The sequence below is a fragment of the Pan troglodytes genome, chromosome 15, assembly GCF_028858775.2.
Source record: "Pan troglodytes isolate AG18354 chromosome 15, NHGRI_mPanTro3-v2.0_pri, whole genome shotgun sequence".
Taxonomy (NCBI): Eukaryota; Metazoa; Chordata; class Mammalia; order Primates; family Hominidae; genus Pan; species Pan troglodytes.
This window is the reverse complement of record NC_072413.2, coordinates 9548382-9620470: the sequence shown is the minus strand read 5'-3', so window position 1 is coordinate 9620470 and position 72089 is coordinate 9548382. Positions and strand designations below refer to the sequence as shown.

Sequence of the window (72089 nt, the reverse complement as noted above, 5' to 3'; positions counted from 1 at the left end):
TTTGCAGGGTGTAGCCGCCGTGGCTGCCCTCATAGGCTGGGCTGGTGTTGAGTGCCTGTAGCTTTTCCATACTGAGAGTGCAAGCTGTTGGTGGGTCTATGAATCTGGGGTCTGAGGATGGTAACTTCCTGCGTGGGGCCTCCAAGCCCATCTATTTTTTCTGCTCTGCCCTAGTAGAGGTTTTCCTAGTGGCTCTGCCTCTGCCTCAGGCTTCTGCCTGGAAACAGTGAGGGGTGTGGGTGGTAGGGGGCAGATTTTCACCAATGGTTAAGCAACATCTTGATACTGACCTTGTGATAGTGAGTTCTCAGGAAATCTGGTTGTATAACAGGGTTATACAACGTGTGGCACCTTTTTCCTCTCTCTGTTTTTTTTCTACTTCTGCCATATAAAACATCCCATTGCTGCTTGGTCTTCTGGTATGATTGGGAGGCTTCCTGAATCCTCCCAGAAGCAGAAGCCTCTATGATTTATTTAAAGCTTGCAGAACCATGAGCCAGTTCAACCTCTTTTCTTTCTGATTATACAAAAAAATAATGCTATAAAGTGGAACTATGAAATGCCTTCAAGGCCTTTTTCCTAGTCTCTTGGCAATCAGCACTCAGCTTCTTTTCAGGCAAATATGTGAAGCCTGCGTTAATTTTTCTCCTGAAATGGACTTTTCTTCTTTTACCACATTGCCAGGCTGTGACAAACGTAGCTGAAAATGTAGAAGCAGGTTGAGAAGTGTGTAATGGCCAGAGGTTGGAGAGTTTGGAGGTCTTGGAAGAAGACAGGAAGATGAGGAAAACTTTGGTCCAATGTAGAGACTTGTTAAATAGTTATAATTAAAAAGGTGACAGAAGGATGGACAGTGATCACCAGGCTTAGAAGGTCTCACATGAAAATGAGGAGCTTGCTGGGAACAGGAACCAAGGTCACTTTTGTTTTTTCCTTAGCAAAGAACGTTGCTGCATGATGCCCCTAATGTGGAGACCTGTGAAAATTTGAACATCAGGGTGATAATTTAGAGTGTATTTGGTGGAATGAAATTTTAGGCAGCAAAGCTTAAGACGTGTCCAGTCTGTGTCAAACAGCCTGTGGTCCTATATGTGACCAAAGAAATGACCTCAAGCTGAAACATATTTAAATGAGAAGGAGAGCTTAAAAGTTTGGAAAATTTGCAGCCTGGCCAAGTGGTCAAAAAGAAAAGCTGATTATCAGTGGGAAAGTTCAAAAAGGCTTCAGAAACGTGCATAAAATGGAGTTCAGTGCTAATAGCCAATACAATGTTAAAAAGGTCTTGAAGGCATTTCAGAGACTTTTGCAGCAGCCCTTGCTATCACAGGCCCTGAAGCCTGGGATAAAAGAATGGTTTCCTTCTCCAGCCCAATGGCCCCGCTGCTATGTCCATCCTCAGGACACTGCTGACTGCATTCCTGAAGCTCCAGCTCCAGCCATGGCTGAAAGATGCACAGGTACAGCTTGGGTCACTGCTTCAGAGGGTGCAAGCTGCAAGCCTTGGTGGCTTCCACATAGTGTTAAGCCAGCAGGTGCACAGAGCACAAAACTAGAGGCTGGGGATCCTTTGTCTGGACTCCAGAGCATGTATGGAAAAACCTGGGTGTCCAGGTCAAAACTTTTCCAAGAGGCAGAGCCTCCTTTACTAGGTCAGTAGAGAAGGAACATATAGGGTTGGAACCCCATACAGGGAGGCACCATTCTGCCAACGCCAGATTCATAGACTCACTAGCAGCTTGCACCCTGATTGTGGAAAAGCTATAGATACTCAACACCAGCCCAGCCCATGAGGGCAACTGTGGAGGTTAGACCCCGCAAAAGTCACAGGTGCAGACCTGCCCAAGGCCTTGGGAGCCCAGGCCTCATACCCTTGTGCTCTGGATGTGGGATCTGGATTCAAAAAAGATGATTTGGAGCTGTAGGATTCAATGACTGGCCTGTTGGGTTTTTTACTTTTATGGGGTCTGTAAGTCCCAAATGTATTTTGTGCTTCTTTCTGGCAAATTTCTTCCTTTTGGCTGGGAATACTTATCCAATGCATGTACAATCATTGTACTTTGGAAGTACTTGCTTGGTATTTCAGAGGCTGAGGGGTAGAACATATGGCAGTCTTGTCTCAGAAGAGACTTTGGGCTTTGGACATTTCAGTAAATGCTGGAATGAGTTAAGAGATTGGGAAACTGTAGAGAAGTCATCATTGTACTTTGCAGTGTGAGAACAACATGAGATATGGAGACCAGGGTCAGAATAATATGATTTGGCTCTGCATCCCTAGCAAACTCATGTGGAATTGTAATAGGGAATGTTGAAGGTGGGGCCTGGTGGGAGGTGATTTAATCATTGAGAAGCATGGGGGTTGGAGGTAAGGGTGTGGAGAGAATGGGGGAGATTATTTTGTGGGTGGGAGTGAAAGATGAGGGTGGGGGGGCAGATCCTTCACAAATGGTTAAGCACACTCTCCTTAATGCTGTTCACATGACAGTGAGTTCTCTTGATGATTTTGGAGCTGTGAGATTGAGTGAATACGGTCCTGCTGGGTTTTGGACTTGCATTGGGCCTGTGGGCCCATTTGTGTTATTTTTCTGGGAAATTTCTTCCCTTTGGACTGAGAAAGCTTACCCAATGCCTCCACCATCATTGTACCTTGAAAGAAAAGAACTCCATTTTAAATTCAGGGACTCATAGGTAGAAGGGACTGTGGCCTTATCTCAGATGAGACTTTGAATTTTTAAAATTTGGAATGAGTTAAGACTTTTGCAAACTTTTGAAAAGTCATGATTGTATTTTGCTCTGTGATAAGGACATAGATTCTGGAATATCAGGGTCAGAATTATATGGTTTGCCTGTGTGTCCCTATGAAACTCATGTGGAATTGTAATCCCTAATGTTGAAGCAGGTGACTTAATTATGGACAGGAGGTTGGTGGTGGTGGAAGGTAAAAGGGATCGGTAGGATGGGGAGGAGCGGGTTGGCAGTAGGGTGGTGGGAGGGTGGGGGGAAGTAGGAAGGGGGAGTAGACTGCTGCAGAGGCAAAGCCTCATGGAAAACCTCCACTAGGGAAGTGCACCTGTGGCTTTGCAGGTTTTAGCCCCTCAGCTGTTCTCGTGGGCTGGGCTGGTATTGAGGGCCTGTAGCTTTTCCACACCAAGTGCGTGAGTTGTTGGTGGGTCTATGAATCTGGGATCTGGAGGTTGATGGCCACCTGTGTGGGGGCTCCAAGCCCATATTTTCTTTCTGCACTCCCATAATAGAGGTTTTCCAAGAGGTTCTGCATCTGAAGGAGGCTTCTGCCTGGAAACAGTGGGAGTTGGGGGTGTGGGTCAGATACTTCACCAATGTTTAAGCACCATCTTCTTGATGCTGACCTTGTGATAGTGAGTTCTCATGAGATCTGCTTGTATAATAGGGCATGACAACATTTTCCTTTCTCTGTCTTGCTCCTACTCTTGCCATATGAGACATCTCCTTGCCCTTTGACATTCTGGTATGATTGGGAGGCTTCCTGAGTCCTGTCAGATGCAGAAGCCACTATGCTTCCTTACAGCCTGCAGAATCATTAACCAATTAAACCTCTTTTCTTTATGATCATGGAGAAAATTATGACTGCAAAGTGGATCTATTAAATGTCTTCAAGGCCTTCTCCCTAACGTCTTGGCAATCAGCACTCAGCTTCTTTTCACTCAAGTATCTGAAGCCTCCTTGACTTCTTCCCCAGGAAATGGGCTTGTCTTCCTTTACCACATGGCCAGCCTGCGACAAAGATAGCTGATAATGTAGAAGCAGGTTCAGAAGGGGGTAGCAGATGGAGTTTGGGAGAGTTTGGAGGACTTCGAAGACAGGGAGATGAGGGAAAGTTTGGATCTTTGTAAAGAATTGTTAAATACTTGTGATCAGAAGGCTCATAGGAAAATAGTAAGGATCAGATTGAGAAGCTCTCAGATGAAAAGGAGGGACTTACTGCAAACAGGAGCCAAGGTTACTTTTGTTTTGCTGCAGCAAAGAACGTGGCTGCACAGTGACCCTGCCCTGGAGATCTCTGAAACTTTGAATTTGAGGGTGATGACTTACTGAGTATCTGACGGAATGAACTTCTGGACAACAAAGCTGAAGGGATGTCCTGTCTGTATCAAATAGCCTGTGCCCTTATGTGTGACTGAGGAAATGACATCTGGATGGGTCTTACATTAAATCAGTCCCAGCTCTTATATTATATGAGAAACAGAACTCAAAAATTTGCAGCCTGGCCAAATGGTCAGAAAGAAAAGTTGATTTTCAGGGGAAAACTGAGGAAGGCTTCAGAAATTTGCATGAAAAAGAGCCCAGTGCTAATAGCCAAGACAATAGGGAAAAGGCCTTGAAGCCATTTCAGAAACCTTTGCAGCAGCCCTTGCTATCATAGGCCCTGGGGCCTCTGAAGGAAAAATGGTTTCCTGGGCCAGTTCCATGACCCCCCTCTATGTGCAGCCTCAGGACACTGCTGCCTGCATCCCTGCAGCTCTAGTTCCAGGCATGGCTGAAAGATGCACAGGTACAGCTTGCATCACAGCTTCTGGGGTGCAAGCTTCAAGCCTTGGTGGCTTCCACATAGTGTTAAGCCAGCAGCTGCACAGAGCACAAAATTAGAGGCTTGGGAGCCTTTGTCTAGACTCCAGAGTATGTAAGGAAAAACCTGGGTGTTCAGGCAGGATCTTTTCCAAGATGCAGAGCCTCATGGGAAACCTTTACTAGGGCAGTACAGAAGGAGAATTTAGGGCTGGAGTCCCTAAATATGGAGGCACCATTCTCCAGACCCCAGATTCATAGACCCACCAACAGCTGGCACCCTTAATGTGGAAAAGCTGCAGGCACTCAACACCAGCCCAGCCCATGAGGGCAGCTGTGGGGGATAGACCCTGCACAGCCATCTGTTCTCTAGATGTGAGATGTAGATTCAGAAAGGATGATTTGGAGCTGTAGGATTCAATGACTGGCCTGCTGGGTTTTTGACTTGCATGGGGTCTGTAAGTCCTTGTACATTTCAGTAAATGCTGGAATGAGTTAAGTCATTGGGGGGCAGTAGAGAAGTCATCAATGTATTTTGCAGTGTGACAAGGATACAAGATTTGGGGAGCAAGAGCCAGAATAATATGATTTGATTCTGTGTCCCTACCAATACTCATGTGGAATTGTAGTGGGGAATGTTAAAGGTGGGACCTGGTGGGAGGTTATTTAATCATGGAGAAGAGTGGGTGTTGGAAGTAGGGTTGTGGGGAGAATGGGAGAGATTATTTTGTGGGTGGGAGTGAAAGATGAGGATAGGGGGGCAGATTCTTCACAAATGGGTAAACACTATCTCCTTAATGCTGTCCGCATGACAGTGAGTTCTCTTGATGACTTTGGAGCTGTGAGATTGAGTGAATACTGTCCTGCTGGGTTTTGGACTTGCATTTGTGTTATTTTTCTGGGGAATTTCTTCCATTTGGATTGAGAAATCTTACCCAATGCCTGTTGTACCTTGAAGGAAAAGAAATCCCTTTTAAATTCAGGGACTCATTGGCAGAAGGGACTGTAACCTTGTCTCAGATGAGACTTGGAAATTTTTACATTTGGAATGAGTTAAGACTTTTGGAAACTTTTGAAAAAGCATGATTGTGTTTTGCTCTGTGAGAAGGACATGAGGTTCTGGGGTATCAGGGTCAGAATAATATGGGTTGGCTATGTGTCCCTATATAACTCACGTGTCATCCTTAATGTTGGAGGTGGGCCAGGTGGGAGGTGATTTAATCTTGGATGGGAGGGGGTTGGGTGGAAGGAAAAGGGGTGGTAGTGTGGGGAGGAGTAGGTTGGCAGTAGGGTGGTGGGAGGGTGGGAGTAACCTGCTGCAGAGGCAGAGGCTCATGGGAAACCTCTACTAGGACAGTGCACCTGTGGCTTTGCAGGGTGTAGCCCCCATGGCTGCTCTCATGGGCTGGGTTTGTGTTGAGTGCCTGTAGCTTTTCCATACTGAGAGTATGAGCTGTTGGTGGGCTTACAAATCTGGAGTCTGGAGGATGGTGGCCTCCTGTGTGGGGGCTCAAAGCCTATATTTTCCTTCTGCACTGCCATAGTGGAAGTTTCCTAAGAGGTTCTGCCTCTGCAGGAGGCTTCTGCCTGGAAGCAGTGGGCGGTGGCATGGGTGGAGAATCCTTCACCATTGGTTACTCTTCTTAATGCTGATCTCCTGATAGTGAGTTCTCATGTGATTTGATTGTCTAACAGGATGTCACACCTCTTTCCTTTCTCTGTCTTGCTCCTACTCCTGCCATGTGAAACATCTCTTTGCCGCTTGGCCTTCTGATATGGTTAGGAGGGGCCTGATCAGTGTGGGCCTTCTCAGTGGACCTAGTCAGTCGGGACTTGGTCAGTGAGGCCTATTTAGTGGGAGTTGGTCACCAGAGGTCTGCTTAGAGAGGGTCTCATTAGAGGGATCTAGTAGTGCAGGTCTTGGTGAGTGGGTTCCTAGTGGCAGACAAATGTTTGGTGTCTGGTCAATGCCAACCTGGGCTGTGGGACTTGGTCAGTGGAGACCTTGTCAGCTAGTACTTAGTGATGACCTTGTCAGATTGGGCTGGGTTACTGGTGACCAGGTCAAGGGGTGCTATTCAGTGGAGGCCTGGTCACATGGGACCTAGTCAGCAGAGGCTCTTGTCAGTGGGGCCCTGGTCAGGGCAGGCTGGTCCGTGGAAACCTAATCAGTGGGGGCCTGGTCAGAGAGGACTTGATCAGTGGTGGCTTTTGTAGCACTGGTCTACGGGGTGACCTGGTCAGCGGGGAGCAGTGCATGCCTGTTCAGTGGGGCATACTCATTAGGGTCCTGGTCAGGGGCATCTGGTCACCTCAGGCCTGGTTAGCAGGGGCCTTGTCACTGGCAGCATATTCCCTGCAGGCCTGGTCAGTAGGGCTTCATCTGTGGGACCAGGTAATGGGGTCATGATCGGTGGAACCTTATCAGTTAGACCTTGTAAGTAAGGACCTGGTCAGTGAGGCCTTGCCAGTGAGGTCTTGTCAGTAAGGTCCTCGTCAGTGGAGTCCTGGTAATTGTGGGCCTGGCAGTGGGAATCTAGTTAGTGAGGTCTGGTGAAGGGGGTCTAATCAGTGAGGGTGTGGTCAGGGAGGATCTGATATGCCGAATCGGCTCAGCAGGGACCTGGTCAGTGGGGGCTGCTGAGCACTACTGGGAAATGTCAGGGGAAATGCATTTTATCGAGGAGGCTGTGGACAGTTGGCGTGGCCCAGTGGTGTTCAATGGCCCAGTCAAAAGTGGACAAAGCAGGTGTCTGGATGGACCTTGGAGATCTTGCGCCAAGGAACAGTCAGGGTGGGCAGCTGGGTTTCAGGGAGAGGCAGGTGCATGCTGGGAGGTCAGACCCTGTGAGGGCTGTGGGGGCATCAGGTGGGGTGGGCTCCAGGTGCACCCTCAGTGCACTGAGTAGGTCTTGGCCCAGGCTCTCTGGACCCCGGCTGGGTGATGTGGTCACTTACTGGGGGACTGTTGTCAGGCGCTGGCCGCCCACCCTGGTTAGCACTGTCCCATCTCAGGACTGGACTTCCTCAGATCCTGCAGAGGGCACAGCCTCCAGCCCAGGAGAGGCAGCCCCTTGGTGGAGCCTGAGCTCTCCATGGGCCTGGAGCATCACCTGCCAGCCCTGCACTCTCTCTTCTCCCAGGTCCTGCTTTTCCAGGGTCAGCCAGTGGGGAGGCCCCATCCTCCCTTCCCTATGTGTCTCCTGGGCTGAAACTTGCAGTGCACTGGGATAGGGACGAGGCTTCCCTAAGGCCCATTTAGGGAGAGGACTGACTCCCAGCTGGGCACAGGTCCTCAGCCCTGCCTTGGTTGCCTTAGAATGAGATGGATCTCATTCTAAGATTGGCTGGTCTAGGGATGGAGGACTTAACAGGTCCTCCCAGTCTGTCAGGCCTGGGCAGCACTGTCCTGTCTCAGGACTCAGAAAGTCCAGTCCTGGGATGGGACGGTGCTGCCCAGGGGGGGGGGCCAGGGTCTGACAGCAGTCCCCCAGGGAGTGACCACATCACCCAGCCGGGGTCCAGGGAGCCTGGCCTGAGACCTGCCCAGTGCACTGAGTGTGAACCTGGAGCCCACTCCACCTTATGAGCCCACAGCCCTCACAGGTCCTGACCTCCCAGCATGCACCTGCCTCGCCCTGCACCCCAGCTGTCCACCCTGCCTGTTGCCTCACTTCCTCCATCCTATCCAGCAGGATGGGATGGGCAGGGGGACAGCCTGTGTGAACATTTCATGGCAAGCAGGAGTGACACAGCATCCCTGGGAGGCGCCTTGGTTCCTCCCAAACCCAGCCCCAGAACTCTGTCCCTGGGGTGGTTTTACCAAACCCCAAACCCAGAACTGTGGTTGTGGTTCAGGGGTCAGCACCCACTAGTTTTACAATGTCGCCAAGGACTTTGACTGTACTTTATTCTTCTTTTCAATAGTCATTCCAAATATTGTGAGATGCATTGTTTCAGGAAGCCCCTTGCCCTCCTAAAAGCCACCCTACTTCTCTCTAAGGAGAATGGCCCAGTCCTCTCCCGAGCTCACACAGGGGAGGTGATAGCATTGCTTTTGTGTAAATTACATAATGCAAAATTTTTTAAATTTTGCATTAATACTTTTAAATTTTGTTTTATTTCGAATGATTAGCCTTCATGGCCCCACTTTTTTGTACCCCAACTTGGAGTGTATGAAGGGTTTTGGTCTCCCTGAGAGTGGCTGGAGGCAGCCAGGGCTTACCTGTACTCTGCCTTGAGAAAAGTTGGATAAAAGTGCACATCTTAAAAAAAACTGAATGACGAGGAATTAACAAAAACAGAATTTCAGTACAGTGGACAGCTTAGCATTTTGACAATTGGGAATAAAATGCACAGTTCTGAACTGTACAATGTAAGACACAAAAATGAAACACTGGAAATGGAAATTCAATTATGTCACTGTAGACTGGCTACTGCTCTACATGATTGTGACCAAAGTCAGAGAGTTGAAAGAGATTTCTTTCCAGAGAACAAGACATGAACAGGTTTATTTACAGAAAACAATGAATTCTCATATATCTAACCTAAAAGATAACAGATTCTTTCAGAACAAGTCTAATGTAGACAGTAAAATTAACAGGCTAAAAATTAAGCTCCATCAAACAAGATGAACTCTGAGAGAAAAGATGGGGCAGGCCGCCATCTTTCCTGTTCAGGCAACTTAGTCATTCCAGCCTGAGGGCTTTGGAGAGTACAAACCGACCAGGGGCAGAAGAGATCCCACAGCACAGCATGGCTGCTTTACCAAATCATGGCCAGACTGCTTCTGTAAGCAGGCCCCTGACCCTGTTGCATGTCACTGGAAAGGACCTCCCAACTGGGGTCTCCAGCTACGGCCACCAGCATTCCTTGGCCAATGGAAATTTGAAGGGTTCCCGGGACAGAGCTCCCAGAGGGAGGGGCAGGCCACCACATTTGCTGTTTGGGTGACTAGCCATTCTGGACTGCGGGCTTTGGAAAGCCCAAGGTGACAAGGGGTGGAAGAGGAACCTCAGCACAGCACAGCCACACTACAAAAACGTGGCCAGACTCTTGTTTAAGTCAGTCACCGAACACATTTCTAATCAGTGGGTGAAGTCTTTCAACCAGGGTCTCCAGCTACCTTCACTGCTGTTCTCTGGCCGACAGAGGTTTCAGGCCTCCCTGAGTCAGAGCTCCCAGGGGGAGGACCAGACTGTCATCTTTGCTGTTGGGGCAGCTCAGCCATTTCAGCCTTAGGGCTTCAGAGTGTCTGAGGCGACAAGGAGTGGAAGTGAACCCCCGGCATAGCACAGCTGCTCTAGAAAAATGTGGCCAGACTTTTTTTTAAGCAAGTCCCTGTTCTTGTTCCTCCTGACTAGATAAGACTTCTCAACTTGTCTCCAGTCACATCTTATAGGTGTGTTCATATCGGCAACAAGTTCGTACCTCAGTGGCCCAAAGCTCCCAGAGGAAGGGACAGACTATCATCTTCCCTGGAAAATACAAGGCAAATAGGGACTGGAGGGACCCCCAGCATACCACAGCAGCCTGACAGAAAAGTGGCCGGACAGTCTACTTGATGGACAAGTCCTCCTGGCCTGGGTCTCCAGCCAGTCCACCATTGGAGCTATCAAGCCAGTAGCAACTCAGCAATTCCCTGGACAGAGCTTCCAGGAGCAAATGAAATTCCCTCTGCCACTGTCTCTGCAGTGGAACTGCCCTTGCTACCCTCAGAATATCAAGGGAGCAAAGACCCTAAGTGCCATATCGACACCTCCAATAAGCTGCAGTTGACCCAACGAACAAGCCAGTCCATCTCCCACGGGTACCACACACCCCACACTGCTCATCACCAGAGAAGGAACCCTGGCTTGGGCTTACAACACAGACCCTCCATCCTGGGCTGATTACGCTAAGTGATTGCTAACTCACATCTCTCTGGGATGGAGCACCCAGGAGACAAGCAGAGTGGTGGAGCAGCAAGTCAGGTGATGTGGAGCCCAGAGGGCAGGGACAGCTATCTCTCTAGGCTCCACTTGCCCTTGTGAGACACTTTATCCCAGCACTTTAGGAATGCTAAGTTCAGATCAGCCCCATCTCATGTTCAAGATTGCCCAGCAGAGATCAGGTCCGAGAGTTCCCCTCTTCAAAAAGGGGACTTGCTTAAAAAAGAAGACTGGCCATGTTTGTGTAAAGCAGCTATGCTGTGCTGGGGGTTCACTTTTGAGAGAGTTCCCCTCTTATAAAAGGGGACTTGCTTAAAAAAGAAGCCTGACCGTGTTTGTGTAAAGCAGCTATGCTGTGCTGGGGGTTCACTTTTGAGAGAGTTCTCCTCTGAGACCTGATCTCTGCTGGGCAGTCTTGCACATGAGATGGGGCTGGTCTGATCTCAGCACTCCTTAGTCTGCTTGCCTCTCCCAGGACCCCAGCCTGGCCACACCTGCTTACAGAGCACTCTCGGATGCCCACAGCATAGCTTCCGTGCTAGTGGACCGTAGCTGATCAGTGGAGAGCTGCAGCAAGGTGGCCTCAACAGCCACGCACCAGTCTGCACATTACCTCTCCTTACTGCAGCCCTTTATATGGAAACTTCCTACATCACTTTGCTGTGTGTGTTTACACAGGTGGGTTTTGCTGTACTTGCCCTGATAGCACGCGGGAGTGCAGCACACACACCAACCCACACCAACTGCCATTGAAGACAGAGCCTTGGTGGGCACAGAACCAAGAATCCCACCCCTGCCAGCACCTCACCCTTGAGCTAATGCTGTGCAGAGAAAAAGGGACCTTCTTATACCTTGAGCGACCACTGTTTCTTTGAGGGGCACAGAGAAGGCACCATGGTCTGCACTGGCCAGCAGCTCACCCTGAACCAACACTACCTCCAGTGCAACACACACACAGCAGGGGAGCCCTGGCCCACACCCCAGCTGTCTTGCCTCCACCACTGGGTGAACGCCCGCAGGGAGGCAGGGAATTTTGCATCCACTAGCGTTCCGCCACAGTTGCCACACTTCGGTCCCCTCAGTGCAGTGGACTCCAAACCTCGAGGAACCAGAGAACAAAGTTGGGGCCTAAGACAAGTTCCCTAGAGTTAAAGCACACAGTCCAGGAATTGGGAGCTGCACATTGGCCCCCCCAAAATCCTCCAAAAACAAAGCCAGTTGGTTGATTCCACCTTATACCACAATGAAACCCTCAAGATCATCAAATACAATAAAACAAAAATACCCTGTCCGAAGGTCAGCAACCTCAAAGATGGAAGGTGGATAAGCCCATAAAGATGAGAAAGAATCTGTGTGAGAACACTGAAAACTCAAAAAGTCAGCATGCCTTCTTTCCTCCAAATGACTGCATCAACTCTCCAGCAAGTGTTCAGAACTGGGCTGAGGCTGAGATGTCTGGAATGATACAAGCAGGGTTCAGGATATGCGTAGGAACAAAGTTCACTGAGTGAAAGAAGTATGTTGTCATGCAATACAAGTGAGCTAAAAATCATTGTAAAACATTGCAGGAGCTAACAGACAAAATAGCAAGTATAAAGAAGACATAACCGACCTAATAGGGCTGAAAAGCACACTACAAGAATTTTCATAATGGAGTCACATGGTGATTATGTGTGATTGCATTATGAAAATTATTGTAGTGTGTGTGGGCACCCGAGATTGCCCTGTAAGCAGGTGTGGCCAGGCTGGGGTCCTGGGAGAGGCAAGCAGACTAAGGAGGGCTGAGGTCACACCAGCTCCATCTCGTGTGCAAGACCACCCAGCAGAATAGACCAAACAGAGGAAAGAATCCCAGAGCTTGAAAACTGGCTTTCTGAAATAAAACAGGCAGACAAAAATGGAGGAAAAGGAATGAACAAAACATCCGAGAAATATGGGATTATATAAATAACCAAATCTATGACTGATTAATGTACCTGAAAGAGATGAGGAGAATGGAACCAGCTTGGAAAACATACTTCAGAATATCCTTCATGAGAATGTCCGAAACCTAGCCAGACAGGCCAACATTCAAATTCAGGAAATCCAGAGGACTTCAGTAAGATATGCCACGAGAAGATCATCCCCAAGACATATAATCGTCAGATTCTCCAAGGTCAAAATGAAAGAAACAATGTTAAAGGCCGCTAGAGAGTTAAAATGAGAGCTAGAGAGTTAAATGGTTAAAAAAAAAGAAAAGAAATTTCAACCCAGAATTTCATGTCCAGCAAAATTAAGCATCATAAATGAAGGAGAAACAAGATCCTTTTCAGACAAGCAAATGCTGGGAGAATTCATTATCACCAGATCTACCTTACAAGAGCTCCTGAATGAAGCACTAAATATGGAAAGAAAAGACCATCACCAGCCACTACAAAAATGCATCAAAGTACACAGACCAGTGATGCTAAAAACCTACCACATACACAAGTCTGCAAAATAACCAGCTGACAGCATGACGACAGGATCCAATCCACACATACCATTACTAACCTTAAATGGAAATGGGCTAAATGCTCTGATTGAAAGACGCAGGGGGGCAAGATGGATAAAGAACCAAGACCCATTTGAGTATGCCGTCTCCAAGAAACCCATCTCACATGCGGTGCCATACATAGGCTCAAAATAAAGGAATGGAGAAAAATCTTTCAAGCAAACGGAAAACAGAAAAAAGCAGGTGTTACACTCCTAGTTTTGACAAAACGTATATACCAATAAAGATAAAAAAAGACACAGAAAGACATACAAAGGTGGTCCTGACCTTTGATAAATCTCATTATTGCTTGATACCAACCTGGGCTATCTTTATTGCCCAAATCAATAGGATAATTTGCTGAGGTTGTGGAGATTCTCCCCTGCAGAGGTTCCCTGATCTCCCAAAATCTGGTTGAGATCTAAGGTTGATTTTGCTGTACAACTCCTTTTCTGAAGTTTTACTCATTTCCAACAAAGAAGGCAAGTTTTCCTGCTTCCATGATGATGGAGAGCAGGCACCTCCTTTCCTGAGTTTCAGCTTGCTTCTGACAGGGAAGGTGAGGGTAAGTTTTTTTCCAGCTTCTAAGATGGCAGAGAACGATCACCAGCCTGAGCCTTATTTCCAGGTAAGTAGCTGAATTAGAGTTTTGTCTTAAAATTTTTCCTTAATGACTAAAATTTAAGATTACTCACCAGCTGCTTTTAATTTCTGCTTTTAATTTCTCCTTACCATTAGAACACTCAGTAATCATATGAATTGTGCATTTGTTGTTTTGCTTAACTCTTTTTGTTTGTTTATGCTTGGGGTTTTATTGTTGTTGTTTCACTTTTCTCCCATCTCTTCCTGACTTCGTCAAAACCAAAGGAATGTTCCAAATTGTGGGGAGCAAGGCCTCTGAATTGGCTAAAACTCCTATGGCTGCAAAAAAACAAACAAATAAACAACAACAAAAAGCATTCCAGTTAGCAGGAATTATGTTTTAAACCTTTTTTTTTACGTAAGTGGTCTCATCTACATAAAAAGGTCATCCTTTTGCTAGCCAAGGCCAAACTGAAGGAGTAGTGGTGGTGACCCAATGTGAAGATTCTGCCCTGTTCACTACAGAAACCTGAGTTTGGTTCCTAAGTCTAGTTCTTTCTGTTTGATATTTGTGTTACTTTTAAACGTCAGCAGTTTGCCCCAGCTATGATGTGGTAGTAAAAGATTCAAAAGGGTTTTCTTTACAAGTTCTATGATTGAAAGCTTAATTAAAAGCAAATTTCTTTTTTTTTTAAATTATACTTTAAGTTCTGGGGTACATGTGCAGAACATGCAGGTTTGTTACATAGGTATACACATGCCATGGTGGCTTGCTGCATCCATCAACCCATGATCTACATTAGTTATTTCTCCTAATGCCATCCCTCTCCTACCCCCCACGCTGACAGGCCCTGGTGTGTGATGTTCCCCTTCCTGTGTCCATGTGTTCCCATTGTTCAACTCCAAGTTATGAGTGAGAACATGTGGTGTTTGGTTTTCTGTTCTTGTGTTAGTTTGCTGAGAATGATGCTTTCCAGCTTCATTCATGTCCCAGCAAAGGACGTGTATTCATCCTTTTTTTATGGCTACATAGTATTCCATGGTATATATATGCCACATTTTCTTTATCCAGTCTATCATTGGTGGGCATTTGGGTTGGTTCCAAGTCTTTGGTTTTGTGAAAAGTGCCGCCATAAACAGACAGGTGCATGTGTCTTTATATTAGAATGATTTATAATTTTGGGGGTATATACCCAGTAATGGGATTGCTGGGTCAAATGATATTTCTAGTTGTAGATCCTTGAGGAATTGTCACACTGTCTTCCACAATGGTTGAACTAATTTATATTCCCACCAACTGTGTAAAAGCGTTTCTATTTCTCCACATCCTGTCCAGCATCTGTTGTTCCCTGATTTTTTAACGATAGCCATTCTAAGTGCTATGAGATTGTATCTCATTGTGGTCTTGATTTCCATTTCTCTAGTGACCAGTGATGACGTGCTTTGCTTCACATGTTCGTTGGCTGTATAAATGTCTTCTTTGGTAAGTGTCTGTTCATATCCTTTGTCCACTTTTTGATGGGGTTGTTTGTTATTTTTTCTTGTAAGTTTTTTTTGTAGATTCTGCATATTAGCCCTTTGTCAGATGGATAGATTGCAACAATTTTCTCCCATTCTGTGGGTTGCCTGTTCACTCTGATAATAGTTTCTTTTGCACTGCAGATACTGTTTACTTTAGTTAGATCCCATTTGTCAATTTTGGCTTTTGTTGCCATTGCTTTTTGTGTTCTGGTGATGAAGTCTCTGCCCATGGCTCTGTCCTGAATGGTATGGCCTAACACAAGGACATTTCTGTGCCTGAGTGCTATACCACCCAAAGTAATTTATAGATTCATTGCTATCCTCATTAAGCTACCATTGACTTTCTTCATAGAATTAGAAAAACTACTTTAAATTTCATATGGAACCAAAAAAGAGCCCACATAGCCAAGACAATCCTAGGCAAAAACAACAAAGCTAGAGGCATCACAGCACCTGACTTCAAATTATTCTACAAGGCTACAGTAACCAAAACAGCATGGGGCTGGTACCAAATCAGATCTATAGACCAATGGAACAGAACAGAGGCCTCAGAAATGACACCACACATCTAAAACCATCTGATCTTTGACAAACCTGACAAAAACAAGCAATGGGTAAAGGATACCCTATTTAATAAATGATCTTGGGAAAACTGGCTAGCCTTATGAAGAAAACTGAAACTGGGCCACACCCATACACCTTAAACAAAAATTAAGTAATATGGATGAAAGAGTTAAATGCAAGACCTAAAACAATAAAAAATCTAGAAGAAACCTAGGCCACCAACCTCAGGGGAAATGTACCTGTAGTGAAATGCATGGTACAAACACGCATTGCCTGCTTCCTTGAGTGGGTGACGTTGATGGCTAGTCCAATCACTCCAGGCACACCCTTGCAAACGTGGCTGGTTCCTTTTTGAGCCAACTTGGCTTTGCCCGGCATGCACAAGTCAGTGCAACAACTGTGACACAAATGGAGCCATACAGAGAAAATGAGCAGCAGGCTCAGGAGCAGGGTGTGCGCTGCCTTGGGGGCTCCAGTCCATGCCTCAGGGCTCATATGGCACTGCGGGCTTCTTGGATGCAAAGAGGCAGACCATAGGCCATCTTCAGGAGGCCTTTATGTTGAAGTGCAGAAAGCAGCCAGGATTACCACCTGTGGGACTCGGCCTTTTGTGACCCTGGCCTGACAGAGTTTGGCCCAAGGCAGGACAAGCTCACTCAGAGCAACGTGTCAGTACCTGGGGCCTGTGCATGCCAGGCAAGGCCAAGCTGGCTCAAAGAGCAACCAGCCACCTCTGCAAGGATGTGCCTGGAGCAAGTGGACCAGCCACCAACCTCACCCACTGAAGGAAGCCAGGATGGCCAGGTTTCCACAGCCTGAGTGGCTGCCTCCTGATGGCTGATGGAGCAGAGGCCTGAGGAAAAGCAGGTGGCATGTTTAACTCTTTAATCTATCTTAAGTTAATTTTTGTATAAAGCAGATGGCACCGGTCCATGCCTCGGGGTTCATATGGCACTGTGGGCCACAGAAGGCTGAGTCCCCTGGGTGGTAATCCTGCCTGCTTTCTGCACTTGAACATAAAGTCTTCCTCAAGACGGCCTGTGGTCTACTTCTCGGCCCCACCTTTAGGGTAGAAGAACTGATGTACCACGTCTGACAGTGAGTGAGGTTGGCGGCTGGTCCACCTGCTCCTGGCACACCTTGCAGAGGTGGCTGCTTGCTCTTTGAGCCAGCTTGGCCTTGCCTGGCATGCACAAGCCTCACTGCAACAAGTGTACAACAAATGGAGCCATAAAGAGGAAATGATCAGCAGGCTCAGGAATGGGGCGTGCACTGCCTTTGTGGCTCCAGTCCACGCCTCAGGGCTCGTATGGCACTGTAGGCTTCTTGGTCGCCAAGAAGCAGGCCACAGACGGTCTTGAGGAAGACTTTATGTTCAAGTGCAGAAAGCAGCCAGGATTAGCACCCAGGGGACTCGGCCTTCTGTGGCCCTGGCCAGAGGTAGAATTTGGCCCAACACACTACAAGCTGACTTGGAACAGCATATAGGTAGCTGGGGCCTGTGCATGCCAGGCAAGGCCAAGCTGGATCAAAGAGCAAGCAGCCACCTCTGCAAGGGTGTGCCTGGAGCAGGTGGAGCAACCACCAACCTCACCCACTCAAGGAAGCAGGGATGGCCAGATTCCTACAGCCTGAGGGGCTGCCTCCTGATGGCTGATGGAGCAGAGGCCTGAGGAAAAGCAGATAGCACTGTGGCCCTACCTGTAGGGTAGAAGACCTGGTGTACCCCGACCGGCAGCAAGTCAGGTTGGTGGCTGGTCCACCAGCTCCAGGCACACCCTTGCAGAGGTGGCCGGTTGCTTTTTGAGCCAGCTTGGCCTTCCTCAGCATGCACTAGTCAGTGCAACAACTGTGACACAAATGGAGCCACACAGAGAAAATGAGCAGCACGCTCAGGAGCAGGGTGTGCGCTGCCTTGGGGGCTCGAGTCCATGCCTCAGGGCTCATATGGCACTGCGGGCTTCTTGGTTGCAAAGAGGCAGACCACAGGCCATCTTCAGGAGGCCTTTATGTTGAAGTGCAGAAAGCAGCCAGGATTACCACCCGTGGGACTCAGCCTTTTGTGGCCCTGGCCTGACAGAATTTGGCCCAAGGCAGGACAAGTTCACTCGGAGCAACGTGTCTGTACCTGGGGCCTGTGCATGCCAGGCAAGGCCAAGCTGGCTCAAAGAGCAACCAGAGCATCCATTCTGGTGGATGAGCCAACCACATGGCCAGCTTCTGGGTGTGGGCACAGTGCCACATCTTTCTGATATATCCCACCACCACTGAAGAGACAGCCTGGAGAGAGTGCAAGAGGAAGGCTGAGAAGGATGAGATGGTGAGTGCTGGCTTCTTTCTGACCCTCAGCACACCCCCAGGTGGTGACCATCAACCTTTAGGGGTGGGAGAGCAAGATTGATGGCTTCAAATACTTCCCCAAGAAGATGGACACAGGCCACTCAGCTCAACCTCACAGCCAATGAGTTGACATGCAAGCAGATGACAGTGACAGGCTTTTAGAAAGAGCTTCAGAAGGCGGCCAGTTTTTCTTCAGCCTCAGCCAGGCCTTGGAACTTGACTAGGCCATCCACTTCTCCAGAGATGCCTTCAAGAACATCAGTGAGCTCCTTGCCAATCCCTTCAGGAAGGACCTGGACCCAGCCATGGACCTGTTAGTGCTGTCTCAGGGACACCAGACCAACATCCTGGACATCATCCTCATACACAAGGAAGCTCTTACCACAGTCACGGAGAACAGGCAACATGTGGCAGAAGGGAAGACAGAGGTACAGAGGCTGATGGCATCATTATCACAGGAACAGAATTTCTTTGGCCACTTTGGCTGAAATTCACCACTTCCATCCAATCCACTCAAGCGAGAGACTTGAAATCACAGTTGGAGCATTTCTTGCAACAGGAGATACTATTTTTTCAAAAAGTCACCTAAAGTTTGATAGTGTTGAATGACTAGCTATTCGATTGTGGACTTTTTCCAGTTCACGGGTACTTTCTACAGCAGAATGATAACAGTATCAAAGAGCTAGTGCCAGCTATCAGTGGTAGTACAAGGATGACTTTGTGCTCAACTGAAACCCAGCTGAATATAGAATTGTGTAGGAAAGTGTTAATATGGTGATAGAATAGAAACAGTAGCAAATGAACTAAATCATACTATGAATGCCTACAATACCATTATAACTTTTTGAAGAATGATAATACCACTTACTTTATTGCATTTTGAAGTAGGAATATTTTAGTGGATATGCTATAGACCTGAAACCATATAAAGAATCCCAAAGAAGCTGGCTGGATAAAGCCTGCTACGGATGTCTTTATACTCAAAGACTGATGAGGCAATTCGAATATGTGCCCACCAAATCTCATGTTGAGTTATGCTTCCTAATGTTGGAGGTGGATCCTGGTATAAGGTGATTGAATCATGAAGGCAAATTTCTCATGAGTGGTTCAGCACTATCCCCTTGGTACTGTCCTCACAATCATGAGTGACTTCTCGTGAGATCTGGCCACTGAAAACTCTATATCACTGCCTACTCTCCGTGATTTCCTCTTGCCATATGAGACAATTCACTCTTTCATTACCTTGCACAATGATTGAAAGATTTCTGAGGCACCCCCAGAAGCAGAAGCACTAAGCTTCCTGTCCACTCTGCAGAACCATGAGCCAATTAAACCTCTTTTTCAAAATAAATCTTACCAAAAATGGCAAATGAGGACTGGAGCATTGCTATAAAGATACCTGAAAATGTGGAAGCAACTTCGGAACTGGGTAATGGGTAGAGGTTGGAAGAGTTTGGAGGACTCCAAAGAAGACAGACAGATGAGAACATTTTTGGATCATCTTAGAGACTGGTTAAATGGCTGTGACAAGAATGCTGACAAAAACATGGACAGTGAAGGCCAGGCTGAGGGGGCCTCAGATGAAAATAAGAAGCTTTCTGGAAAATGTCTCCTTTTTGGATATGGAAAGCTTACACAATGCCTGTACCATCATTGTACCTTAGACACAGTGAACTTGCTTTTTATTTCAGAGACTCGTAGGCAAAAGAGAATGTAGCCTTGACCCAGATGAGACTTTGGACTTTGTAACTTTGAGTTAATGCTGAAATGAGTTAAGGCTTTGGGAGACTTCTGGCAAGGCATGACTGTATTTTGCAATGTGAGAAGGACATGAGATTTGTGGGGTCAGGGACAGAATAATACGGTTTTTCTCTATGCCCCTTCCAAAACTCATGTGAAAGTACACTCCCTAATGTTAGAGTCGGGGCCTAGGTGGAAAAAGCTTTAATCATAAAGGAGTGGGAGTGGATCCTTCACAAATGGCAAAGCACCAAGCCCTTAATGCCATCCTCCTGATAGTGAGTGAGTTCTCATGAGATCTAGTAGTTTAAAAGGCTGTGGAACCTCTTTCCTCTCTCTGTCTTGTTCCAACTTCTGCCATATGAAACATGTCATTGCCGCTTGGATTTCCGGTGTGGTTAGGAGGGGCCTGATCAGTGTGGGCCTGGTCAGTGGACCTAGGTCAGTGAGGACTATTTAGTGGGATCGTGGTCAGCAGGGGTCTGCTTAGAGAGGGTCTCATTAGTGGGGTCTAGTAGTGGCGGTTTTGGTGAGTGGGGACCTATTGGCTGCCAGTTGTTTGGTGTCTGGTCAGTGCAAACCTGGGCTGTGGGGCTTGATCAGTGGAGACCTGGTCAGCTGGGGCTTAGTGCTGGCCTGGTCAGCATGGGCTGGGGCACTGGTGACCAGGTCAAGGGGTGCTATTCAGTGGAGGACTGGGCACATGGGACCTAGTCAGCAGACCCTGGTGGGCGTGTCCTCATCAGTGAGGCCCTTGTCAGTGGGGCCCTGGTCAGGGCAGCCTTGTCAGCGGGACCTAATCTGTAGCGTCCTGGTCAGAGGACTTGGTCAGTGGTGACTTTTGTAGCACTGGTCTACAGGGTGACCTGGTCAGCGGGGATCTCAGCATTTGGTGCCAGTGCAGTGGGGTCTACTCACTAGGGTCCCAGTCAGGGGCATCTGGTGACCTTAGGCCTGGTTATTAGGGGCCTGATCAGTGGCAACCTGTTCCCTGGAGGCCTGGTCAGTGGGGCCTCAAGTTTGGGGCCAGGGAATGAGGTCATGATCAGTGGAACCTGATCAGTGAGGCCTTGTCAATAATGACCTAGTCAGTGAGGACTTGTCAGTAAGGACTTGGTCCGTGAGGCCTTGTCAGTAAGGTCCTGGTCAGTGGAGTCCTTGTCATTGTGTGCCTGGCAGTGGGGGCCTTGTTAGTGGGGCCTGGTCATGAGGGTCTAATCAGTGAGGGTGTCATCAGGGAGGACCTGATGTGCGGGGTCTTGTCAGCAGGGACCTGGTCAATGTGGGCTGCTGAGCACTGCTTGGATAAGCCAGGTGCAATGTGCATTATTGAAGGCCCTGTGGACAGCTGGGATAGCCCAGTGATGCCCAAGGGCCTAGTCAAAAGTGGACAAAGCACGTGTTTGGATGGACCTGGGAGATCCTGCTCAGAGATTCTGACAGGACAAAGGTAAAGGAAGGGCCAGAGTGGCTGCAGAGATGGTCACAGTCTATGGGCTGCACAGGATGAAGGAGGCCAGGGAACAGGCAGGGTGGGCAGTTGGGGTTCAGGGAGAGGCAGGTGCATGCTGGGAGGTCAGACCCTGTGAGGGCTTTGGGGGCGTCAGGTTGGGTAGGCTCCAGGCACTCTCACTCACATAGGATTCCAGAACACTGCTACAAGGCTCTGAGTGTTTGTCCCTCACGTAGGATTCCAGAACACTGCTGCCATTGTCTGAATGTTTGTCCCCCACATAGGATTCCAGAAGCCTGCTGCTGGGGTCTGAATGTTTGTCCTCCATCTAGGATTCCAGAACACTGCTGCGAGGGTCTGAATGTGTGTCCCTCACATATGATTCTAGAACATTGATGCTAGGGTCTGTATGTTTGCCCTTAACATATGATTTCAAAACACTGCTCCTGGATTCTGAATGTTTGTCCTTCACATAGGAATACAGAACACTGCTGCTGGAGTCTGAATGGTTGTCACTCACACAGAATTCCAGAACACTGCTGTGAGGATCTGAATGTTCGACCCTCACATGGGATTCCAGAACACTGCTGCGAGGGTCTAAATGTCTGTCCCTCACATAGGTTTCCAGCACAATGTTACAAGGTTCTGAATGTTTGTCCCTAACTTAGGATTCCAGAGCACTCCTGCTGTGCTCTGAATGCTTCTCCCTCACATAGGATTCCAGAACACTGCTACGAGGATCTGAATGCTTGTCCCTCATATAGGATTCCAGAACACTTCTGCTGTGGTCTGTATGTTTGTTCCTCACATAGGATTCCAGAATACTCCTGCCATGGTCTGAATGTTTGTCCCTCACATAGGATTCCAGAACATTCATGCTGGGGTCTCAATGTTTCCCTTAACATAGATTTCAGAACACTGCTCTTGGGGTCTGAATGTTTGTCGCTCACATAGAATTACAGAACACTGCTGCTGGAGTCTGAATGTTTGTCAGTCACATAGAATTCCAGAACACTGCTACAAGGGTGTGAATATTTCTCCCTCACCTAGTATTCCAGAACACTGTTGCAAGGGTCTGAATGTTGGTCCGTCATATAGGATTCCAGAACACTGATGCTGTGGTCTGAATGTTTGTCCCTCACATAGAATTCCGGAACACTGCTACAAGGGTCTGAATGTTTGTCCTTCACATACCATTCCAGAACACTGCTGCCGTGGTCTGAAAGTATGTCCCTCACATAGGATTCCAGAACACTGCTACTAGGTTCTGAATGTTTTTCCCACACCTAGGATTCCAGAACACTTCTGCTGGTGTCTGAATGGTTGTTCCTCACGTATGATTCCAGGACACTGCTACGAGAGTCTTAATGTTTGTCCTTCACATAGGATTCTAGAACACTGCTCCCGTGGTCTGAATGTTTGTCCTTCACATAGCATTCCAGAACACTGCTGCTGGGGTCTGAATGTCTGCCCCTCAAATCAGATTTCAGAGCACTGCTGCTGGGGTTTGAATGTCTTTCCCTCACATAGAATTCCAGAATATGGCTGGGAGGGTCTGAATGTTTGTCCCTCACATGGGATACCAGAACACTGCTGCGAGGGTCTAAATGTCTCTCCCTCACATAAGATTTCAGGACACTGCTACGAGGTTCTGAATGTTTGTCCCTCACAAAGGATTCCAGAGCACTCCTGCTGTGGTCTGAATATTTGTCCCTCACATAGGATTCCAGAACACTGCCACGTGGGTCTGAATGTTTGCCCTCACATAGGATTCCAGAACACTACTGCTGGGGTCTGAATGTTTGACACTCACATAGGATTCCAGAACACTCCTGCTGTGGTCTGAAAGTTTGTTCATCACATAGGACTCCACAACACTGCTAAGAGGGTATGAATGTCCCTCACATAGTATTCCAGAACACTCCTTCTGTGGTCTGAATGTTTGTTCCTCACATAGGATTCGAGAACACTCCTGCTGTGGTCTGAATGTTTGTCCCTTACCTAGGATTCGAGAACATTCACGCTGGGATGTAAATGCTTGCCCTTAACATAGGATTTCAGAACACTGCTCCTGGGGTCTGAAAGTTTGTCCCTCACATAGGATTCCACAACTCTCCTGCTGTGGTCTGAAAGTTTGTACCGCACATAGGATTCCAGAACACTGCTGCTGTGGTCGGAATGTTTTTCTGTCACATAGGATTCCAGAACACTGCGGCTGGTTTCTGAATGTTTGTCCCTCACATAGGATTTCAGAACACTGCTACGAGGGTCTGATTGTTGGTCCCTCACATAGGATTCCTGAACACTGCTGCTGGGCTCTGAATGTTTGTCCCTCACATTGGATTGCAGAACACTACTGCTATGGTCTGAACGTTTGTCCGTCACATAGGATTCCAGAACGCTCCTGCTGTGGTCTGAATGTTTGTCTGTCACATAGGATTCCAGAACACTGCGGCTGGGGTCTGAATGTCCCTGACATAGGATTCCAGAACATTGCTATGAGGGTCTGAATGGTTGTCTTTCACATAGCATTCCAGAACACTGCTACGAGGGTCTGAATGTTGGTCCCTCACACAGGATTCCAGAACCCTCCTGCTGGGGTCTGAATGTTTGTCCCTCACAAAGGATTCCAGAACACTGCTATGAGGGTCTGAATATTTGTCCCTCACATAGGATTCCAGAACACACCTGCTGTGGTCTGAATGGTTGTCCCTCACAAAGGATTCCAGAACACTCCTGCTGTGATCTGAATGGTTGTCCCTCACATAAGATTCTGGAACACTTCTGCTGTGGTACGAATGTTTGTGTCTCACGTAGGATTCCAGAACACTGCTACGACGGACTCAATGTTTGTCCCTCACATAAGATTCCAGAACACTGCTGCTGGGGTCTGAATGCTTGTCCCTCACATACGATTACAGAACACTGTTGCTGGGGTGTGAATGTTTGTCCCTCACAAAGGATTCCAGAACACTGCTATGAGGGTCTGAATATTTGTCCCTCACATAGGATTCCAGAACACTCCTGCTGTGGTCTGAATGGTTGTCCCTCACATAGGATTCCAGAACACTCCTGCTGTGGTCTGAATGGTTGTCCCTCACATAAGATTCCAGAACACTTCTGCTGTGGTACGAATGTTTGTGTCTCACGTAGGATTCCAGAACACTGCTACCAGGGTCTCAATGTTTGTCCCTCACATAAGATTCCAGAACACTGCTGCTGGGGTCTGAATGCTTGTCCCTCACATACGATTACAGAACACTGTTGCTGGGGAGTGAATGTTTGTCCCTCACATAGGATACCAGACCACTGCTGCTGGGGTCTCAATGTCTGTCCCTCAAAAAGGATTCCAGAACACTGTTACGAGGGTCTGAATTTTTGTCCCTCACTTAAGACTGCAGAACACTGCTTCGAGGGTCTAAATGTCTGTCCTTCACATAGGATTCCAGAACACTGCTACGAGGGTCTGAATGTTTGTCCTTCACATAGCATTTCAGAACTGCCATGGTCTGAATGGTTGTCCCTCACATAGTATTCCAGAACACTGCTATGAGTGTCTGAATGTTTGTACCTCACATAGGATTCCAGAACACTGCTATGAGGGTCTGAAAGTTTGTCCCTCACATAGGATTCCAGAAGACTGCTGCTGGGGTCTGAATGTTTGTCCCTCACATCGGATTCCAGAACACTGCTGCTGGGGTTTGAATGTCTGTCCCTCACATAGAATTCCAGAAGACTGCTGGGAGGGTCTGAATGTTTGTCCCTCACATAGGATTCCAGAACACTGCTACAAGGGTCTGAATGTTTGTCCTTCACATAGGATTCCAGAACACTCCTTCTGGGGTCTGAATGTTTGTCCCTCACATAGGATTCCAGAATACTCCTGCTATGGTCTTAATGCGTGTCCCTCACATAGGATTCCAGAACATTCATGTTAGGGTCTGAATGTTTGCCCTTATCATACGATTTCAGAACAGTGCTCCTGAGGTCTGAATGTTTGTCCTTCATATAGGATTTAAGAACACTCTTGCTTTGGTCTGAAAGTTTGTCCCTCACATAGGATTCCCGAGCACTCCTGCTGTGTTCTGAATGTTTTTCCCTCACATAGGATTCCAGAACACTGCTACGAGGGTCTGAATGTTTGTCCTTCACATAGGATTCCAGAACACTCCTTCTGGGGTCTGAATGTTTGTCCCTCACATAGGATTCCAGAGCACTCCTGCTGTGGTCTCAATGTTTGTTAATCACATCAGATTCCAGAACACTGCTACAAGGGTCTGAATGTTTGTCCCTCACATAGGATTCCAGAATACTCCTGCTATGGTCTTAATGCTTATCCCTCACATAGGATTCCAGAACATTCATGTTGGGGTCTGAATGTTTGCCCTTATCATAGGATTTCAGAACAGTGCTCCTGAGTTCTGAATGTTTGTCCTTCATATAGGATTTAAGAACACTCCTGCTTTGGTCTGAAAGTTTGTCCCTCACATAGGATTCCCGAGCACTCCTGCTGTGTTCTGAATGTTTTTCCCTCACATAGGATTCCAGAACACTGCTACGAGGGTCTGAATGTTTGTCCCTTACATAGGATTCCTGAGCATTGTTTCCGTGGTCTGAATTTTTGCCACTCACATAGGATTCCAGAACAGTGCTACGAGGGTCTGAATGTTTGTCCCTCACATAGGATTCCAGAACACTTCTGCTGGTATCTGAATGTTTGTACCTCACATAGGATCCCAGAACACTGCTGCTGAGGTCTGAACGTCTGTCCCTCACATAGGATTCTAGAACACTGCTGTTGGGGTTTGAATGTGCCTCACTTACAATTCCAGAACACTGCTGCGAGTGTCTGAATGTTTGTCCTGCAGATGGGATTCTAGAACACTGCTGCGAGGGTCTAAATGTCTGTCCCTGACATAACATTCCAGCACACTGCTACGAGGTTTTGAAATGTTTGTCCCTCACATAGGATTCCAGAACACTCCTGCTGTGGTCTGAATGTTTGCCCCTCACATAGGATTCCAGAACATTCCTGCTGTGGTCTGATTGTTCCTCACATAGGGTTCCAGAACACTGCTACGAGGTTCTGAATTTTTGTCCCTCACATAGGATTGCAGAACACTGCTACAAGGGTTTGAAAGTTTTCCCCTCACATAGGATTCCACAACACTACTGCTGGGGTCTGAATGTTTGTCCCTCACATAGGATTCCCGAGCACTCCTGCTGTGGTCTGAATGTTTTTCCCTCACATAGGATTCCTGAAGACTGCTGCTGTCACTATAGTCGTTGCGAGTGTCTGAATGGTTGACCTTCACCAAACACTAAATATCCTGCCCCTTTAGTCTTGGACTTTCCAGCCTCCAGATCTGTGAGCAATAATCTCTGTTGTTTATGAATTACTCATTCTAAAGTATTTTGTTATAGTAGCCTAAAGAGACTAAGAGAGCATCACCTGTCCTGTCACCTCATCACCGCATTACTAAAGCTATACTAACAGCAGTCACCTTTAGTGGGTGCTTCATGCATGAGAATAAAGGGAAAAAAATGCAAGGCATACTAAAATCCAAAAAAAGAAAAAAATACAATTTGTGTCAACAGAGCAAGCTTCAGAAGCAGACAAAGATATGATTTTGGAATTTTTTTTAAACCTCTGGAGAATATGCTAAGGGCCTAATGAATGAAGTAGACAGCATTCAAGTGTAGATGGGTAATGTAATCAGAAAGACAGACATCGTAAGAACCTTCAACATAATGTAGTGGTAAAAAATGTGGTAAATAACTGAAGAATACCTCCGATGGCTTATTAGTAGACTGGACTCTGCTGAGTAAAGAATCTCTGAGCTTGAGGATTTATCATCAGAAACTTCGAAGACTACAGAAAAGAAACACTGAAAAGAACAGAAGATGATATCCAAGACTGTGGGACAACTACAAAAGGTGAAACAGAGTAATGAGAATACCAGGAGGAGAAGAAATAGAAGAAAGTTCTGCAACAACCATGTCTGAGAACTTCCAGTATTAATGTCAGACACCAAACCAAAGATCCAGGAAGCTCCGAGAACACCAGGCAGAATAAATGCCAACAACCTACACTTGGACATATAATTTTCAAACTATATGAAATAAAAGATAAAGGAAAACTCTGAAAGAAACCAGAGGTGGGGCAGAAAACACCTTACCTACAGAGACACAAAGATAAGAACTGCATTCAACATTGCAGAAACTGTGAAAGCAAGAAGACAGTGAAATGAAAAATTCAAAATGTTGACAGAAAAAAAACCACCAACCTTAGTTTCTGTACCCACTGAAAACACCCTTCAAAAGTGAAGGAGAATTAAGGCCTTCCTCAGAAAAATAAAAATTCAAGAAACTTGTTGCCAGGAGACCTGTCTTGCAAGAAATGTTAAATGAAATTCTTTAGAGGGAAACAAAAGATATATAACTGAAACCTGGATCAACATTTTTTTAAAAAGAGCATTAAAGAATTGTGGTACAATAAAAACCTATGTATTTATTCTTAATTGATCTGACCAAGAAGTTCATAGACAATAAGAAATACACACAGATAGATTATGTATGCTTATACACAAGTTAAATGAGTAACACTAATACAAGGAATGGAATGGAAGGATGGGAGGGAGGAATTGTGGTACAATAAAAACATGTATTTATTCATAATTGATCTGACCAATAAGTTTGTATATAATAATAAATACACACAGATAGATTATGTATGCTTATACACAAGTGAAATAAGGAATAATAATACAAGGAATGGAATGGAAGGATGGGAGGGAGGAATCAGGTGTTTTCTTTGTTAAGCAGGTAGTCAACCGTGAAGTGGGATAGTGTTATCTGAAAGTGGACTTGAATTGGTTGTAAATGTATATTGAGGAATTAGGTGTGTTCTTTGTTAAGCAGGTAGTCTTATTTGTGGGATAGTGGGATAGCGTTATTTGAAAGTGGACTTGAATTTGTTGTAAATGTTACTGAGGAATTAGGTGTTTTATTTGTTAAGCAGGTAGTCTTATTTGTGGAATAGTGGGATAGTGTTATTTGAAAGTGGACTTGAATTGGTTGTAAATGTATATTGCAAATTCTGTGGCAACTAGTTAAAAAAAAGTTTTAAAAAGAGAAGTACATGCTAAGAAAGACAGGGAAAATGTAGTCATCTAAAATCATCAATGAAAAATGCAAAAGGCAGAAAAAGAGTGGTAGACAAAAGAATGGAGACTGAGGAGAATGAATAGAAAACAGTAACAAATATAGTAGATATTAATCCAATGATATCAATAATCACTTTGAATGCTAATGGTATGAATGTACCAATTCAAATATAGAGATTGTCAGAGTCTATCAAAAGACAGACACATCTTGTTTCACTGCACTTTGCTTTATTGTGTTTTGTGACCATGTGTTTTACATATTGAAGGTTTGTGGCCACCCTGCAATAAGCAGGTCTCACTGGCACCATTGTTCCTACAGCACGTGCTCACTTCACGTCTCTGTGTCACATTTCGGTCATTCTCACAGTATTTTAAGCTTTTTATTATTGAATCTGTTATAGTGATCTGTAATCAGTGATCTTTAATGCTACTGTTGTCATTGTTTTAGGAACCACAAATCACACCAGGATAAGACAGCAAACAATTGACAAATGCGTTTGTTCTGACTGCCCCACCAATGGGCCATTTCTCTTTCTCTCTCTTTTTCTCAGGCTTCTCTTTATTAATATTAAAATGTGGCCAATTAATAACCCTACAATAGCCTCTATATGTTCAAGTGAAAGAAGAGTTGTATGTCTGTCACTTTAAACCAAAAGGAAGAAATAATTAAGCTTAGTGAGGAAGGCATGCTGTAAGCAAGACAGGCCAGTAGATAGACCTCATGCAACAAACACTTAGCCAAGTTGTGAATGCAAAGGAAGTGTCCTGGAAAGAAATTTAAAGTACTACTCCAGTGAACACATGAATGATAAAAAGCTAAACAATCTTGCTGCTGTTACGAAGAAAGTTTAATTGGTCTAGATAGAAGATAAAAAAAAAAAAAACAAAAAAAGTCCATTAAGCCTAAGCCTAACTCTCTTTTTACTTTTTTTCTTTTTGAGACAGAGTTTCATTCTTCTTGCCCAAGCTGGAGTACAATGGCGTGATCTTGGCTCATCGCAACCTCTGCCTCCCAAGTTCAAGCCATTCTCCTGCCTCAGCATCCCGAGTAGCTGGGATTACAGGCATGCACCACCACGCCTGGCTAATTTTTTGTATTTTTAGTAGAGACGGGGTTTCTCCACGTTGGTCAGACAGGTGTCGAACTCCCGACCTCAGGTGATCTGCCCGCCTCGGCCTCCCAAAGTGCTAGGATTACAGGTGTGACAGCCACCGCACCCGGCCTCCCTTCAATTCTATGAAGACTTAGAGAGGTGAGGCAGCTGCAGAAGAAAAGTCTGAAGCTAGAAGAGCTTGTTTCTTGAGGTTTAAGGAAAAAAGTCATCTCCATAACTTAAAAGCGCAAGATAAAGCAGCAAGTACTGATGGAAAAGCTGCGGAAAGCTATCTAGAAGTTAATTGATTAAGATGGCTACACTAAACAGATTTGCAATGGAGACAAAACAGCCTTCTACTAGAAGGAGATGCCATCCAGGATGTTCCCAGCTAGAGAGGAGTTGATGCCTGGATTTAAGGCTTCAAAGAACATGCTGACTCTTTTGTTAAGGCCTAATGCAGTTGGTGATGTTAACTTGAAACCAATGATGATTTACTATTCTGAAAATCCAAGGGCCCTGAAGAATTATGAAAAAACACAGCTCTGCCTGTACCCTACAAATGGGAACAAAGCCTGGATGACAGACTATCAGTTTACAAATATGGTTTACTGAATATCTTAAGCCCACTGTCGACAACTACTGCTCAAGAAATAAGATTCCTTTCAAAGTATTACCACTCACTGACAATGCCGCTGGTAGTCAAGGGCTTTTACAGAGATGTATAAAGAGCTGAATATTGTTTTCATGCCTACTAACCCAACATTCATTCTGGTGCCCTTGGATCAAATAATAATTTCAACTTTCAAGTCTTATCACTTAAAAAATATATTTCATAAAGCTATAGCTTCTCTAGAAAGTGATTCCTTTGATGGATCTGGACAAAATAATTGAAAACCTACTGGAAACGATTCACCATTCTAGATGCCATTGAGAGCATTCATGATTTAAAAAAGAAGATCAAAATAGCAACATTAGGAGAAGTTGGGGCTGGGCTTGGTGGCTCACGCCTGTAATCCCAGCACTTTGGGAGGCAAAGGCACGTGGATCATGAGGTCAGGAATTTGAGACCAGCTTGGCCAACATAGTGAAATCCTGTCTATACTATAAACACAAAAAAAATTAGCTGGGCCTGGTCGGGGGTGACTGTAATCCCAAACACTTGGGAGGCTGAGGCAGGAGAATTGCTTGAACACGGGAGGTGGAGGTTGCAGTGAGCTGAGATCACATCACTGCACTCCAGCCCAGGCAAGACTTCATCTCAAAAAAATAAAAGAGAGAGAGAGAAGTTGGGAAGATTATTCCAACCCTCACTGATGACACAGGGGTTCACGACTTCTGTGGAGGAAGTAACTGCAGATATGGTGGAAATAGGAAGAGCACTAGAATCAGAGACAGAGCCTGAAGATCTGGTGAGACTGCAGCAGCCTCTGGAGAAAACGTGAGAGGATGAGTTGCTTCCACGGATGAGCAAAGAAAGTGGTTTCTTGAGATGAAATCTACTCGTGGTGAAGACAGTGTAAACAATGTTGAGATGACAACAGATTTAGAATAAACTTGGTACAGCAGAAGGAAGGCTTGATAGGATTGAACCCAGTGATTTACAATAATACATAAACTTAGTTGGTACAGCAGTATGAAGGTTTGACAGCATTGAATCCAATTTTGAAAGTTCTACTGTGGGTAAAAAGCTATCATCGTATGCTACAGATAATTCTTTTGTGAAAGGGAGAGTCAATTGACACAGCAAACTTCAATGTTGTCTTATTTTAAGAAATTGCCACAGCCACCCCAACGCTCAGCAGCCACCACCTTACATTAAGGTAAGACCCTCCATCAGCAAGAAGACTGAAACTTGGCCAGGTGTAGTGGCTCACACCTGTCATCCCAACACCTTGGGAGGCCAAGGTGGGTGGATTGCTTGAGCCCAGGACATCAAGGCAACATGGCAAAACCCCATCTCTACAAAAAAAATACAAAAATTAGCTGGACACAGTGGCATGCACCTGTAGTTCCAGCTAGTCAGGAGTCTGAGGTGAGGGTTTGATTGAGCATGAGGTTGAGGCTGCAATTACTCCAGCCTGAGCCACAGAGTAAAACCCTGTCACACACACAAAAAAAGATTGCAGCCTTCTGAAGGCTCAGATGACTGTTAGCACTTGTTAACAATAAAGTATTTGTAAATTAAAGTGTGCATACTTTGTAGACATATGCTATTGCACACTTTATACAGCACAGTATAAACATACTTTTACATGCACTGGGAAACCAAAAGAAATTGTATAAAACTTTATTGCAGTGGTCTGGAACCAAACCCACATATATCTCTGATGCATGGCCGTCCTGTATTGTACACTTAAAAAAAATACTTAAGAGGGTATATTTTATGTGAAATGGTCATCTCATTTTTTTTTTTTGAGACGGAGTCACACTCTGTTGCCCAGGGTGGAGTGCAGTGGCACAATCTCGGCTCACTGCAAGCTCTTCCTCCTGAGTTCACACCATTATCATGCCTTAGTCTCCCGAGTAGCTGGGACTACAGGTGCCTGCCATCACGCCTGGTTAATTTTCTGTATTTTTAGTAGAAACGGGGTTTCACTGTGTTAGCCAGGATGGTCTTGATCTCCTGACCTCGTGATCCACCTGCCTTGGCCTCCCAAAGTGCTGGGATTACAGGCATGAGCCGCCACTCCCGGTCTCATTTTTTAAAAAGGGTGAGAATGAGAAATATATGGGGAGTGATTGTGAAGTTTACGGCATTATTTGTTGTGATGAGTCCTGGGGCGAATATTTATCTCTATACTCATTAAGATGTATATATTTGGTGTCACACGCCTGTAATCCCAGCACTTTGGGAGGCCGAGGCAGGTGGATCATCTGAGGTCAGGAGTTCGAGACCAGCCTGGCCAACATGGTGAAACCCTGTCTCTACTAAAAAAATACAAAAATTAGCCAGGCGTGGGGGCGCACGCCTGTGATCCCAGCTACTCAGGAGGCTGAGGCAGGAGAATTGCTTGAACCTGGGAGGCGGAGGTTGCAGTTAGCTGAGATCGTGTCACTGCACTCCAGCCTGGGCAACAAGAGTAAAACCTCCGTAACACACACACACACACACACACACACACACAAGGTATATATTAAATATGTGTAATTTTTGTGTGTCAACCACACCTTAGCTTTATTTTATTTTTTTGAGACAGAGTCTCGCTCTGTCACCCAGGCTGGAGTCCAGTGGCGTAATCTCGGCTCACTGCAAGCCCCACCTCCCAGGTTAACACCATTCTCCTGCCTCAAGCTCCGGAGTAGCTGGAACTACAGGCACTCGCCACCACGCCCGGCTAATTTTTTGTATTTTTAGTAGAGATGGCGTTTCACAGTGTTAGCCCGGATGATCTCGATCTCCTGACGTGATCTGCCTGCCTTAGCTTCCCAAAGTGCTGCGATTACAGGTGTGAGCCACGGCGCCCAGACAATTTTTATTTTTTTGAGACAGATCCTCACTCTGTCACCCAGGCTGGAGTGCAGTGGCACTATCTTGGCTCACTGCAACCTCTGCCTCCCATGTTCAAGCAATTCTCCTGCCTCAGTCTCCCGAGTAGCTGGGAATACAGATGCATGCTATCACGCCTGGCTAATTTTTTGATTTTTAATAGAGATGAGGTTTCACCATGTTGGCCAGGCTGGTCTCAAACTCCTGACCTCATGTGATCTGCCCACCTCAGCCTCCCAAAGTGCTGGGATTACAGGTGTAAGCTACTGCACCCGGCAATTTTTAAATATATATAATTAAAAATTAATAAAAAACAGGTATTTGCAAGTTTCTGTTTTGTTATATGCTTATTATTCTTTATCTTTATGTCAGGTTGCTGTGTCAATACACTTAGAAGATCATAGTTTCTAAATTGAAATACAAATAAATATGTCTGAAATTTTTTCTTTTTTCTTTTTTTTCGAGATGGATTCTCATTCTGTCACCCAGGCTGGAGTGCAGTGGTGCAATCTCAGCTCACTGCAACCTCTGCCTCCCAGATTCAAGTGATTCTCCTGCCTCAGCCTTCAGCGTAGCTGGGATTACAGGCACCTGCCATGACACGCAGCTAACTTTTATATTTTTTTTTTCTATTTTTAGTAAAGACAGGGTTTCACCATGTTGGTCAGGGTGGTCTCCAACTCCTGACCTCAGATGATCCTCCCGCCTCAGCCTCCTCAAGTGCTGGGATTACAGGTGTGAGCCACTGTGCCTGGCCTGGAATTTTTTTCTAAAATTTACATTTCTGAGTTAAGAATGCTTAAAATATTATAAAAACAGAAGCACAATTCATTATGTGTTTCATTAATTACCTTTATTAAAAACAACACAATTATATTACAATAGGACAAAAAATGTTTAAGCAAATGAAAACGAAACCATGACATACCCAAACTCAGGAGGAGGCAACAAAGGCAGTGCTAAAGGGAAGCTTACAGCTGCAGATGCTTAAATTAAAAAGAAGAAAGATCTCAAACCCATGTTAAAGGGAAGCTTCCAGCTGCAGATGCTTAAATTAAAAAGAAGAAAGATCTCAAACCCTTGCTAAAGGGAAGCTTATAGCTGCAGGTGCTTAAATTAAAAAGAAGAAAGATCTCAAATCAATAACCTAACATTACACCTGAAGGAGGAAAAAAAAACTAATGACATACCAAGCAAAAGGAAGAAAATAACAGATTAGAGCAGAGATAAGCAGAATAAGACCAGAAAAAAGGAAAAAAAACACTGAGTTTGTTTTTTTAAAGATCAATAAAAATTTTAAAACTCACAGCTATATTAAGAAAAAAGAGAAATCTCAAATAATAAAATCATAAATAAAAGAGGTGACAGTACAACAGATGCCACAGAAATGAAAAAGATTACAAGAGACTAATGTGAGCAAGCATATGCCACAAAACTGGGCAACCTAGAATAAATTTATAAATTCCTAGAAACACAAACCACTATACTGCATCACGGAGAAATAAAAAATCCAAAGAGACCTGTAACTAGTAAGAAGATTCAACCAGTAATCAAAAACCCCACCAAAAAGAAAATTCCAGGTCCAGATAACTTCACTGGAGAATTTTACCAAACATTTCAAGAAGAATTAATGCCAATCCTCTGCAAAATCTTCCAAAAATGTTCAGAAACCAGAAGGGGACATTCCAATCCATTCTATCAGGTCAACATTTATCTGGTTCCAGAGCCTGATGAACACCTTTTGTAATAAAAACACTCAAAGAATTAGTAACATATGGAATCTCCTCAGTAAATAAAGATTATACATGAAAAGCTCACAGCTAACATCATACTCAATGGTGAAAAACTAAAATATTTTCCTCTAGGATCAGGAATAAGATAGCAACTTCTCTTCCTGCCACTTCTATTCACCACAGCACTGGAATTTCTACTTAGAATAATTAGGCAAGAGAAAGTAATAAAAAGCATGCAAATTGGAAAGGAAAAAGTACAAAATTTTGTTCACAGACAACAGGATGTAATGTGTAAAAATTCTGAAATTCCACAAAATACTGGTAGAATAATGAAATTCAACAAAGTTTCAGGATATAGTAACACACTCAAGTCAGTTTCATTTCTATAAACTAACAATGAACAATCTGCAAATAAAATTTTAAAAAGAGGCCATGTGCAGTGGCTCACAGTTTTAATCCCAGCACTTTGGGAGGCCAAGGCGGGTGGACCACCTGAGGTCAGGAGTTCGTGACCAGCTGGGCCAACCCCATCTCTAATATAAATAGTAAAACTCTATCTCTATTAAAAATACAAAAATTAGCTGGGCATGGTGGCAGACACCTGTAGTCCCAGCTACTTGGGAGGCTGAGGCAGGAGAATTGCTTGAACTTGGAAGTTGGAGGTTGCAGTCAGCTGAGATTGTGCCACTGTGCTCCAGCTTAGGAAACAGAGTGAGACGCAGTCTCAAAAAAAAGAAAGAAAGGAAAGAAAGAGAGAGAAGGAAAAGAAAAGAAAGAGAAAACAAAAGAAATTTTTAAAAAGAATGACATTTGGCCGGGTGCGGTGGTTCATGCCAGCAATCCCAGCAGGTTGGGAGGCCGAGGCGGGCAGATCACCTGAGGTCACAAGTTCAAGACTAGCCTGGTCAACATGGAGAAACCCTGTCTCTACTAAAAATACCAAAAAGTTAGCTGGGCGTGGTGGCACGCACCTGTGATCCCAGGTACTTGAGAGGCTGTCATTGGAGAATTGCTTGAATAAGGAAGGTGCAGGTTGCAGTGACCTGAGATAGTGCCACTGCACTCCAGCCTGGGAGACAGAACAAGACTCCATCTCAAAAAAAAAATAATAATTACATTTACAACATTAAAAAAATTAGAAATTAGCTTAACCAAGAGGGCAAAAGATTTGAACACAGAAAACTACAAAACACTATTGAAAGAAATTAAACACAAATAAATGAAAAGAAAAGCTGGGTTTGCAGATTAGATGATTTCATCTTGGAATGATGTCAACACTACTCGAAGTGACCTAGATTCAATACAATCCTTATAAGGATTCCAATGACATTTTTGATAAACAGAAAAACCTATCCTAAAATTCATATGGAATCTCCAGGGCCCATGAATAGGCAAATCGATCTTGAAACAGAACAAAATTAAAGGTCTCAAAACAATTACAAAACTGCAATAAGCCAAAAAAAATGTGGTCATGGCATAAAGACACTCTTGACACACTTATGGACCAACACAATAGAGACCTCAGAAACCAACCCTGGTATATATGGTCCGATGATCTTCCACAAGGATGCCAAGACCACTCAATGGCAAAGCACAGTTTCTTCAACAAATGGTGTTGGGAAAATTGTATATCTACATGCAAAACAGTGAAGTTGGACTCTTACCTTACACCACGTTAAAATTAATTCAAAGTGAATTATAAACCTAAATGTAAAACTAGAACTATCAATCTCCTAGGGAAAACAAATTTGGAAAATGCTTTATGACGATGAATTTGTCAATAATTTTTAGGATATGACATTAAAAGCTCAGGCAGTAAAAGCAAAAATATATCAAACCTAAAAACTTCTGTACCTCAAAGGTCACAACCAACAGGGTAAAAGGCAAACTGTAGAATAAAAGAAAATACCAGTTGAGTGTCCCTTATTTGAAATGCTTGGGATGTGTTTCAGATTTTGTAATATTTGCATTATTCTTACTGGTTGAGCATCTCGAATTCAAACACCTGAGTCTGCGATGCTCCAATAAGCATTTCCTTTGAGTGTCATGTTGGCACTCAAAAAGTTTCAGACTTTGGAGCATTTGGGATTTCAGATTTTTGGATCAGAGACATTCAACCTATAGTTGCTCATCATGTATCTCATAAGAAGTGAACATACAGAATACGTAAAGAACTCCTACAGAGAGACCACCAGAAGCAGAGAGGAGCAAACAGATTTTCACACTAGGGCACCTCCTATCTCTCCTGGATTCCAATTAGGGCAGAGTAAGTGCTAGTTCTCTGCCAACCTAGGATTAGGCCCTGCAGCTGCAGTGAAAGTAATCACAGAAGAAAACTAAGAAATAAAAAATGGAGAAAGTGAGACATCAAACTAGAATTACTAGAAACCCCTAGGAAGAAGGAAAAAACAAAACAAAACAGAAAAACAATCAAACCAGTTAATTAAACCTTGGTGTGACCAGAAGATCAGGGTTTCCTAAAGGAGTGGAAATTTATTGACTTGAAGAGGATTTATTGATTACTGATTTGAAGAGGAAGAAAAACCATGAATGGTCTAAAGCAAAAGCCTAGTGTCTGAAGAAGTCAGTAGGGTGAAAACAAGAGCTGGCCAGAATGTCCACAGATGGTGACAAGTTTGCAAAGCCTTTACTAGACTACTTGTGAGGCTAACTAGAGGCCAAAGAGCCAACACTGCCCCTGTCCTTACAGAGAGACCCTACACAGGATTCCCAGATATACATGGAAGGACAACATCTTATCAGGTCCTCTCTGTGCAGATGTGGTTATCATTCCAAATAATGAGCTCCAGCACCAAGACTGTTCCATCCTCAATTGCTTTGAGTGGGCAATGTAGGCTCTCCACACACGAGGTACATGTAGGTTCCTTTGGTACCCAGATGGGAGCCGTGAAACACAAACCTTCCATGGTCAGGTCCGTATCTGTTTCCTGCCTTTTCCCCAGCAATCCCCAGGCCTCAGCAGCAGTGGTCTACCTCTGCTGATTCTCATTCAGAATCTAAACTTAGAAACAATTAGAACCTAGACCCCAATTCTACCTGAAAGTAACAGAATAACATAATCTATACCCTGCAGCATGACTGTTTGCCCAACGTAATGAGGATGAACTGAGAGATAATGAAAGACCATGACCCTGGCCCAAGTAACAAGAATGAACTGTGAGATAAATGAATGATCATGACCAAAAATCCCCACTACAACACAACAACAAAATAGAGTGATTAAAAAATGGACAAAGAACATTTATCCAAAGATGCAAAGATGATATACAAATAGCCAGCAGATACATGAGATATATGAGAAGATGTGTAACATCACTAGTCATTAAAGAAATGCAAATAGAAACCACAATGGGACATCACTTCTAACCCAACAGAAAGTGACAAGTGCAGGTGAAACTGAAACCCTTGAACACTGTTGTTGGAAATATGAACTGGCTCCTCAAAAAAAAAATAAATAAAATGACCATATGATCCAGCCATCCAACTTCTACAGAGACAGAATAACTAGTAGCAGGACCTCCAACAGATATGTGCACACCTGTGTTCACAGGAGCATTACACAGCCACAAGGTGGAAGAAACCAAAACGTCCATCCAGGAATAGATGGATAAACAAAAGGATATATATATATAGAGAGAGAGAGAAAAAATATATATATATGAAGAAATATTATTCAGCCATAGGAAGAAAATCCTGACACATCTGACACATAACATGGAACCTACTTACAAAACAACAAATATTATATAACCCTAGGTATATAAGCCAAAGTTTTAGAAACACAAAGTAGAATAGTACTTGCCAGGAGGTGGAAGGAAGGGGAAATTAATAGTTGTTGAATGGGTATAGAGTTTTCCAAGATAAAAAAAAAATCTAGAAATCTGCTACACAACACTGTAAATATTCTTAACTCTACAAAACTGTACACTTACAACTGGTTATGATGGTAAATTTTAAGGTATGTGTTTGTTACCAAAATTCGAAATAATAAATTATTTATAAAAAATGAACTTTTTTGACACAGGATCTTACTCTGTTGCCCTGGCAGGAGTGCAATGGCATGATCACAGCTCATTGCAGCCTCAACCTCCCAGGCTCAAGCAACCCTCCCACCTGAGCCTCCCGAATAGTTGGGACTACAGGTGCACACCAAGATGTCAGGCTAAAGTTTGGTTTGGTTTTTTTGTAGAGAGGGTTTTCCCATGTTGCCCAGGCTGGTCTCAAACTCCTAGGCTCAAGCAATCCACCTCCCTTGGACTCCCACACAGCTGAGATTACGAGCATAAGCCAACATGCCCAGCCTATAAAAAATTATTTCAAAAAGCCAAAAGATTAATCAAACTGGAATATTTAGAAATATTTAACCCAAAAGAAGTTAGGAAAGAATATATAGAAGATCAAAAGACAGACGAAGGCCAGGCATGGTGGCTCGTGCCTGTAATCTGAACACTTTGGGAGGCCAAGGTGGGTAGGTTTCTTGAGCTCAGGAGTTCAAGACCAGCCTGTGCAACACGGCAAAACTCTATCTCTACAAAAAATATAAAAATTAGCCAGGTGTGGTGCCATGCACCTGTAGTCCCAGCTACTCAGGGGGCTCAAGTGAGGATTGGTTGGGCCTGGGAGGCAGAGTTTGCAGTGAGCCAAGATTGCACCATTGCACTACAGTCTGGGTGACAGAGCAAGACCCTGTCTTAAGAAAAATAAACAAACAAATAGAAAATAAGTAGAAAAATGGCAGACCTAAATCCAACCTTAGCAATGATTAGTTACAATGTAACTGGACAAATACTCTACTTAAGACAGAGACTGCCAGACCTGAGAGGAAGGCAAGACCCAACAATATGGCATCCACAGAGACATAATTTAAACATAAAGACACAAACAAGTATGAGAAAAAATATGCTATGCAGACACTAATCATAAAAATATGCTATCCAGACACTGATCATAAAAAGCTTCAACAGAGATGTTAACACTAGATGAAAGAGGCTTCAGAGCAAATATATCACCAGAAATAAACACGGTAATTTAATAAAAATAAAAGAATCAGAGAGGATGATGTTACAATTTTAAATTGTGCCTCAAAGTGCACACAAATTACACACACACACACACAGAGCCTCAAAGTATGTGAATCAAAAACAACAGAACAAAAGCAGGAAATTGACAATCCAAAATTATAGCTGGTGAATTAATACTGCTCTCTCAGTAACTGACGGAACAACCAGATAAAAATATAGGAAAAATATGGATCTAAACGACAAAATCCTGACCCAAATGGTACTTGGCAGTACCAAGATAGACTGTATGTCGATCGATTGAGAAAAGGTTCAAGCCTGAAATAGTATACAAAGTATGTTGTCTGAACACTTGAAATTAAATTAGAAACCAACAACAAATTGATATCCAGAAAAGCCTCAAATGTCTGAAAACCAAGTAATAAACTTTGAAATACCCTGTGAGTCAAAAAGTATTCACAAGGGGAACTGGAATGTATTTGGAACAAACTTGTTATAAAAATCTCATTTCTGGTAGACTAAAGGTGACAACTTCTTTCCTGCTCCTCTCTCTGTGAGGACCAATTCCCCTTAAACCTTGACCAGACTACTGACTTATTTGGCCAACAGAAGGTGACAAAGGTGGTATTTGGGGACTTCAGAAACCAGGCTGAGAAAACAGAACACTTATCCAGGAGAAAGCCAGTCACCAGGCAGGAAATCCCACTCCCCTGAGACCTCATGATGGAAACCACATGGCCAGTCCATGACTAGCTACATGCATTGACATCCCCCACTGAGCCTCCAGCAACACCGACTCCCAACAACTAGTGAGCCTCCAGCAACATCCACTCCCAACCACTAGTGAGCCACCCTGCACACCACCCCACTGTGCTTTCACACAATCCAGCTTGGCTGCAACTGTGTGTGAGATGAGCTGACCACCAAGACTCTCTAAGCCAAAAAACAAGTAATAACGAGTTGTTTTAAGCTGCCAAGTTTTGGGGATGGTTTCTTCAGAATAGATAACTGGAACAGAATATGACAGGTGGAAATGAGCTGCTGTGGTAATCAGAAGCTACAATATGTGACACGACTGTGAGGCTGACCTGTAACTGGGCCTCAAGGAGACCATTCATGCAACCTGGAAGAGCATCAAGACTCTTGGTCAGGGCCTGAAGGACGGTGAGAAAATGTCATTGGAAACTGGAGAAAAGGCCTGAGAGTTACGTGCTGAGGGACTGTGGGAAAACTACGGCCACAACATGGAAACTGAAAGGGCACTGCACCATCTCAGGGATCTGCCTAAGGAGACATCTGGGAAGAACATGGAAAGTGCTACCAGCCTCCCCTAACTGTCACTGAATAAATATGACAGGAGAGGGACATGATCTAAACAAGGAGGTTCAGGTTTCAAACAGAATTTAGAGAAAATATAAAGAAATAATTTCTTGTCTCAAAAGGCCAAAGTAAAAAAAAAAAAAAAAAAGAAAAGAAAAGGAAAAAAAATGAAAAAGAAGCCATTGAATACCCTATTGACCGTAAGAAAAAGGCAGGGAAAGTTGGTCAATGGCAACCCAGGCACTGAAGGAAAAAGAACATGGAGAATGACAAAAGCCCAGAGGGAGGAGTAAAAGGACAAAAACACCATTCTCAAGGACCAGGACTGGGCACAGTTCTCAGGGACCAGGACTGGGCACTAATCACAGAACTGTAACAGGCGTCCCATGGGAATGACCAACTGTTAGACGGGGCCTGCAGGGCAGCACTTCCCTCTTGCCTCCCACCAACAGCTTCTAAAGGGAAATGCCGACTGTTTTCACACCAGTCCCCTCACTGCGGCTGAGTTTGTGGGCTCAGATGATAGGTCACAACAACCTGATTCAGTCCCCACTGTGGCTATGTGGGGGGGTCAGATGACAGGTCACCACAACCTGATTCAGTCCTCACTGCGGCTGAGTGTGTGTGGGTGCAGATGACAGGCCACCACAACCTGATTCAGGATTCAGTTGGGCTACCAGCCAGTGCCATGAGGAAAACCATTCTGGGGCTCTTGAGTGGGGCAAAGCGTAATTTGCATGTAGGAGAAATGTTAATAGTTTGTGGCCTGAGGACAAACTGTGGTTTATTAAAGACTGCTGCAGGTTCCTACTATGCTTCCCATCAAGAGGTGGAATCTAATCACCTTCCCCCCTTGAATCATGGCTGGTCTCAGTGATGAGTGCGACTGGGCAGTGTGGCAGGAGAGATGCTCTGGGACTTCTGAGGGGCGATCATGAGAGGCCTTACAGCTTCTGCCTGGGCCTCTTGGACACACACCCTGGGAGAAGCCAGACAAACCTGACTACCTGACGCTGCCAGACTGGGAGGAAGTCCGTGCTGGCCACGAAGAGAGGGCTGGGTGCCTGCTCCATGTCCCCAGCCACTAGAGTCCTTCCAGATGAGACCAAGGACATCATGAAGCAACCAACCCACACCACCCTGTCCAGTGTCTTGACCCAGAAAATTGTGACATGTAAAAAGAATAAATTCCTGGTTTAAGCCAGTAAGGTTACTGGTACATTGTTACATCTCAGATAATTAAAACCTTGAAAAACTCATGAGAGATCACAAGTAGAACCTTGATCTGAAACGGCATGTGGCGATTTATATTGACTATTAGGTTAAAAATGCAAGAATGGAGCATAGTTAATATTTTATGTTAAAGCTAAAATTATAATTGCCTACTTAAAATTTTCAGTTAATTAGGTTGTCACTTTTTGTTCTTAACCAAGAAATCAACTAGTTTTAGTCCATAAAGAGTTAGAACTGATGCACACATCCGTTTCTCCTTACTCACTTTAAACAGCTATCTGAAATAGGAAGTGTAATATAATCTTTAAAGAATCTGAAAACATGACAGAAATGTTTAAACTATAAACATATATTGTATATGTTAGCATATTGTATACATTGCATATTAACATAAGCTAGAATCATTGACATAAATTTATATAAACAAAAGGTATAAAATATGACAATGTTCTTCTTGATTTTTGTCTTAGCATATTTCTTTATTGGCCCTTGTCAAATGTGACCCACTAACTCCTGAATGCTTTCTCTCTCCCCATTGATTCCTAAGGATGTGACCACAGTGTTGGCCAGATGCACAGGTCACAGGGGACTGAATCTCATCACCCCACAAACATACCATTCAGGTTTTGCCAAGAATGACACTGTAAATGTAACAAAGCTTCCGTGCTTGTTAGTGAACACCAACTCAGCTCCTCTCCTGTATTCAGAAATCAGGATGAGATGAAAACAACAAGCAGGCCAGGCACAGTGGCTCACGCTAGTAATCCCAGCACTTTGGGAGGACGAGGCAGGTGGATCACCTGAGGTCGGGAGTTCGAGACCACCCTGATCAAAACAGAGAAACCCCATCTCTACTAAACATACAAAATTAGCCGGGCATGGTGGCAAATGCCTGTAATACCAGCTATTCAGGAGCTGAGGCAGGAGAATTGCTTGAACCCGGGAGGTGGAGGCTGCAGTGAGCCGAGATCACACCACTGCACTCTAGCCTGGACAACAAGAGTGAAACTCTGTCTCAAAAGAAAAAAAAAATAAAAAAGAACAAGGAAAAAAAAAAGTAACAAGGCTTGACACCAGATGAGCCTGAATGTAAGCAAGAAAAGCCCAGAAGAAATCCCATTTTGGGTCACTGGCTGCATGGTAGTAATACCATACACATAAGGGAAGAGAGGAGGATGTGGCTTTCACTTTGAATTTTTTGAGCTTAAGGTAACTTTTGCGTAGCTACAAAGAAGCATTCAACAGAGAGTTAAACCTATGATGGAAAGACTGAAGGGGTCCAAGCTGTAGAGAAACAGGGCTGCAAACCACAAAGGTCTGAATCAGTCAAGGAGAACAGCAGGGCGGGATGAACAGGGACTAATGGAACATTTGGATAAGCTGTTGAGAAGAAAGGAGAATTCAGAGAAAAAGAACTGTCAGTGAGGTCATAATAGGAACTGTTACAGTGAACTAAATATGGCCTGGGAAGGACTCTGTACTTCTAGATTTGAGTTCCTGTGGACAAACTGCAACCTAACTTAATAGGTAGAAAGACTGAAAACCTAACTTAGGAGTATGTGCCTGTAACTATAGCTGAGTCCTGGCCAATCCCAACAGCCAAACTTCTGCCACTCACACACTGCTGAGTGTTCAGCTGTGTTCAAATAAGGCAAATGCTGATCACTGTAACCAGTCCAGTTGTTTCTGGACCTCACTGCTGAGAACAGTAAGGGACCCAGTTGCTTCTGGACCTCACTCCTCACTTCAGATTTCTGTACATCATGTTCCCTTTATTGTCTATAAATCTTCCACCATGTAGCTGTGCTGGAGTCTCACCAAATCTGCTGTGATTCTGGGGGCTGCCTGATTCGTGAATCATTCATTGCTCAATTAAGTTCCTTTAAATTTAATTCAGCTGAAGATTTTCTTTTACTAGATGGAGTCAGAAGTGGGATCTGTGGGAGCAGGACTGCTAGGGCCTCCGGAGCTATAGTGTGGTGGGCAGTGTTGCTAGGGCTTCTAATGACCCCCAGGAGTGCTGAGGTACAAGAAAGACACCTGCAAGGACTGCTCTGTGATGGCAGCAGTGGCCCACGTGGAGCAGTTGCTACGGAGACACTGGCTGCAGTGGGGAGGAGTGGCTGGGGCTGTGCGCTCCTCGAAGCTGGTGGGAGCCAGGAACGGGTGGGAGCCCCACCCCTTCTAAATTGGCAGGCAGGAGCCCCGCCCTCCCAGGCACAGCTGCAGCCATCCAGCCATGACTGCAAACCCGGGCATCTTTGCACTCTCAGAGGCCCAGCAAGCCCCCCTGCCCCCGCAGGCTCAGTTGTACCTGGTCCCACCACCTGGCATCTCTCCACTCCCAGAGCCCACTCCAACTTCGGATCCAAGTTGAGGCTGAACCCAGGCACAGTCGCAACCTGGCCTGGTTTGTGCAAGCTCAGGGCAGTGCTGACATGCCAGCCCCCTGCCACCTCGGCCCCCTCCAGACTTTGGGCAGTGACGAGCACAAGAGGGAGGTTGAGGTGGGGCTAAGAGTGGCTCAGCACTGGCCTGAAGGCACTCCTCAGCTCGAACAGCCTTGGCAATGTGGGCACAGCTAACCACAGTGCGTCTCTCTCAGCTGCTGAGAGCTGAACAGACGTTGGGATGACCTGCCTGCAGAAAGGAGTTACCCACTGCAGTTCTCTGAGCTGTACTGTTGCTCAATAAAGCACCTCTTCACTTTGCTCACCTTCTACTTGCCCACATACCTCATTCTTCCTGGACTCAGGAGAAGAACTCGGGACCTGCCAACTAGCAGGGCTGAAAGAGGTGTAACATAAACAGAGCTGAAACGCCCCCTTTGCTTGCCAAATTGCAGGCAAGAAGAAGAGAAGAGAGAAGGAGACAAGAGCTGTGGCCCTTCAGGGAGCCCAGACCTAGGAGCTCCCCAAGCCAGGCCTGTGATGCCTTCTTTGGGGCTCTGCAGTTCCTGCATCTCCAAGTTTCCGGGCGCCACTGCATTCCCTGATACCCACAGTGGAAGCTGTTTGCAGTCGGTCTGGTCCAGCTGCAGCCTCACAGGGAGCTGGCACCTGTGCCGGTACCTGGAGCTGCCCACTCCACTGCAGCTGGCATGCTTGGCTGTGTGCAGTGGCCAGATCCCATGCTTCCTTGCTCACACACCCCTCACTGCTCTGTACCCAGCTCACCCTTGGCAGGTGTGAGATCCACAACACTAGCATGAGCCGAGTGGACAGAACGAACCCAGTGGGCCCGAGCAAAACACAGGTAAAGGCACCACCAGCCAGAGGTTTCAGGCAGAAAAGTGACGTCTCAGGATTCTGTAACACTTGTGCCCTTTGATCTCTCAGAGCAGCTGGGGATCATGGTAAATTCTCTCTCGGATTTCAGAGCTCCATGGATTTGTGTTTTGAGCTCTGAGTTTCTTTGAGCAAATTTCTGTTCCAAACTGCTATCCAGCCATGACTGGCTGGATGTTTTAGAAGTTATGACACAAACGGGACTGGGTCCGGGATCAGATTTCATCCAGTAGTTAACTGGCTTGAATCCAGTTCCAGTTACAGACCTCCTACATCTGAATGGGTCAGAAGGAAAGTGGTAGTAAATGATAATTTTGGAGGGTTGTAAAATTTGGCTTTTGAAAATTCACAGGGATTTTTGTGTTTTACCCCTTTGTTTCATTTTCCTCGCACGCTTAGGTAGGAATAAAAAAATCATTGGCTAAGTCAATCAAGGGAACCTGGGAGTAAAGCCAATATATTAGGTAAAAATAGAATCCTTAATTTCTGGAAAACTTAGTTCCTTCTGGCTAATTCATTAGGCCTGGGAAGCAGCAAAGTCTTACAGAAATGGCAAGATCTTACTAAAGATAACCTACAGTGGAACATTCCAAATGAATAATGCCCTGAAGTGCATTTAAAAATGAGGGCTTCCAAATTAGTCTCATCTAGGGATGCCTATTAATATGCAGAAGCTTCTAAAAAGATTTAGAGGTGGCACGGCCTATCTGGGAGCAAGTTTGGGTCTTACCAGTTTGACACTGGGTGCTAAGCAAAGTGGCTCGTGTCTACGTTTTGTCACATGTATTTTGCTCTGAGCAGAATGAAAAATGTTAATTTGGTTACTCCAAGCAACTCCTTGGGCAGCATCTTGCAAAGCTGAGTGGATTCTTCCTGTGGCTCCATGATTTCCATTGTGATGCAGCTTGGCCCCAGAGCTATAATATGGTGAGGAGGGTGACAGAGCAAGACGTTACCTTTAAGAAAAAATGGCCAGGGGCAGTGGCCTGTAATCCCAACACTTGGGGAGACTGAGGCAGGTGGATCACCTGAGGTCAGGAGTTCAGGGCCAGCCTGACCAACAAGGAAAAACCCCGTCTCTACTAAAAACACAAAATTAGCTGGGCATGGTGTGGCATGCCTCTAATCCCAGTTACTCAGGAGGCTGGGGCGGGAGAATCGCTTGAACCTGGGAGGCAGGGGGTTGCAGTAAACCGAGATCACATCATTGCACTCCAGCCTGGGCAACAAGAGGGAAAATCCACCTCAAAAAAATAAAAGAATAGTAGATTTGCCTATAAGGTTTTATGAAAAAGTGGGTGACATTTGGCTTTCTCTCTTTAAAGAAGATTTTCAGAAAATATTAAAAAATAATGGGAGAAGGAGCCAAGATGGCCGAATAGGAACAGCTTGAGTCTACAGCTCCCAGCATGAGTGATGCAGAAGATGGGTGATTTCTGCATTTCCATTTGAGGTACTGGGTTCATCTCACTAGGGAGTGCCAGACAGTGGGCGCAGGACAGTGGGTGAAGTGCACTGTGCACTAGCTGAAGCAGGGCGAGTCATTGCCTCACTTGGGAAGTGCAAGGGGTCAGGGAGTTAGTTCCCTTTCCTGGTCAAGGAAAGGGGTGACAGACGGCACCTGGAAAATTGGGTCACTCCCACCCTAACACTGTGCTTTTCCGACCGGCTTAGGAAACGGTACACCAGGAGATTATATCTGGCACATGGCTCGGAGGGTCCTAAGCACACGGAGTCTCGCTGATTGCTAACACAGCAGTCTGAGATCAAACTGCAAGGCAGCAGCAAGTCTGGGGGAGGGGCACTGGCTATTGCCCAGGCTCTCTTAGGTAAACAAAGCAGCCAGGAAGCTCAAACTGGGTGAGTCCACCACAGCTCAAGGAGGCCGTCCTGCCTCTGCAGGCTCCACCTCTGGGGGCAGGGCACAGACAAACAAAAAGACAGCAGTAACCTCTGCAGACTTAAATGTCCCTGTCTGACAGCTTTGAGGAGAGCAGTGGTTCTCCCAGCATGCAGCTGGAGATCAGAGAATGGGCAGACTGCCTCCTCAAGTGGGTCCCTGACCCCTGACCCCCAAGCAGCCTAACTGGGAGGCACCCCCCAGTAGGGGCAGACTGACACCTCACACGACCGGGTACTCCTCTGAGACAAAAGTTCCAGAGGAACGATCAGACAGCAGCATTCGCGGATCACAAAAATCTACGGTTTTGCAGACACCACTGCTGATACCCAGGCAAACAGGGTCTGGAATGGGCCTCTAGCAAACTCCAACAGACCTGAAGCTGAGGGTCATGTCTGTTAGAAGGAAAACTAACAAACAGAAAGGACATCCACACCAAAAACCCATCTGTACATCACCATCATCAAAGACCAAAAGTAGATAAAACCACAAAGATGGGGAAAAAACAGAGCAGAAAAACTGGAAACTCTAAAAAGCAGAGGACCTCTCCTCCGCCAAAGGAACGCAGTTCCTCACCAGCAATGGAACAAAGCTGGACAGAGAATGACTTTGACGAGTTGACAGAAGAGGGCCTCAGACGATCAAACTACTCTGAGCTACAGGAGGAAATTCAAACCAAAGGCAAAGAAGTTGAAAACTTTGAAAAAACTTTAGACGAATATATAACTAGAATAACCAATATAGAGAAGTGCTTAAAGGAGCTGATGGAGCTGAAAGCCAAGGCTCGAGAACTATGTGAAGAATGCAGAAGCCTCAGGAGATGACGAGATCAACTGGAAGAAAGCATATCAGTGATGAAAGATGAAATGAATGAAATGAAGCAAGAAGGGAAGTTTAGAAAAAAAAGAATAAAAAGAAATGAACAAAGCCTCCAAGAAATATGGGACTATGTGAAAAGACCAAATCTGCGTCTGATTGGTGTACCTGAAAGTGACAGGGAGAATGGAACCAAGTTGGAAAACACTCTGCAGGATATTATCCAGGAGAACTTCCCCAATCCAGCAAAGCAAGCCAACATTCAGATTCAGGAAATACAGAGAATGCCACAAAGATACTCCTTGAAAACAGCAACTCCAAGACACATAATTGTCAGATTCACCAAAGTTGAAATGAAGGAAAAAATGTTAAGGGCAACCAGAGAGAAAGGTCAGGTTACCCACAAAGGGAAGCCCATCAGAATAACTGCTGATCTCTCGGCAGAAACTCTACAAGCAAGAAGAGAGTGGGGGCCAATATTCAACATTCTTACAGAAAAGAATTTTCAACCCAGAATTTCATATCCAGCCAAACTAAGCTTCATAAGTGAAGGAGAAATAAAATACTTTACAGAGAAGCAAATGCTGAGAGATTTTGTCACCACCAGGCCTGCCCTAAAAGAGCTCCTGAAGGAAGCACTAAACATGGAAAGGCACAATCGGTACCAGCCACTGCAAAAACATGCCAAATTGTAAAGAACATCAAGACTAGGAAGAAACTGCGTCAATTAACGAGCAAAATAACCAGCTAACATCATAATGACAGGATCAAATTCACACATAACAATATTAACTTTAAATGTAAATGGACTAAATGCTCCAATTAAAAGACACAGACTGGCTAATCGGATAAAGAGTCAAGACCCATCATTGTGCTGTATTCAGGAAACCCATCTCACGTGCAGAGACACACATAGGCTCAAAATAAAAGGATGGAGGAAGATCTACCAAGAAAACGGAAAACAAAAAAAGGCAGGGGTTGCAATCCTAGACTCTGATAAAACAGACTGTAAACCAACAAAGATCAAAAGAGACAAAGAAGACCATTACATAATGGTAAAGGGATCAATTCAACAAGAAGAGCTAACTATCCTAAATATATATGCACCCAATACAGGAGCACCCAGATTCATAAAGCAAGTCCTGAGTGACCTACAAAGGGACTTAGACTCCCACACAATAATAATGGGAGACTTTAACACCCCACTGTCAACATTAGACAGATCAATAAGGCAGAAAGTTCACAAGGATACCAAGGAATTGAACTCAGCTCTGCACCAAGTGGACCTAATAGACATCTACAGAACTCTCCACCCCAAATCAACAGAATATACATTTTTTTCACCACCACACCACACCTATTCCAAAATTGACCACAGACTTGGAAGTAAAGCCCTCTTCAGCAAATGTGAAAGAACAGAAATTAAACTGTCTCTCAGACCACAGTGCAATCAAACTAGAACTCGGCATTAAGAAACTCACTCAAAACTGCTCAACTACATGGAAACTGAACAACCTGCTCCTGAATGACTACTGGGTACATAACAAAATGAAGGCAGAAATAAAGATGTTCTTTGAAACCAACGAGAACAAATACACAACATACCAGAATGTCTGGGACACATTCAAAGCAGTGTGTAGAGGGAAATTTATAGCACTAAATGCCCACAAGAGAAAGCAGGAAAGATCCAAAATTGACACCCTAACATCACAATTAAAAGAACTAGAAAAGCAAGAGCAAACACATTCAAAAGCTAGCAGAAGGCAAGAAATAACTAAAATCAGAACAGAACTGAAGGAAATAGCAACAAAAAAACGCTTCAAAAAATTAATGAATCCAGGAGCTGGTTTTTTGAAAGGATCAATGAAATTGATACACTGCTAGCAGGACTAATAAAGAAAAAAAGAGAGAAGAATCAAATAGACACAGTAAAAATAATAAAGGGGATATCACCACTGATCCCTCAGAAATACAAACTACCATCAGAGAATACTACAAACACCTCTACACAAATAAACTAGAAAATATAGAAGAAATGGATAAATTCCTCCACACATATACTCTCCCAAGACTAAACCAGGAAGAAGTTGAATCTCTGAATAGACCAATAACAGGATCTGAAATTGTGGCAATAATCAATAGCTTACCAACCAACAAGAGTCCAGGACCAGATGGACTCACAGCCAAATTCTACCAGAGGTACAAGGAGGAACTGGTACCATTCCTTCTGAAACTATTCCAATCGATAGAAAAAGAAGGAGTCCTCCCTAACTCAATTTATGAGGCCAGCATCATCCTGATACCAAAGCCGGGAAGAGACACAACCAAAAAAGAGAATTTTAGACCAATATCCTTGATGAACATTGATGCAAAATTCCTCAATAAAATACTGGCAAACCGAATCCAGCAGCACATAAAAAAGCTTATCCACCATGATCAAGTGGGTTTCATCCCTGGGATGCAAGGCTGGTCCAATATACACAAATCAATAAATGTAATCCAGCATATAAACAGAACCAAAGACAAAAACCACATGATTATCTCAATAGATGCGGAAAAGGCCTTTGACAAAATTCAACAATGCTTCATGCTAAAAACTCTCAATAAATTAGGTATTGATGGGACTTATCTCAAAATAATAAGGGCTATCTATGACAAACCCACAGTCAATATCATACTGAATGGGCAAAAACTAGAAGCATTCCCTTTGAAAACGGGCACAAGACAGGGATGCCCTCTCTCATCACTCCTATTCAACATAGTGTTGGAAGTTCTGGCCAGGGCAATCAGGCAGGAGAAGGAAATAAAGGGTATTCAATTAGGAAAAGAGGAAGTCAAATTGTCCCTCTTTGCAGATGACATGATTGTATATCTAGAAAACCCCATTGTCTCAGCCCAAAATCTCCTTAAGCTGATAAGTAACCTCAGCAAAGTCTCAGGATACAAAATCAATGTACAAAAATCACAAGCGTTCTTATACACCAATAACAGACAAACAGAGAGCCAAATCATGAGTGAACTCCCATTCGCAATTGCTTCAAAGAGAATAAAATACTTAGGAATCCAATTTACAAGGGACATGAAGGACCTCTTCAAGGAGAACTACAAACCACTGCTCAATGAAATAAAAGAGGATACAAACAAATGGAAGAACATTCCATACTCATGGGTAGGAAGAATCAATATCATGAAAATGGCCATACTGCGCAAGGTAATTTATAGATTCAATGCCATCCCCATCAAGCTACCAATGACTTTCTTCACAGAATTGGAAAAAACTACTTTAAAGTTCATATGGAACCAAAAAAGAGCCTGCATCACCAAGTCAATCCTAAGCCAAAAGAACAAAGCTGGAGGCATCACCCTACCTGACTTCAAACTATAGTACAAGGCTACAGTAACCAAAACAGCATGGTATGGGTACCAAAACAGAGATATAGACCCATAGAACAGCACAGAGCCCTCAGAAATAATGCCGCATATCTACAACTCTTTGACAAACCTGACAAAAACAAGGAGTGGATTCCCTATTTAATAAATGGTGCAGGGAAAACTGGCTAGCCATATGTAGAAAGCTGAAACTGGATCCCTTCCTTACACCTTATACAAAAATTAATTCAAGATGGATTAAAGACTTAAATGTTAGACCTGAAACCATAAAAACCCTAGAAGAAAACTAGGCATTACCATTCAGGACATAGGCATGGGCAAGGACTTCATGTCTAAAACACCAGAAGCAATGGCAACAAAATCCAAAATTGACAAATGGGATCTAATTTAACTAAAGAACTTCTGCACAGCAAAAGAAACTGCCATCAGAGTGAACAGGCAACCTACAAAATGGGAGAAAATTTTTGCAACCTACTCATCTGACAAAGGGCTAATATCCAGAATCTACAACAAACTTAAACAAATTTACAAGAAAAGAAATACAACCCCATCAAAAATTGGGTGAAGGACATGAACAGACACTTCTCAAAAGAAGACCTTTATGCAGCCAAAAGACACATGAAAAAATGCTCAGCATCACTGGCCATCAGAGAAATGCAAATCAAAACCACAATGAGATACCATCTCACACCAGTTAGAATCGCAATCATTAAAAAGTCAGGAAACAACAGGTGCTGGAGAGGATGTGGAGAAATAGAAACACTTTTAAACTGTTGGTGGGACTGTAAACTAGTTCAACGATTGTGGAAGTCAGTGTGGCGATTCCTCAAGTATCTGGAACTAGAAATACCATTTGATCCAGCCATCCCATTAGTGGGTATATACCCAAAGGACTATAAATCATGCTGCTATAAACACACATGCACACGTATGTTTATTGTGGCACTATTCACAATAGCAAAGACTTGGAACCAACCCAAATGTCCAACAACGATAGACTGGATTGAGAAAGTGTGGCACATATACACCATGGAATACTATGCAGCCATAAAAAATGATGAGTTCATGTCCTTTGTAGGGATATGGATGAAATTGGAAATCATCATTCTCAGTAAACTATCGCAAGGACAAAAAACCAAACACTGTATGTTCTCATTCATAGATGGGAATTGAACAATGAGAACACATGGACACAGGAAGGGGAACGTCACACTCTGGGGACTGTTGTGGGGTGGGGGGAGGGGGGAGGGATAGCATTAGGAGATATACCTAATGCTAAATGACGAGTTAATGGGTGCAGCACACCAGACTGGCACATGTATACATATGTAACTAACTGGCACATTGTGCACATAAACCCTAAAACTTAAAGTATAATAATAATAATAATAATAATAATAATAAAATAAAATAAAAAAATGAAAAATTTGTTTGCCTTGTAAATAAACTACCAAAAAAAAAAAAAAAAGGAAAAACAAGAGGCAGATTATTTGTGGAGATAAGTCTTCCCGCTATCAATGAGTAAAGATTTTTGCCCTTTAAAAACTTTTTAAGTCATGATTTTAGGTAAATGAATGACTTACGTTGATGTGGAATTCTATTTCATAATATCAAGTGTTTAAACCTTTAATATATTTAATAGGCTTCCCAAAATCAAATTGCAACTTCAAAATTTTATGTTCTGACCTCTAACTTTGGGATACTACAGAGGCCCCTGAAGCACCCAAAAGAGAGGTAAACAGGACTATCTAACATGTTAAGTCACATGGCTAGCACTGTCAAAATAAAAAATAATGTTGAACCTTCTTTAGGTTATATTCAGTGTATGTCATCAATCCATTCTAAAATTGTATAGGATTTCTAATATTCTTGTGTTTTTTTTTTTTTTCTGAGAAGGAGTCTTGCTCTGTCACCCAGGCTGGAGTACAGTGGTGCAATCTCGGCTCACTGCAACCTCCACCTCCCGGGTTCATGCCATTCTCCTGCCTCAGCCTCCTGAGTAGCTGGGACTACAGGCACCCACCACCATGCCAGGCTAATTTTTGTATTTTTCGCAAAGACGGATTTCACTGTGTTAGCCAGGATGGTCTCGATCTCCTGACCTCGTGATCCTTCCACCTCGGCCTCCCAAAGTGCTGGGATTACAGGCATGAGCCACCACATCCACCCTAATTATGGTTATTAAGTTATTGTAGGCCACAGAAATAACCAAATTTCCTTGTCAATTGTCTTTATCTATAACTATTTAAAGTCATTTCCACAGTTAATTGCTTAATGGTGATGCAGTTTCTAAAAACTTCACAAGCATGCAAAATTCTAGAATATGGTGTCTCTTAGCAGATTCATGAAAGAATGAAAAGGATCCTGAAAAACACTCGTGAACACAGATTTTTAATAACTTTAATACCATGGGTAAAAATTCCCCATAAGTTCCCCGATACCCCAAGAATTGGACAGGTTAAGAATTCTCAAAAGTTAGGCTGGGTGCAGTGGCTCACGTCGGCAATCCCAGCACTTTGGGAGGACAAGGCCAGTGGATCACTTGAGGTCAGGAATTTGAGACCAGCCTGGCCAACGGTGAAACCCCACCTCTACTAAAAATGTAAAAATTAGCCGGGTGTGTTGGTATGTGCCTGTAATCCCAGCTACTCTGGAGGCTGAGGCAAGAGAATTGCTTGAACCCGGGAGGTGGAGGTTGCAGTGAGCCAACATTGTGCCACTGCACTCCAACCTAGGTAACAGAGTGAGACTCTGTCTCAAAAAAAAAATCCCAAAAGTTTAATAACAAGATCAACTGGTTTATAAAACTGCTAACCTAAGTAAAACAAAAATTGTATACCAAGGAAATATTTTGCCACATTTGCATGCTAAATCACCAATATTGAAATTGTTTAGATATATAATTTAAATAAACTCCATGGTCTAAGTCAAATCACCTATAACTACTCATCAGTTACCAGTGCCATGCACGTAATTTGGAGAAACAGCTGGTATTCAAGAGGATGTAAGTCTAATGTTAATTAAGCACAGACTTATGAAGAACCAGGATGGCCACCTTATCCTTCTTAAGTCCTTAAAACTTTTGTTATTAAAAGTTCTGCATTCCATAACTCATCATGGAAAGAGAAAATGATCCAAATTAAATATATTGGTGTGGTGATTTCTAAACTGCTAAAATAGTTTATAACCAATGTTTGGTTTGTCAAACCTATATTTCTAGGAAAACAATCAAAACTTCAGGTACATTTGGTTACCTGATGGGCCATTTAAACATTTTATAAAGGGATTTCATTCAGTTGTCATTTTCAGTGCATGTTTTCTGATTGTATAAAAGCTCTTCCATGCGAGAGAGTTGATGTTAAAACAGTAGATTATTACCCTGAAGTGTATTTTCACCAGGTAAAGAAAGCCTTTTATGGTTCACTGAGGACAGTCAACCCCTTCAAAATCTAGAATCTGATGACTGGATCTTCTGAGAACATCAGAGAAGGACTGCCCTTGCCATCCACATGACAGCAAAACTTTAAAACCTTAAACTTTGGGTTCATAGTCTCACAACTCAGAAGGGTCCTTCCACACTTGGAACCATATACCCATGGGAACCCTTAAGGTAAAGCTAACAAGGACAGTTCCCCCCAGAAGAAGATGGCATCCTTAATGTGAACAGCTTTTCCCAAGATCACAGATCAAGACTTCTCTACTATCATGAGACACTTATCTGAAGTATCTGTGCAGCTGCTAACACTTACAGCATGTGGAGAAAACATGGGGTATTATAAAGATTTGGTTGTAGGGAATTAACAAAAAAACCCACTTAGTTAAGCAAGTAAACTCTTTATCTAATTCGTTCTTTAATCTATTTGATTTTAGGTGGTTTGATTTATGGGGACCCTGAGTTAGGAGCATATACCAAATTCTTGGTGTTATCCCAATAGTCATAAGAGTCTCCCTGGTGCACTGTACTTACTCAAATGTTTTAAGAGTTTGCATGCAGGCATCTCTAAAATATCAAATGGTATCTCTTCAACTGGAATGACAAGAGATTTTTAAAAAAGTGCAACCATAAGGACACCGTAACCTATGAGTGACATGCTAAACCGGAAACCCAAAACAATGGGGGTGACATGCTAAACCAGAAACCCAAAACAATGGGAGTGATGTACTAAAACTGGAACCCAAAACAATGGGAGTGACCTGCACTAAAACCAGAACCCAAAACAATGGGAGTGACGTGCTAAACCAGAAACCCAAAACAATGGGAGGGACTTGCTAAAACTGGAACCCAAAACAATGGGAGTGACGTGCCAAAAGTGGAAATGAAAACAATGGGAGTGATGTCCTTAAACCAGAACCCAAAACAGTGGGAGTGACCTGCGAAACCAGAAACCCAAAACAATGGGAGTGACGTGCTAAACCAGAAACCCAAAACAATGAGAGTGAGATACTAAAACTGGAACCCAAAACAATGGGGGTGACGTGCACTAAAATCAGAACCCAAAACAATGGGAGTGACTTGCTAAAACTGGAACCCAAAGCTATGGGAGTGATGTGCTAAAACCGGAAACCCAAAACAATGGGAGTGACCTGCTAAAACTGGAACCCAAAACAATGGGAGTGACGTGCTAAAACCGGAACCGAAAACAATGGGAGTGATGTGCTTAAACCAGAACCCAAAACAATGGGAGTGACCTGCTAAACCAGAAACCCAAAACAATGGGAGTGACGTGCTAAAACCAGAAACCCAAAACAATGGGAGCGTCCTGCTAAACCAGAAACCCAAAACAATGGGAGTGACGTGCTAAAACCAGAAACCCAAAACAATGGGAATGACGTGCTAAAACCAGAAACCCAAAACAATGGGAGTGACCTGCTAAACCAGAAACCCAAAACAATGGGAGCATCCTGCTAAAACCAGAAACCCAAAACAATGGGAATGACGTGCTAAAACCAGAAACCCAAAACAATGGGAGTGACCTGCTAAACCAGAAACCCAAAACAATGGGAGGGTCCTGCTAAACCAGAAACCCAAAACAATGGGAGTGACGTGCTAAAACCAGAAACCCAAAACAGTGGGAGCATCCTGCTAAACCAGAAACCCAAAACAATGGGAGTGACGTGCTAAAACCAGAAACCCGAAACAATGGGAGCGTCCTGCTAAACCAGAAACCCAAAACAGTGGGACTGACATGCTAAAACCAGAACCCAAAACAATGGGAATGACGTGCTAAACCAGAACCCAAAACAATGGGAGTGACGTGCTAAAACCGGAACCCAAAACAATGGGAGTGATGTGCTAAACCAGAAACCCAAAACAATGGGAATGACGTGCTAAACCCGGAACCCAAAACAATGGTAACTAAGAGTGATGCTAAGGCCCTACATTTTGGTCACACTCTCAACTAAGTGAGAACTTGACTGAAAAGGAGGACTTTTTTTTTTCTAAGACAGAGTCTTGGTCTGTCCCCCAGAGTGGAGTGCAGTGGCACAATCTTGGCTCACTGCAAGCTCTGCCTCCCGGGTTCAGGCCATTCTCCTACCTCAGCCTCCTGAGTAGCTGGGACTACAGGCACCCACCACCAAGCTTGGCTAATTTTTTGTATTTTTAGTAGAGATGGGGTTTCACCATATTAGCAAGGATGGTCTCAATCTCCTAACCTCGTGATCTGCCCACCTCAGCCTCCCAAAGTGCTGGGATTACATGTGTGAGCCACCGCGCCCAGCCAAAAGGAGGAATTTTTTAAGCAAAATTATGGGAGGCCATTTTTTGAACTAAACTCATGCAATAGGTCCCAACAGACCAAACCAAACCAAAATGGAATCACTCATGCTAAATGTAACATAATCAAACTAAGACTTTAAGGAAACACATAAATCCTAGAACAAACCAGGTTTTGTTTTTCTCCTGTAAACAGGATGTTCCAGCATAAGAAGATATCTTCTACTCAAGTCCTTGTTCCACCTTTTCAAATCTCACTGGTCTATTTCCCAGTGGGTTTCTAAACCAAGTAAGTACATTTGCAATGGTAATAGTGACACCAGTGACTGAAGTTTTGGCCAATCTCTCAAAATTGAGAAAATAACCAAAGGGAAGGCATTGTTAAAGTGAACTAAGTATGGCCTGAGAAGGACTCCATAATTCCATATATGAGTCCTTGTGGATGAACTGTAACCTACATTAATAGGTATACAAGAATGAAAAACTAACTTAAGAGTATGCACCTGGAACAACAGCTACATCTTGCCCAATCCCAATGGCCAAACTTCAACCACTCAGGCACTGCCAAATGTTCAAACTGTGTTCAAACAAGGCAAACACTGAGTTGTTTCTGTACCTCGCTTCCGATTTTGGTATGCCATTTCCCTTTTGTCTATAAATCTTCTTCCACCACATGACTGCGCTGGAGTCTCTGTGAATCTGCTGTGATTCTGAGGACTGTCTGATTCGTGAATCATTTATTGCTCTATTAAACTCCTTAAAGTTTTTCTTTTAACAGAACTAACACAGAAGAATTTCCAGATCATGAACAGATGTTTTGTAATACCCAACGTTGTAACATGAATAGAGTCTTCCTTAGATAGCTAACCTTGTTTTTAATATGAATAGACTCTCCTTTAGCTGAGAAAACCAGACAAACTCCATTTGGCTCCTTCATTTACAAGACATCAAGGGCTCCCTACCCACCCCCTTTCCTCAAGGGCTTTAACTTGTGCAAGCTGACTTTCAACATATCAAAGAGTGCAATTAACTGATAAAATGCTGAGACAAGCGATGTCGGCAGTTCCCAGCAATTTATTCAGAGATAGTATCATAAAGCCCCACATTTTTCTGGCAGATAATGCCCAGAGCCCCCTCACCTATCACTTTGTGGTGAATTTAAAGCCCCTGCACTGGGAACAGTTTGTTTTCCTGTAACCATCTGTCTTTTTAACTTTTTTGTCTGTTTTTTCTTCTGTAAAGTTGCTGCAGCTAGAATCCTCCCTCCCCTCTCTAAACCAAAGCATAAAAGAAAATCTAGTCCCTTCTTCGGGGCCAAGAGAATTTCGTGCGTTAGCCGTCTCTCAGTCACCAGCTAATAAAGGACCCCTGAATTCGTCTCAAAGTGTGGCGTTTATCTCTAACTCACTCGGGTATGACAGTTTCAACTATGGTAGAAGACTTGAGTAAGGCAAATACAGTCCCCCTAAATTTGACTATTATTTAGTTTAATGGTGAGTTTAGAAGAAATAAGTTAAGACTACACAGAGTGGGCTAAAGTGCAAATAAACACTGGAAATATTTCCCAGAAAATATGACTATGAACAGGCTGCTGCACACCCTGCATGTACAGATAAACTAAGAAAAATGTGTGGAGAGTTATTTAAGGACCTATGGTTAACTCAGTCCTCAAGATGTTCTGGGTTTCATCCATGAATCAAGGAGGACCTCCCAAAAGCTGTTTGGGACCACACTGTTTGAGCAATGAGCATACCTTACGATGGAAGCTGTGCTTTAGCGGAAGATGACCGTTTCCACTGCACAACACTACAAGTGGTTACTGCCAGGCCGGTGTGAAATATGTTCCAGCACATAATCTATGTCACCAATGAAGGTGGTGGTTCGGACTTGGTGCACACAAGCTTTCCTGTCCCACAAGAACACAGCATGCTCTCTTCTCGGGTTCGATTCCAATCATGTAACAAATATGACTGCCTTTTTTGTCTCAGCATCAGAAAGATCAGAGGAAAATTTGCACCCAACTTAGACAACTCTAAGCTCTTATAACCTGCCTATATCTACAGGTCAGCTTTATCTTATTTATGTATATTTCCTTCAACCTGAGTTTTACTTATTTCTACTTTTCCTTTTTAATTCACAGACACCCATAAACTCAGAAAATACAGTGTAAAACAAAGTGAAGAACAAGTAAACAACTCACCAGAGATTTGTTCGTTTCTTGTTGCTCTTGGAAACACCAAGAGGACACTGGAAACATAGCTGGGATAGAAGGCAAATGACGTGGATTAAGGAGAGAACTGGTGTGGTGTGGTCCCAGATTCTTCTGCCCAACGCTCTAGACACATTACCTGGGAAAGCTCTCCTCCCTTCTGAAAAAGAAAAACTTCCCCGTGGGAGAAGAGTCCTTCACGCCCCATTAGGGGCAGCAGAGACTCAAGTTAAGATAAGATACATAGACAAGTACATTAATTGGTAGACATGAGATGCACAATTTATTTTTGAATAAAAATATGTATTACCTACTAATTTAGTAACAATATTATCTAAAGATATAATCTAATAATTTAATACAAAGAAACATTATAAGTTCACTAAAATAAATGTTATAGAAATATACTGGGCTGTATTAACTATTTTCCTATTAATATGTAGATTCCACAAATAACTTCATATGAGTGTTCCCATGACAGTACCTCTTGCTTTTCTATACCTGAACATCATGGAAAGTGCATCTTGCAAACCAGCAATTTTGGCCTAAAATTACGTTTTTTAAAATGTACATAATATGTATTTCCTACAGTACACAATTCTACTCATGTTACCCAATAACACCTTTCCTTCTATCCAAGCCCTCATATTATGCTCTGACAATAAATTGGGCTTTTCCATCTGACTTGTCCAGTGAATGGACAATGGAAAATGTCATGCAAATATCCATTGGTTCTTCCCTTTTTGGGAGAAATTGTGAAGAGGTCTGGAGCTACCCTGTTGGAGACACAGGGCCTAGCCAAGAGTCACCACAAACCACCAGATTGTGAAGGAAACTATCTTAAACCAACCAGGCTAATTCAAGTCACCAGGTGACTAAGGCCTTTTTGTGATCCAGGCAACACAAATATATCAACTACCCAGCTGAATCCACCACACCAAAATGCAGATCCACAGAACTTCAAACAAATAAAATGGTGGTTGTTTTTTATAAGCCAGTAAGGTTTAATTAGTTCCTTAAACAGCAAGTATTAACTGTTACACCTAAGTGAACAGATTTCACTTCTGTGTTTTTAACAAAATTATGTAGGGGGAGAAAATCTTAAATTACAAATGAAATACAATCAATAGAACTTCGCAATCTAATGCTAAATTTGGTGATGGACTAGGTTTAATATATCTCAGACGCGAAAAAACGAGCTAAGATTGAAGGAATGGGACTGTGTTTGGAGAGTATTTTAATCCTCTCAAGTATGACAGGTCACTCCTCTACCCCAGACCACACTTTCAGGCCCATTCAAATAAGGAATATTTCCTAAGTCCTTGCCTGTTCTTCTCAGCTGAATTCAACTCAACCTTCTGAAAGTTCGTCCAAACCTTCTACTATCACCTAGTCTTTGCAAATCTTGTGCATTCTAGGGAGTAGAATTAATATTTCCTGAGCAAGGAAAACTGGGATCTTCACCTGTGACCTTTTTTCCTCCTCTGAAGCACCAGTGAGAGGTTAGACCAGACGGCTGTTCTTTCAAGTGTGCTTCTTATACATAGGGAACCCTCCCTTTCAATCTTTGTATCACACAGTTAAGACTGAAGTACCCTTAAGGCTGACGACCATCATCTATTATGCCATCTCCCTCGCGGAATCAGTGAGTTCTTCCCTGGAAACTAGGTCTCGTATAAACTTCTGTAAATGCGACCCAGGAGGACTAGGCAGGTCACACAGTGAAGGAGGGAACCAGAAACCTCACTTGCTAAAGAGACACCAGGAAACCCAACTAATACAAACGCCAAGTTTAAGACTAGAGGTGCACGCATTTCACACTACTCCTCTGGGAATGGGGAACGTCTCCCGAGAACTGTGTGTTAGCACTGGGACAGATGGGCAAACTGAGCATCATGCAGGTTGGTAACCGGGTCCCTCAGCGGCAGGACAGGAGCGCGGCCTGCAGACTCCGGGTCCAGGGCCACCGGCCTCTCCTACCCCCTCCTGTGCCTCTAGAACCCGCTTCACTGCTGGGACCCCACGCCTGTCCTCCCAGCCCCCGCCAGTGTCCGCGGCCCACACCTGCTCTTCAGGCCCTGCCCTCCCGCGATGCGCCCACGCGTCTGCTCCCACAACTAGGAAACACTGGTCCGGCCCCCTGGGATCCCCTGAGGCCCACGGGTTCCTCTTGGTCCTTGCTCCGACCCACAGGGACATAGAAACAAGTCCCAAGCCGGCCCAGCTACAGGACCGCCTCTGGGTGCCACACTTCCGGAGGAAAATGGCGGAGTGGGCCGGGCGGTGCACGCGCAGAGAGAAAAGCTGGTTCCCAAGGTCCTTGATGGTAACATCATTGGAAGGTGACACTACAATTCCCATGAGGCTTTGCGGTCCCCCTTTAGGAACCCACGCCGGACATTCTGTTTTGCCCAGCAGTTGAGTCCAGTTACCCAGAGACCCGGACTTAATGTATCAGGACTGGTACCTACCCAGGTGACACAGATGTGGCATTCTGGTTCTTTATTAAATCCTGGTTTCACAGCCTGGGACATTGTGAAAATAATGGAGAAATTTCAATAGAGGCCAATTGGTCTATGCTATTAATGAGTAACTTCTTTTTTATTTTTTTTGAGATGGAGTCTCACTCTGTCGCCCAGGCTGGAGTGCAATGGTGCGATCTTGGCTCACTGCAACCTCCGCTTCCCGGATTCAAGCGATTCTCCTGCCTCAGCCTCCTAAGTAGCTGGGATTACAGGCGCGCGCCACCACACTCGCCTAATTTTTGTATTTTTAGTAGAGACGGGTTTTCACCATGTTGGTCAGGCTGGTCTCCAACTCCTGACCTCGTGATCCGCCCTCCTCAGCCTCCCAAGGTGCTGGGATTACAAGCGTGAACCACTGCACCCAGCCTTCAAGTCTATTTATTATAGATGCATTCGAAAGCATGAAAACAATCATGTCTCTATTTTACTTTAAAATTTTAAAAACACAACTAATGAATATGGTAATTCTCTTCCAATCCGTTATCTTTTCTCTCACTAAACTAATTTGTGAGCCTTCAATTTACACAGTTAGAAAATATGCTCTAGTGCATATACTAGGATAAAATAACAGGGTCATAAGACAGGTGCACTCCATAATCTTTGTGACAACTTTCAATTCCAGTGTCTGATAAATATTTGCCAGTAGACTCCCATCTTCATCCATCCATCCATCAATCAAATCTACCTATCTTTATTTATTTATTGTGAGAAAGACCTGAAATTTGCCTTTCCTCCCCTGATTTCTGCCACAAACTAGGCAAGGAGTTCTGCATAGGGGTTTCTCAGAGCTCCGGCTACCACCGAGGTTCCTAACAGGGAAACGCAGGCTTGAATGCTCAGGGTTAATGTGGGAGTGCATGTGAAACGGGGGTGGTGTGAAAGGGCAGTGACGTTTGTAGGTGGGCAGATGGGGGTGTTGATGGGCTTTCAGGTAAGAGGCACGCAGGAAACTGGGAGAGGCAGCGAAAGCACCTCACGCCTCAGATCACCAGAAGACGCTCCCACCAGTGTGATGACAGTTTGCCAATGCCATGGCATCACGAGAAGTCCCCACCCCTTGCCATGGAAACAGATGAAAGTTACTGCCCATTTCTAGCTATTTCTGAATAACCCGCCCCTTAATTAGCATGCCATTAAAAGTGAATTATAAAAATGACTACAAGCCACCCCTAGGCTGCTGCTCTGGGAGCACAACCCACGGAGGGCTCCCTGCCGTGCCGGAGTGGACGCAGGGCTGTAACACCGCCAATGCCTCCGTAGAGCTGCTATCTTCCACCACAGGCTTGCTTTTGGATTTCTTCCTGAGTGACGCCAAGAACCTGCCCTTCGTCAGTGTGACTCTTGCCTAAAACCTATCCCTGGTATTCTCTTTTCCTAAGCATGCCCTGACTTGTTCTTTCATCTCCTCTGATCTTGCAATTGGTCCTCAGTGACTCTATTCTGCAGATCCAGAAAACTGAACCTTAATCTTCCTAGAGCCCTGTTGTATCTAATATTGGAATCTCTAGCCTTGTTTTCTCAGACGCCTAGATTACAGGCCTCTCTCTTGAACACCTATTGATATGGTATCTGGTGATCCTTTAAATACATGATGATTGGCAGGGGTTAAATAGCGGAAATCAGTACCTGACAATTCGCCTTCCAGGATATGGACTGTCATTCCCTCTCTTGGTGGGCCTCAGTCTCTTACCCATAAAAGTAGAGATTGTAATACTCATTTGAATTGCAGATACCTCAACCCAAACACACCTAATATAATGTAAAAGCCAAGAATGCAACCCCTTTCCTCACCCCGTGAAGGTAAAGCCCTCAGAGCCAAGGAGAGAAGGCTAACCATGTATTGTAGTTTTTAGTGTTCAAGTTTAAGCTTCCCCAGCTTTAATTCTATTGTAACAAGATTTATTTTTGTAATTCCATTTTTGGATTCTTGATTTCTTGGTAAAGAAATACAGTTATTTTTGTATACCAATGATCTTATGTAGTGTTACATTCTTAAATTTGTTCATGAGTCCTAATACTTTTTAGTAAATTTCTTACGATTTTCTAAATGCAAGATCATGTCATCTGTACATAAAGACAACTGTACTTCTTCCTTTCCAATCTAGATGCTGTTTATTTATTTACATTGCCAACTTGTCCCAGCTACCACTGTTATCAAGTAAAAGGGTCTCACTGCCCAAAGCACAAGAAGCTGGTACCACGACACTGAGTTTTCAAGAAAAGAAAAAGTTTAAAGTCAAACCAAAACCTAGGGTATAGGCCGGGCACAGTGGCTCATGCCTGTAATCCCAGCACTTTGGGAGGCCAAGGCGGGCGGATGATAGGGTCAGGAGATTGAGTCAATCCTGGCTAACACGGTGAAACCCCATCTCTACTAAAAATACAAAAAACAAAAATTAGCCGGGCTTGAAGGCGGGTGCCTGTAGTCCCAGCTACTCGGGAGGCTGAGGCAGGAGAATGACGTGAACCCAGGAGGCAGAGCTTGCAGTGAGCCGAGATCGCGTCACTGCACTCCAGCCTGGGAAACAGAGCGAGACTCCATTTCAAAAAAAAAAAAAAAACCTATGGGATACAGTAAAAACAGTACTATAGTACTAAGAGGTAAGTTTGTAGAAAAAAGCACCTACATCAAGAAAAGTAGAAAAGCTTCAAATAAACAACCTAATAATGCATCTTAAATAATTAGAAAAGCAAGAACAAACCAAAACCAAAATTAGTAGAAGGAAACATAGCAAAGGTCGGAGCAGAAATAAATGAAATTGAAATTTAACAATATAAAATATCAATGAAATGAAAAGTTAATATTTTTAAAAGACCAACAAAATAAACAAATATTTAACCAGAATAAGAAAAAAGAGAGAAGATTCAAATACATAAAACCAGAGATTAAAAAGGAGACACTATAACTGATATTGTGGAAATTCAAAGAATCATTAGAAACTATTATGACCGACAATATTCCAATAAATTGAAAAACCTGGAAGAAATGGCTGGGCACCGTGGCTCATGCCTGTAATCCCAACACTTTGGGAAGCCAAGGCAGTTGATCACCTGAGGTCAGGAGTTCAAGACCAGCCTGGCCAACATGGTGAAACCCCATCTCTACTACAAATACAAAAATTAGCCAGGTATGGTGGCATGCACCTGTATTTCCAGCTACTCCAGAGGCTGAGGCAGGAAAATCACTTGAACCTGGGAGGCAGAGGTTGCAGTGAGCTGAGATTGTACCACGAAGAAGCCTGGGTGACAGAGCAAGGTTCCATCTCAAAAAAATAAAACGTAGAAGAAATGGATAAATGAAATTGAAGCCATAATAAAATATCTCCTAGCAAAGAAAAGCCTGGATTCAATGGCTTCACTGGCTTCACTGATTAATTTTACCAAACACTGAAGGCAGAATTACTATCAATCCTACCCAAACTATTCCAAAAAACAGAGAAGGCTGTAGTATTTCCAAACTCATCCTATGAAAAAGACCATTCATCATGTCTAAGTGGGATTTATCCCGATGATGCCAACATGGTTCAACATATGCAAATCACTCAATGTGACACATCATATCGACAGAATGAAGGACAAAAACCATATGATAATTTCAATTGATGCTGAAAAGCATTTAATAAAATTCAACATCCCTGTGATAAAAAGAAACCCTCAAAAAAAACTAGATATAGAAGGAACATACCACAACACAATAGAAACCAAATGCATCAGACCCACAGCCAGTATCATCCTGAACAGGGAAAAGCTGAAAGCCTTCCTTCTAAGATCTGCAACAAGACAAGAATGTCCACTTCCAACACTGATACTCAACATAGTGCTGGAAGTCCTAGCTAGAGCAATTCAGACAAGAGAAAAACAATAAAAGGGATCCAAATTGGAAAGAAGTAAAATTATAACTGTTTTATTGTGTGCAGATGATTTGATTTTATATTTGGAAAAACCTAAGGACTCCAGCAAAAAACTATTACAACTGGTGAAAAAATTCAGAGTCACAACATACAAAATGAAAATACAAAAGTGAGTAGCATTTCTAAATGACACAAATGAACAATCTAAAGAAGAAAATCAAGAATGTAATCCAATTTACAATAGCTACAAATAAAATAAAATAACTGGGAATAAACATAACAGAAGAAGTGAAAGATCACTACAATGAAAAGAATAAAACATCGATGCAAAAAAATTAAAGAGGACACAAAAGAAATGGAAACATTGTCCATGTTCATTTATTGGAACAGTAAGTATTATTAAAATACCCATATTTCACAAAGCAATATACAGATTCAATGCAATCCTTATTGAAATACTAATAACACTCTTCACAGAAATAGAAAAAAAATCCTAAAATTTATACGAAACCATAAGAATGGAGTGCAATGCAACGGAATCAACGCGAGTTGAATTGAATGGAATGGAATGGAATGGGATGGAATGGAATGGAATTAACCGGAATGGAATGGAATGGAATGGAATGGAATGGAATGGAATAGAATGTAATGGAATGGAATCAACACAAATGGAATGGAATGGAATGTAACGGAACGAAATGGAATGGAATGGAAAGAGCCTGAGGCGAATGGAATGGAATGGAATGGAATGGAATGGAATGGAATGGAATGGAATCAACCCGAGTGGAATGGAACGGAATGGAATGGAATGGAAAGGAATGGATTGGTATGAACCGAAAGGAATGGAATGGAAAGGAAAGGAAAGGAATGGAATGGAATGGAAAGGAAAGGAAAGGAATGGAATGGAATGGAATGAAATGGAATGGAATGGAATGGAATCAATTTGAGTGAAATGTAATGGAATTGAATGGAATGGAATGGAACGGAATGGAATGGAATGGAATGGAATCAACCCGAGTGGAATGGAATGGAATGGAATGGAATGGGATGGAATGAAGTGGAATGGAATCAACCCGAGTGGAATGGAATGGAATGGAATGGAATGGAATGGAATCAAATGGAATCAACCCGAGTGGAATGAAATAGAATGGAATGAAATGAAATGGAATGGATTAAACTCGAATGTAATGGAACAGAGCGGAATGGAATGGAATGGAATGGCGTCTACCTGACTGGAATGGAATGGAATGGAATGGAATGGAATCAACACGAGTGGAGGGTAATGTAATGTAATGGAATAGAATGGGATGGAATGGAATGCAATGGAATGGAATGGAATCAATCCGAGTGGAATGGAATGGAATGGAAGGGGATGGAAAGTAATGGCATGGAGTGGAATGGAATGGAAGGGAAGGGAATGGAATCAACCAGAATGGAATGGAATGCAATGCAATGGAATGGATTGGAATGGAGTGGAATGGATTCAACGCGAGTGGAATGGAAAGTAATTCAGTGGTATGGTACGGAATTGATTGGAATCAACCGGAGTGGAATGGAGAGGAATGGAATGGAATGGAAGAGAATGGAATGGAATGGAATCAAACTGAAATGAATGGAGTGGAATGAAATGGAATGGAATGGAACGGAAAGGAATGGAAAGGAAAGCAATGGAATGGAATGGAAACAACCCGAGTGGAATGGAATGGAATGGAAAGGGACGGAAAGTAATGGCATGGAGTGGAATGGAATGGAAGGGAAGGGAATGGAATCAACTGGAATGGAATGGAATGGAATGCAATGGAATGGATTGGAATGGAGTGGAATGGATTCAACCCGAGTGGAATAGAATGTAAATTAATGGAAAGGTATGGAATTGATTGGAATCAACCGGCGTGGAATGCAGTGGAATGGAATGGAATGGAATAGAATAGAATGGAATGGAATGGAATCAAACCGAAATGAATGGAGTGGAATGGAATGGAATAGAACGGAACAGAAAGGAATGGAAAGGAATGGAAGGGAATGGAATGGAAACAACTCGAGTGGAATGGAATGGAATGGAGTAGAGTGGAATGGAATGGAATGGATTACCATGGAATGAAATTCAATGGAAAGGAATGGAATGGAATAGAAAGACCCCAAGTAAAATGGAATGGAAGGGAATGGAATGGAATGGAATGGAATCAACCCGAATGCAACGGGATGGGATGGAATGGAATGGAATGGAATGGAATCAATACGAGTGAAATGGAATGGAATGGAATGGAATGGAATGGAATTGAATGGATTGAATTGGAATGGCATGGAATTGAATGGAATGGAATTAAAACAACCCAAGTGGAATCGAATTATCCCGATAGGAATGGAATGGAATGGAATGGAATGCAATGGAACGGAATCAGCACGAGTGGAAAGGAATGGAGTGGAATGAAAAGGAATGGAATGGAACGGAATGGAAGGGAATGGAATAGAATAAACTAGAGCGGAATGGAATGCAATGGAACGGAATGGAATCAACTGGAATGGAATGGAATGGAATGGAATCAACCCGAGTGGAATGGAATGGAATGGAATGGATTGGAATGGAAAGGAATGGAATCAACACAAGTGGAATGGAATGGAATGGAATGGAATGGAACGAAATAGAATGGAATGGAATGGAATGGAACGGAATGGAATGCAATGGAATGGAAGGGAACGGAATGGAATGGAATGCAATGTAAACAACGCGAGTGGAATGGAATGGAATGGAATGGAATGAATTGGATTGGAATGGAGTGGAATGAAATAAACCCGAGGGGAATGGAATGGAATGGAATGGAAAGGAACAGAACGAAAGGGAATGGAATGGAGTGGAATGGAATGGAATGGAACGGAATCAAAACGAGTTGAAAGGAATGGAATGGAATAGAATGGAATGGTATGTAATCAATCCGAGTGGAATGGAATGGAAAGGAATGGGATGGAAACGAATGGAATTGAGTGGAAAGGAATGGCATGGAATCAACTGGAATGGAATGGAATGGAACGGAATGAATTCAACCCGATTGGATTGGAATGGAATGGAATGGCATGGATTGCAATGGAATGGAATGGAATGGAATGCACTGGAATCAACACGAGTGCAATGGAATGCAATGGAAAGCAATGGAATGGAATGAAATCAACCCGAATTTAATGGAAGGGAATGCAATGGAATGGAATGGAGCGGCATGGAATGGACTGGAATGGAATGGAATGGAATGGAATGGAATGGAATGGAATGGAAACAACCCGAGTGGAATGGAATGGAATGGAATGGAATGGAGTAGAAAGGAATGAAATGGAATGGAATCAACCTGAGTGAAAGAGAGTGGAATGGAATGGAATGGAATGGAATGGAACGGAATGGAATGGAATCAACCCGAGTGGAATGGAATGGAATGGAATGGAATGGAATCAACCCAAGTGGAATGGAATGGAAAGGAATGGAATTGATGGAATGGAATGGAATGAAATGGAATCAACCTTAGAGGAACACAATGGATTGAAATGGAATGCAATGGTATGGAACGGAATAGAGTGGAATAAACTTGAGTGGAATGGAATGGAATGAGATTGAATGAAATGGAATGGAATCAACCCGAGTGGAATGGAATGGATTGGAATGGAATGGAATGGAATGGAATCAAATGGAATCAACCCGAGAGGAATGGAATGGAATGGATTGGAATCAACTCGAATGTGATGGAACAGAGTGGAATGCAATGGAGTGGAATGGAATGGAATGGAGTCAACACGAGTGGAAAGGAATGGAATGGAATGTATTGGAATAGAATGGAATGGAATCAACATGAGTGGAAAGTAATGTTATGGAATGGAATGGAATGGAATGGAATGAGATGGAATGGAATGCAATGGAATGGAATGGAATCAACCCGAGTGGAATGGAACGGAATGGAAAGGGACGGAAAATAATGGCATGGAGTGGAATGGAACGGAAGGGAAGGGAATGGAATGAACTGGAATGGAATGGAATGGAATGGAGTGGAATGGATTCAACTCGAGTGGAACGGAGTGTAATTTAATGGAATGGAATGGAATGGATTGGAATCAACAGAAGTGGAAAGGAGTGGAATGGAATGGAATGGAATGGAATGGAATCAAAGCGAAATGAATCGAGTGGAATGGAATGGAATGGAACGGAAAGGAATGGAAAGGAATGGAATGGAATGGAATGGAAACAACCCGAGTGCAATGGAATGGAATGGAGTACAATGGAATAAAATGGAATGGAATCGAATGGAATGGAATAGAAAGAACCCGAGTAAAATGGAATGGAACGGAATAGAATGGAATGGAATGGAATGAAAAGGAATGGAATCAACACGAGTGGAAAGGGATGGGATGAAATGGAATGGAATGGAATGGAATGGATTGAATTGGAATGGTATGGAATCGAATGAAATAGAATTGAAACAACCCAAGTTGAATCGAAACATTCTGATTGTTAGTGGAATGGAAGGGAATGAAATGGAATGGATTGGGATGGAAACAATTGGATTGGAAAGGGATGGAATGGAATGGAATGGAATGGAGTGGAATGGAATCATCCCGAGTGGAATGGAATGGAATGCAATGGAATGGAATCAATCAGAGTGGAATGGAATGGAATGGAATGGATTTGGATGGAATCAACAGGATTGGAAAGCAATGGAATGGAATGTAATGGAATGGAATGGAATGGAATCGAATCGAATTTAATGGAAAGGAATCAACTTCAGTGGAATGGAATGGAATCAACATGAGTGGAATGGAATGAAATGGAATGGAATGGAATGGAATGGATGGAAAGGAATGGAATGGAATCAACCGGAGTGGAATGGAATGGAATGAAATGGAATGGAATGGAATGAAATGGAATGGAATGGAATGGAATGGAATGGAATAGAATGGAATGGAATCAACTACAATGGAACGGATTGGAATGGAACGGAATGGAATGGAATCAAATGGAATCAACCAGAGTGGAATTGAATGGAATGGAATGAATGGAATGGAATCAACCCGAGTGGAATGGAATGGAATGGAATGGAATGGAATGGAATGGAATGGATTGGAAATAACCCGAGTGAAATGGAATGGAATGGAATGGAATGCAATGGAATGGAATGGAATGGAATGGAATCAACCAGAGTGGAATGGAATGGAATGGAATGAATGGAATGGAATCAAGAGGATTGGAAAGGAATGGAATTTAACGGAAAGGAATCAACCCGAGTGGAATAGATTGGAATCAACGTGAGTGGAATGGAATGGAAGGGAACGGAATGGAACGCAATGGAATGGAATGCAATGGAATATAATCAACACGAGTGGAGTGGAATGGAATGGAATGGAATGGAATGGATCGAATGGAATGGAATGGAATGGATGGAATGGAATGGAATGGAATCAAACCGAGTGGAATGGAATGGAATGAAATGGAATGGCAGAGAATCGAATGGAATGCAATGGAATGGAATCAAGTAGAATGGAATGGAATGGAATCAAATGGAATCAACCAGAGTGGAATAGAATGGAATGGAATGAATGGAATGGAATCAACAAGATTGGAATGGAATGGAATGGAATGGAATTTAATGGAAAGGAATCAACCCGAGTGGAATGGAATGGAATCAACGTGAGTGAAATGGAATGGAATGGAATGAAATGGAACGCAATGGAATGGAATGTAATGGAATGGAATCAACACGAGTGGAGTGGAATGGAAAGGAATGGAATGGGATGGAATGGAATGGAATGGAAAGGAATGGAATGGAATGGATGGAATGGAATGGAATGGAATCAACACGAGTGGAGTGGAATGGAAGAAATGAATTGGTAGAGAATCGAATGGAATGCAATGGAATGGAATCAAGTAGAATGGAATGGAATGGAATCAAAAGGAATCAACCTGACTGGAATGGAATGGAATGGAATGGAATGAATGGAATGGAATCAACACGACTGGAATGGAATCGAATGGAAATAACCCGAGTGAAATGGAATGGAATGGAATGGAAAGGAATAGAATGGAATGGACTGGAATGGAATGGAATGGAAATAACCAGAATGGAATGGCATGGAATGGAATGGAATGGAATGGAATGGAATG

General features: G+C 43.7%; 1 long non-coding RNA gene across 1 annotated transcript; it reads right to left on the bottom strand.

Annotated features, from left to right (window-relative positions):
* Positions 1–13533: 13533 nt before the first annotated feature.
* Positions 13534–61824, bottom strand: LOC134808403 (uncharacterized). The gene is made up of 3 exons (XR_010151293.1): positions 61642–61824; positions 59569–59627; positions 13534–13905 (listed from the first exon to the last, which is right to left on the bottom strand). It is a non-coding gene; the product is annotated as an uncharacterized LOC134808403 (long non-coding RNA).
* Between the last annotated feature and the right edge of the window lie 10265 nt (positions 61825–72089).